General features: G+C 41.2%; 3 long non-coding RNA genes across 3 annotated transcripts; 2 read left to right on the top strand and 1 right to left on the bottom strand.

The window, feature by feature from the left end:
• Positions 1-5,128: 5,128 nt before the first annotated feature.
• LOC116676722 (uncharacterized) lies at positions 5,129-18,748 on the top strand. Its single transcript, XR_004328813.1, has 3 exons — positions 5,129-5,199; positions 7,014-7,015; positions 18,723-18,748. It is a non-coding gene; the product is annotated as an uncharacterized LOC116676722 (long non-coding RNA).
• Positions 18,749-31,672: 12,924 nt separating this feature from the next.
• LOC116676741 (uncharacterized) lies at positions 31,673-51,198 on the top strand. Its single transcript, XR_004328821.1, has 3 exons — positions 31,673-31,686; positions 32,582-32,584; positions 51,024-51,198. It is a non-coding gene; the product is annotated as an uncharacterized LOC116676741 (long non-coding RNA).
• LOC116676760 (uncharacterized) lies at positions 38,153-60,657 on the bottom strand. The gene is made up of 3 exons (XR_004328827.1): positions 60,646-60,657; positions 44,636-44,646; positions 38,153-38,865 (listed from the first exon to the last, which is right to left on the bottom strand). It is a non-coding gene; the product is annotated as an uncharacterized LOC116676760 (long non-coding RNA).
• Between the last annotated feature and the right edge of the window lie 11,432 nt (positions 60,658-72,089).

Here is a 72,089-nt window from a genome sequence, read left to right as displayed (position 1 = left end):
AAATAAAGCTGCCTTGCCTTATTTTTGAACTAAAATAGGACTATTTTGATATGAATACATAAGGAGCATCAGTGGGGGGCAACAGAATGATAATAAACTAAAAACCATAACAAGATGGATTTAAAGATTCACACTTTAAATTTATTTAATTTTTTGGGGGGGTTGATTACAATTTGGACTAAATAATACAAGCCAAATCTATAGCAACGTTGAGGATGTATTAATCTTGATGTCTGTATGCCCCAGGTCACTGCTTTTCTCCTCCTCTCTGTGGTGCTCTATATGTTCATTTCAGTGTGCAATATGCACTCTGCTGTCAGCCGGAGTGCATCGGAGCACAGCTCGCAGATGTGTACAGACCGCAAGGCGGCCATGAATGAGAGCTCATCCGCCGGAGCCGGGGAAAGCACATGGTCAAGTGGTCAACAAATGAAAACGGAAAATTGCTGCCACTTGTTGGGCCTGTTCAAGTACATGCAGGGCGGGAGAGGTGGGCAGGTCATGATGGATTCCCCGTGTCTCCGTTGTTGTTGATATGATCAAAAAAATATATATATATACCAGCTCTGCACCGCCCCCCCGCCCTTCCAACCCACCACCATAATAGACAAACATGTGTGCAGGTCGCCTGCAAGCACATGAAATTGCTTCCGTGCAAAATTGCCTTTGGGATGAGAAATTTTGTTTATTCTGTTGTACGAGTCCAATCATGTTTTTGAGTCCAAGTAGATTGTTAGGTTGTTTTTTTTATCAAAATAACAGGAATTTTAACTTGTTTTTCAGAAAAGCAACTAAATATGGACATGAATGGTGCTTTAGAATGTGCTCACTGCTACCCAACAGGGCCAGCTGGGAACTAAATACACGAGACAGAGTAGAACACAATGCTAATACGTCAGCTTCCATTTAAGAGATCATATTAACATATGCTGTAGCCATAAAAAGTGGTTAAAGAAAAAGAATAAAGTTATCCAGAAAAGGTTGATTGTTAAAGAAAAAATTGGATTATTCATCCTTGGAATCCGGATCTGGAAGCGAATGTGATCATATGTTAAACGCCTGTGGGAGTAATAAGTAGATAACATGCTGCATAAGTTAAGTCTAGTAAAATGTGTGTGCATCATTTAACACCTAATTTAATGCAAATACTGTGAAATGTAGGAATGGCAAAGCAAATACGCCGGAATGGCAATTTAATGAAAATAAATGTTGGATATGGGAATGCAGATGTCATCGTGTGTTTAGAATGTGTTTGTCCCTATCTCTCTATCTGCTTCTCGCAAACACACACGCACGCACGCACGCACGCACGCACATACACACACACACACACACACACTAAGTTTCTAAGGAGATTGTATTTTCCTAATCATATGAATTTTACACTTCATTTCCATGCTTTTTTTCAGGTAGAGGCACTCTGCAGCCATCAGAAACACAACACAGTACACAACCACATTGTGTATTATCTGCTACATAAACCACATCATTAAAACAATGGTCCAGACAGGCATGTGGTGCTCTTAGTAGTAAATGGTAAAGCTGGTGATCCTAAACCTTCAGTCACTGATCATCATGAAGCAAAACACAATATATATGTATACAACAATATATATGCTACAATATATATATATATATATATATATATATATATATATATATATATATATATATATATACACAATGTAACATGCAGAATATACACAATCAGAAGAAAGTCACTTGCAAGATTTGAAGAAATATGGTTAAAAGACATTCTGCTGTAACCAAAACTACAAACTTATATTCAAATCAAACATTATTATGGTCCTGAAGTATATGCTACAGCAAATTTACTCCGACCTGCAGCCCTTTGCAGCATGTCTCTCTCCCCTTTCATGTCTTCTGCTGTCCTATCAAAATAAAGGCTGAAAATGCCAAAAAAATAAGCTTAAAAAAAAAATTGTTGTTTGGTGGGGGGACAACTTAGACCTGGTGGGCCTAAGTTATGTTCTAGAATTCATGCAAGCATTCAGCCTCTATTGATAAAAAACGTATTTTTAAAAAACGTTTTCACCGCCTACATCATCAAGGACAGCAACCTAGATTTTGCAACAGGTTTGAATAACTGAGAGAAGAAGTCTGTATCCAGGGCAGGCATGGTGAAGCGTGACTCACAGCAGGTTAAGGCCGCCTGGTCCTTCCCCACTCATAGGCCTCTTTAAGAGAGATATTGATGATGGTCTGGAGGAGGCTTTTCTAAATGAGCCTCAGCAATGAGCTGGAAAATGACTAATGTTCCCTGGGTGAGCCCAGAGTGGCTGGGCCTGCCCCAGTCCTGGCTGGCCTGCCCGCTTTGTCATGACTAAGAGGGAGAGAAAGCATATACAAGGTAGGTCCACTGTGTGACACAGTGTTTTGGGCATACACTGATTAAGCACCGGTTACATTACTTTCCCACCCAGCACATACCGTTGTTTTGCTTCTTTTATTTTTCAAGAAATAAAATGTTTTGAGTAAATTTTTCCATATGATCGCCCAAGTTCATCAAATTACAAAAAACTGAAAATGTGTGGTTGGGGAAAAACATTTGCAAGCACATAAATTCTGTAAGCGCAGAACAGTATTTGTAGCATAATGTGGCCCCAGGAGAAAAAAGAAACGCTTGTCCTGTGCAATCGGTATCACCGGTGTCACAACTTTATTAACCAGTGGGAAAATGTCATCACTGTGGCATCCCTAGTACAAAGCAGTGTGTGTGCAAATGTGCACTTTTCACTACCCAAAACCTCCTTAATGTAATGCACACCAAAGATGTCATGTGTTTGACATACAGTAGGCTGACGCGTAATATATGCAACCTGAATCAAGGGAAATTCCTTTGGAGCAGACATTGTGTCAACATTTTTTGGATTATTTTCTTACTCATATAATGAAGGGATCAATCAGAAGCAAATTCATCAGGCAGAATAATAATTGATCAAATCTAAAGACTGTCCAAACCTTAATTATCAAAGGTCAGATACCCTTAATGTGTTAACACGTTTGTCAGCGCATCAACCCTTTCACCCCACAGAAAGGTCAATATTGGAGGATTCCTCGCTTACTTTCAGTGATTGCAGTCAATGTTAGGCAAAGTTCATTTTTATGACAAATAAACAATGGCTAAGATTTAGCTAGGGCTACCCAACAAAAACACTTGATTGAGTGGGGAAGATTGGCTAATAAAAGGCAAACAGTAAAGGAAAAAGTGTGATGGGACATGAACTACAGTACAGTGGGGTTTGAATGTTTGGGCACCCCACGTACAAATTTGTATTAATGTGCAAAAAGAATCCAAGAAAAGATGGAAAAAGACATTTGTGTAATATGTCACAAACAGTTAGATTTCATTTCCATCATTTTCACTTTCAAAATAACAAAGAAAACAAAAATGGTGTCTGCAAAAGTTTGGGCACCCTGCAGAGTTAATACCTTGTACTGCCCTCTTTGGCAAGTATCACAGCTTGGAAACGCTTCTTGTAGCCAACCAAGAGTCTTTAATTCTTATTTGAGGTATCTTTGGCCATTTTCCCTCCAAAAGTCTTCCAGTTAAGATTCCTGGGCTGTCTGTCACGCACTGCTCTTTTAAGGTCTATCCATAGATTTTTAATTATTTTGAGGTCAGGAGATTGTGAAGGCCATGGCACAACCTTCAGTTTACGCCTCTTGATGTAATCCACCGTGGATTTTGAAGTGTGTTTAGGATCATTATCCATTTGTAGAAGTCATCCTCTCTTTAACTTTAGCTTTTTCACAGATGGCATCAAGTTAGCATCCAAAATTTGCAGAAATTTTATTGAATCCATTTTTCCTTCTACTCGTGAAATGTTCCCTGTGCCACTGGCTGCAATACAACCCCAAAGCATGATTGATCCACCCCCATGCTTAACAGCTGGACAGAGGTTCTTTTCATTAAAGTCCCTTTCTTCTCCAAACGTACCGTCGCTCATTTTGGCCCAAAAGTTCTATTTTAACCTCATCGGTTCACAGAACTTGTTTCCACAATGCATCAGGCTTGTTTATTATGTTCATTTGCAAACTTCAAACGCTGATTTTTTGCGGTGAGGACGTAGACGAGGTTTTCTTCTGATGACTCTTCCATGAAGACCATATTTGTACGAGTATCTCTTTATAGTACCACAAGTTCAGTATCTCCCAGGTCTTTCTGGATGGATCGTGCAGTCAAACCTGGGTTTGGACTTTTCTCCCAATCCGGCGAGCTGTTCTGTCTGATATTTTTCTTGGTCTTCCAGATCTTTCTTTAACGTCCACGGTTCCTGATGACAACCATTTCTTAATTACATTCCGAACAGAGGATATTGGCATCTGAAAACACTTTGCTATCTTCTCATAGCCTTCTCCTGCTTTGTGAGCGTCAGTTTCAGTTTTCTAGAAAACTGCTTAGAAGAAGCCATGGTGCTGATTGTTGGGGCACGGTCAGATGTGTCTGGGCTTTTTAAACCTTAAGATTGACATCAACAATCCATGAGACTGTCAGGTGTCAGCTTTCCAAAGGGGGCGGTGCATGCTATAAACTCTGCAGGGTGCCCAAGCTTTCGCAGACGCCATTTTTTAGTTTTCTGTTATTTTGAAAGTATAAATGATGGAAATGAAATCTAACTTTTTGTAACATTATATGAATATCTGTCATTTGATGCCTTTTGGAGATTATTCCATTTTTTCTTGGCTTCTTTATGCACATTAATACAAATTTGTATGCTATAAGCTCTTCCTCCATTGGATTTGCTATACAGTACATCCATCCAGCACCACCTCAGCAACGTTACTTTCTGCCTTGCTAAATAAAGGGGACACTACTTCCTGCATTGTCCATTTGGTAAAGCAACAGGTGCTGCACAGCTGATAATTAGTTGCTGCCCATAGGTGACAACAATACCCAGGTAAGATGGCAGGCAGTTGTCACACGCCAGAGAATGAAGATTTTGGTAATAGTTGTAATATCTATGTTTTGGTTTGCTGTTCTTTTTTTTATTCCCTATTTGTTGTGTATTTTGCACATTTATTAATTTGTTTGCTGTGCTTTAATTATTGATTCCATCATAGGAGAGCAGAAGTGAGCCCAAGGAGAAAAATACTTATTTGCTGTGTCTAAGTGACTGATGGGAACAACAATCTTTGACATTGGTCCAGTATTAAGCGAGATTGCTGCAGTCGGCAGTGGCGAAACTAGCTACAATGTGAGACAATAGGGCAGTTGTCCAGCATGTATTTACCTTCACAAAAGTGCGTTTGTTGTCACTGACAGACTCAGATTAAATAAGTATCTGACACAATTATGGAAAGGATTTCTATGGAGGTCAACCTTTCTGTTAAAGAGTAAGATCCTTTTTTTAAACATAAAAACATCCGCAAATTGCTTTTGATAAATCCACATGTACATAAACAGTTATTTTAGCATTGTAAAATACACTTCATTCAAAGTCAACAGAAACAAAATAAAACTATGAAAAGACGTTTTCGGTCGGCTTTCCACATTTCCAACCATCACAACTCTAGTTTTGGTTGAAATAAACTCATAGTTTACTGATTTACATGTTACCTATGTTGGCTCTATGTGTGCTAAAAGTATTATTTTAAATGGAGTCTGGTGGGTTAAGAGATAGCGACTTCAGAGCTGTTTGTAGTTAAACAGAAAGGTCTCAAAGAGGTTTTAAATGTCCATCTCTGAAGGGATCCTTTCTGTAATGTTGTCAGACACTTTGAATATTAATCTGAGCCTGTTAGTGCCAAAATCAGCACTTCTGTGAAGGTAAATACACGCTGGACTATTACCAATCAGCTTACATTGTAGCTTGTTTTACCGTTGCCAACTGCAGTGATCTTGCTTAATACTGGACCAATGTGAAAGATTATTACACATTAACAACACAGTTTTATGGGAATTTTATCTTGTTGAACAGTTTTAGTTTGTATAAAGAGGTAAACTTTTCCTGGATCAAATAAATTATTTTTTAATTTTTTCTTATTTGATTAGGACAATGCACATTAATGAACATTTCTGTAAATGCGCCAGTTGGCTATTTTTTAACTGTAGTCCTACCTAGCATGCATGTATTTTATGGTGGGAAGAAACCAGAGCACCCGGAGGAAACCCACGCAAACACGGGGAGAACATACAAACTCCACACAGAAAGGCCCCAAACGACCTGGATTCGAACCAAGAACCTAACCTTGCTGTGAGGCAGAAGTGCTAACCACCTAGCCACCGTGCCGCCTTTGATCATAGGTGAGTTGATCATACTCTGTTCTCCTCTAATTCCGTTAGGTTGCAAATGCATTGCTCTCCCTTGTTAAAGAGAACCTTTACCAAGTAAAGTGTTTTTATTGTTTTTAAGAGTTACTAGTCTCTAAAAAAAGTAGTTTGCGTTGTCGGACAACATTTTAAATAAAGTGAATACACCCTACCCACACAGTTATCCCATTAGTTATGACGTCATGTCGCTTCTTTTGTTTTACATCTATGGCCGAAACAACCAATGTGAAATGAATTCCAGATGGATGGATGGATACCAGACGGTAGATTTTGGACGATACCGTACGATCGTCAGATGACAGAACATGCGTTCCTTGCTACTGTGTGGACGAGGGCTGTCTAATTTGTGCTTTAGCCTTCTTCCAGACTACAAAACAAATGATGCCTTGCAAACGTAAAGCTATGCTTTACTGATTCCCAACAAGAACAGAATCCACATCATAACTGCTGCCTCTGAGGTTTAGTCAGTCACAACCTCCTTCCCAACACCCTTGCATAAAGCTTTCTTGAAGAGGCTCAGCAGTATATTATCCTGATAATTGTAATACACAATGTTAACACCTTTGTAAATTATTATCTACAACACATTTCATTTTGTTTCAACTGTTGAAAATTAATAATTTTAATTGCACTTCCTGTTTAATGTAACCCGCTTATTGTACTGAACTAAACTATGTTTGAATTGTTTAATGCAGGGTGTGCAGTTGCAACTGGCAAGTGGTATTTCCTTTGTTGAGTCAATTCCGGGACCTAAATACTAAAATTTTTGCATGAGTTAGTTGTCTATTTCAAATATTGAAAACATGTTGTAATGCTCCAAGTTGGCATAGAACTTGTCCATTTCATGCACATCACCATCCATCTACTGCTTGCGAGTTGCTGCTGAATTGAAAACACTCAGGAGTAGTCATCCACATCAACAGCATGGTATCCTTTTGACTTTATTTGTTGAAATCATATCGGGCTCGGCGGTGAGAGAGGAAACGCTGCGCTTAAGTGTCGCCCTCCTCCTGCTTCCGTCCTCTCTCCATCTTCCTCTCTCTCGCACCCTCGCTTCCAATCCGCCATTATTAGTGTCTCCAATACTCCAGAGGGCAAACAAACTTTCAAAAAATTCCCCATAACCCGCCAAGCGTAGCCCATTTTCCTCTCCATGCAATTAACTGCGCCAACATTTACAATGATATGATTACAGACACTTACAGGCAAAGTCATGGGGGGAACGTGGGGCATATTAGGTATCAGCAAGGGGTTGATCGTAATGGTCGCGTTTCCCGGAGACTCACATTTTCTTTTGCACGCAATAGTGAGAGCTACTAAATTCTCCTCAGGCAGTAAAAACCAATGCACCGGAACCACGATAACAAACACAGGCAAACACTTTCTTTCTCATCACTCTCTTATTTTCTTTCTCTTACTTTGGGGCCTAGTTTTTTTTATTTACTCTCCTCTGCACTCTCCCTCTTAACCCCCCCCCCCCCCCCCCCCCCCCCGTATCCCATGCAACCCTCAATTAATTAAGTCTTTCACGGCCATGTAATTAGGAACATTAGCAAGTCATAAACTTGCCACGAGTCTTGGAGTTATGTGCTGGCCCTCAGCAATTTGTTTGTAATTCGTTTTTCGCTAGACAACAACACCGTAGGGTCCCATAGATCTTCCAAGGGCCCCCACTGTGCCCACCCTCCTGCAGCCGCGACAGCCAGGATAAGAGAGGTCCTCGATGGGCTGAGAGGGGGGACAACATAATGCCCAGGCTGGCTGGCACCCATCCCGCTGCTCTTCAAAGACTACTTAGAACAGCCTGTCTGTTCACTGCCTCTCAGCTTTTACATCCGTCTTGGAGAAACAGACATGCTACTGACACACATGTTATAAGCTAAATATATTATAAACTATATTCCCAAAAAATATAAATCATTCAATGTTGGTAATTGTTGTAATGTACCCCAGTTTAGAGATGGTTTGATACAATTTTTTGCTTTGTGATAAAAATTCTGATACCTGAACTTTTGTATCGACCGTCACTAAGTACCTATCTGATAATAGTGTGTAATATATTTTATTATGTTCTAATAGCTGTATACTACTAACCCTGTGTGGATGTGATATGATTTCTATCTTTGTTGTTGGCCTGGCTCAGGTTAAACTCTTTGTGAAACATGAACAATCACAAACAATGAATGCCACAGAACTTTCTTTTATTATCCAGTTTGATAGTGAGTCATAACGGAAAAAGAACAAAAACTACTCTACGTGAAGTAGATTTTTTTCTGGGCTGAATTACACTTTATCATATCGGTACATAAACTCCAGTAATCACCGATACAGATACCATCATTTTAGGCATCTGAGACTTTTCAGAAACTGGTATCACTATTGAAACATCTCTACTCCAGTTACAGCCAAACTTTAACTGTAAGCTGTCCCACTGGGCAGGTCAGCTGGGTCGACACCCCCCTGCTGTGATGCTACCAAAGGGTCAGTACTCCCCTGGTTAATTGCCCTCCAGTGCTCCCAATCTGATCTTGTATTGTCCTGATCTTTATCAGTCATGCAAGCAAAAAGATTTTTTTTAGTCTTGCAGTGTGATCGGTGAAACAACAAACGGTGTCACCCTGGTAAGACAGAGAACGTAGTCTACAATGGTTTGATGCTAATGGTTCCAATTACAATTCTTCCATCGATTCCGGTTCTATTCTCGATTCAAATTCTTTAAAGCTTTATTTAGTATGTAACTTTTTGATATTTATGAACATCCATTATATTCAAGTCATTGCCAAATGAGTTGTTACAAAGTTAAGTTACAGTTTGACAGTGAAAAGGAAAGGGTTTTATATGCAATGAAGGTCCCCAGCTGGACTCAAACCGGGGGATGCTGCAGTTGTGTGGCACATGATGGAACAACCCAGCTACCAGGGCTGATCCTGTTGGCTGTTGGGCTGAACCATGGTCCGTATGCAGACGGGGGAGGCTCCAATATAGGTTTTCAAAAAGTCAAAAGCTAGTCAAAGTGTTTATTCATCAACTGATGAAAAGGCACCAATAAAGTCAACGATGTCAACAAATGTGAATGTAGATAAAGTTCCTGGAAAAAAAGTCTCTTTTTTATTGTCTTTTTATAAGGGTCCTGGCAGACAATACACACATTTCAGTTCCAGATATGTGCAGAACCGTTTTATTTCCAATGAACATGTTTAACAAAAGCAAAAACACAGGGCAGACAGTGCTCTCAAACATCATACTAAAGACAGAGCAAGACAGAGACATCAAATAATACTGGACACAATACTGGGACACTCTAAGAAAATATCAAATAAATTAACATATTTAGTTTTTAAGCATCCTCAAAAACAGGGTGTATTAAAGAGACCATGGTGCTTTGCCCATATACAAAGTTGACCTGGGCAGCTTTGTAGTAAAAAGAAGAAGCTGGTGGCATTTTGGTTCCAAATAGCAGCCGTGAGCGTCTTATGTTGCAATAACAACAGCTACAGTATCCTAGAGTGCTATGTGGAGCGCTGCTAGTTACAACAAAGTGGTGGAGTGAGCTAGAGAATGATCAGGGAGAGGGAGCGGTGCTACTACTAATGCTAAATTGGTCCGTTTTTTATTTTTTATTCTCAGGAAAAAGTTGAACTTTTGTCAACTTCAAAAAGATGTTCTGAGCTGCAGAAAACAACGTTGGCGTTGGCGTTTAAAAAGCGTTTGGGATTTTTTCCAAAACAAGGCTTACTCTTTAGGAATATAATGTAAAACAGAAGCTGGTGTGAAGATTACCTTTTAGCTTCTGTTCTCACCATCAGATACACAATATTAAATTATCTTATTTTTGCATTATTTTACCTGTAGTTTGTCCATAAAAACAAGACTACATTTTTCCATTGTAGACACTTTTTCCAGCATTTTTTCATTGTACTGGCTGATTTTCTGTCTCCCATCGGTGGCAGACGTTCTCTAGTCCCAACATTTAAATTAAGTGATGAAACATGTGATTACATGTGACTTTCTCTCCCATGCAGGGGCAGTGCATGTGTGTGTGTGTGTGTGTGTGTGTGTGTCTGTGTGTGCATTTTTGTGTCTGTGTGCAATGCGTGTGTATGTGTGCATGTTTGTGTGTTTGCTTGCATTGGTCTGTGTGTGTGCTTGTGTGTGTGTGTGTGTGTGTGTGTGTATGTGTGTGTGTGTGTGTGAGAGTCCTTCCAGCTCTTTTGTCCCTGCCGCTCCATCGAGAGGTTAACGGCATCACTGCTGTGTGATTCCAGCTCAAGCACTTTCATCAGCAGCGTTATTCTCTCCTCCGGCTGCACCCTGACCTCCCAATAACCATAGACCATTGTTTCTATTTACCATTTGCCAGAGATGGAGATAAAACTGGAGAAAGAGCGTGACAGAGAAAAAGAGAGCTGGGGCTGCTATTGATTGGCTTCCACATGTATTGAAACCAGATATTGATTTTCTTTCCTTTTTTTCAAATGGAAAAAAGTGCATTGTCCGAGCGAAGGAGATTTCTATGGGGATTTGGGGAAAGAGGAGTTGAAATGAGCATCCGGTGCACCGTTGTCTCCTGTGGATTGTGTATAGGGCTGTGGTAATTGAATTGAGCGAACAGGGCCATTCTCCGATATCTGCTCTCTTAAGAGTTTTTGGCCCCTTCGATGGATCTCTGTAATATTTCGGTCTGAGATCTCAAGAAGCCGGGAAAGTTTTGTTACGGACATTTCAAAAGAGTTCAGCTCATGATGAGGCTAATAACCGTCATTGTGAAGAGAAATGAGTAATTCTTTGAGATGGTAGGGCTTAACCGCTGCTGTAAATAAGTTAAATACTGATGATATTTGCCTTATGTTATCAACACATCTAAACATGTAATTTTAACTCTCTTGTGTACGCATCTGCATTTTATTTACTATAGGGACCTGTTGGGTTGTGGAGTGTATGGAAACGTGTGTGTTCATGTGTGAGCTGCTGGATTTCCCATCCATACATCCATCATCTAACTGTCTGTCCATTCATTCCTTCAGCATCAGGGGATGGTAGAAAAACGTGCTCTGGATTATTACCGTTTCTACAAACCAATCACAATCATCTTGAAAGACGGAGCCACGGTGCCGCTTCATAATAGTCTCAGGCAGGAACTTGTTATGGTGGAACATGTGGAGGTCCAAAAGTTGTTTTGGTCCTGTGCAACAGAAAACTCAGATTGGACAGATAGTCTAGCTAGCTGTCTGGATTTACCCTGGAGCAGGTAACCATAGTCCAACTCCAACACAGAGAAAGGGGGAGGTGATGGACATCTGGCTGAAAATGAGGGTCATATTGGGGAACTTGTGGCGGCAATGGAGCAATCCTGGAAGTGGAACGTCGTGGATATAGACTACACATTGACCAATATTTCTCACCTTTCACAGAAATAAATACAAATGAAATGGCATGTTTGTCGAAAAGAAGTAGTGCAAATGTTAATTTCAAAATTGTCAGCTGAAATGTCAAGATCCTATGTTAGACCTTTTTACAGGGCGTACAAATCTGGTGATTATCTCGCCGACTCTTCTGCTCTCAGAAACAACAGCGCAACACCACATTTAACGTCTTGGGTTTTCTCGTTCTGCTATAGTGTTTCTAATATTTTAGAAGAAGGCAAACAATGTGAGCAGGTGACAGACAGCAAGTGAAAGAGAGAGTGAGATGATGATGACCAGCAATGTGTGCTCACAACAGCTTGTGGATCTTAAAGTTATCATCCTTTAAATCATATATATCTGTAAATTGTGTGCAAGGTTGAAGCTGCCGTCTTGTAAATGCTCTGTTTCGGGTTCACTTTCTGTATTTGGATCGGATCGCGTTCTCACTTGAAGTGAAGTGAACTCTAGTTGACTTGGAACTGTGAACGGTGACCCCCGTTTTTAAGCTGACCAGAGTTCATTTGTCTGATCCACACCAGAGTTCAGATGAGCTTTTGCACCGCCCCAAATGAAACGGGCTATCAGACCAAACGCTCCAGGGTTTTGCTTTGAATGGACCAAACAAGGCAGGTATGAAAGAAACCTGAACTAACATATTTAACAGATATTCTATTATTAGAAACTAAATGGCAGGACTTGGTTCTGTGGAGGCTCCACACAGAGCTTTCTCCGTAGCCTACGTAAGTGGCCTGAAGAGTATACTTGGTGTGTGCTTCGATTTCTTAAAAGGTCCCATGGCATGAAAAGGTCTCTTTTTTGTTTTTTTTAACATCAACATGCATTCCCCCATTCTGCCTATGGCCCCCCAGTGGCTAGAAATGGCGATAGGTGTGAACCAAGCCCTGGGTATCCTGCTCTACCTTTGAGGAAATGAAAACTCAGATGGCCGATGTGGAATCTAGCCCCTTGTGAGGTCATAAGGAGCAATGTTACTTCTCCTTTCTCTGCTTTTGGCGTCATGCGTTGCTGCGAAGTGTAGTGTAGTATTCAGGCTACGGTGTAGGGTCCCTGTCTCTGCGTACCTACCATGCGATGATTTTACACAGAAGCATAAATCAGCCGAAATGGGAGGATTTCTGTTTTAATTTGGGTTCATTTCTCTCGTCACCATGTGTAAGCATGTGTGAGTGTGATCTGCAGATCATATTTGCTTATTATTTCACATGTATGTCATGCATATGTATCCAATAGGAACACCTGGGAAAGACAGACTTGGTGCAGACACAGCGTGGCATCGTCTTTAAAAAAAGACATATGAACCAACTGTAGCAGCCCAAACATTTTTAAGGGATCCGTCTATCCACAGTTTGTGGCTGCAATTGTCTCTGTCAGGTGAAGTCCAATCTCAGCTCCTGTTTTTTAAGTCCAACTTTCACAATTCTGATTTAATTCCATCCGTATTCCCTAAATGAACAGATGGATTATCAGTGTGTGAGGATAAAATGAGGCAGATTTCCTAAACTCAATTGAACTGATATTTAAAATGTGCTAGGATTATTTTCACCTCCTGCAGCAATATGATACTGACTTCTCTTGTTACATTTTCTCTTCCTGACCCGAACTTTGACTTGTGTTTTTGCATTTCCATCCGAGCCTCAGCTTGCATGTCCGCCTCTGTGCACATCTGAAGCCTGCTGTGCCTCCCTGACGGTCTGTGTGACTTCATGGCGGCCGAGCCTCGGCTGCCTGCTTCTCATTCAGCCGGCGTCGGCCTGTTCTCCCACTCAATTTGCAATTAAGACCAAATTTAGAGCGCTGAAGCCTGAAGGCAGGTGGGTGTCCACACAAGGAACATGTTGCCTAGCAACTGGGGGGGACAGAGTCAGAAGGGTGTACCTGAGGGGTAGGGGGTGGTGTGGGGAAGGGGTGTGTGTGTGTTTGTTTGTGTGTGTGTGTGTTTGTTTGTGTGTGTGTGTGCAATGCGTGTGTGCTTGTGTTCTGATACTGTCTATTTATTAATGATTGGCCATCAGACAGAGTTAATTCTACTGTCATGGATATTTTCTTCAACACAGATTGTCAATATGTTTTCATTGTCACTATTTTGTCACAGATGTCTCCTCAGACAAAGCAGTGCAGTTATGGTTTTGTAATTTCTTATCCACAAAACATGTAATGAAAGATTTCATACTGTATAGTCCAGTGTTTGTTTTTTAATTGTTAATTTTGTTTACAAAGTGAAGAGATTTTACCCTTCGGTTTATCTGAAACATTCTAGCAGTGACTTTGGAACCTGCTAGAAATGTATAAAGAAGTCAAATAGTGTCTTCTTTTCCTAGTTACCTAACTTAAGACAGCAGTGAAATGTAACTAAGTACATTTACTCAAGTGCTATACTGAAGTACATGTACTTTATACTTTTCTTGCCACTTTCTGCTACTACATTTCAGAGAGAAATATTGAACTTTTTTGTCCTCTAAATTCATCTGACAGCTTTAGTTACTGGTTACTTTACACATTAGGATTTTCACACAAAACACACGTGGTTTATAAAATCTGATGTTTTTATATGAATGAAAGTAGCCAACAATATAAGTATACAACATTATAACAATACAACATACACTTTCTAAAATGGGAGGATGTATCTTTACTTTTACTACTTTACCTACATTTTCCTGATAATATTTACATACTTTTACTAAGTAACATTTTCTACAACATTTTCCCTTTTAAATTTTAAAAGAGATTTTTTTTACACTGTTGTATTTTACTCAAATGAAGGATCTGCTAGTATAAAACATCACAGGACTTTTTTGTCCTTTTCTCGACCCGCGTGTCACTGAAATGGAAATTTTTTGACCCCACCCACCATTTTTTCTGTCCCGTTCTTGTGCCGCATGTCAGTTAAACGTACTGTACGTCCTGATTCAGAGCGTCAAAAACTGACACCAAAGGGCTAGACACTAAAAGAGACTTTTTGCGTCAATAAAAAACACCAAAGGCACCTGACCAAGCGCTGGGAGTAGGATTCACACCCCTTTTTTAAAAAAGCTGAAGACTTTAATTTGCTTCAATTAGAATTTCTTGTGTGTTAACACTCCTCCACTTCCACATCCATCTGTATGTACTGCACATGGTTCTAATTTGAAAATGAACATCATTTGACCAGAGCAGATATTTTTCCTGAGACTGAATCTGAACTGAAAATAACTCATAATTTAGATTTTAATTTTCTTTTCTGCTGTTGTTTCTCCTTGCTTTCTCCTTCTTGTTCAACAACTGTTACAACTTAATGACAAACATTAGTGTGTGGGGGTGAGGGGGGTGGGGGCATTCTGTCAGGATAGAGTACAGAAAATCTGCTCAGAAACATATTACAACATAATGTAATTTTGCTAAATAGAATATTACATTCATTATTAGTTTTCATTTTAATCAGAATACAACACATTCTATAGGCTCAGTCTGCCACTTTTTTAAGAAACGTTTCTGGTCCTGGTTCCATGGTATCAGTATTTGGGATAGTCGTCATGGAAACATTGGTCATGTGAATAGGGCTGGAAGATTGTCAGAACAGACAGCTGTGTGACAGTACTCTGATCGAATGGGAATCACAGTTGGGGGGTGGGGGTGCCACCAATTCTATCCCTGCCCCTTTTAAAAATGTCATATCAGCTGTCAGTAATTAAGGTTAATTGAGTAACATGATGAGAAGATAATGTGCATTTTGCAGTCTCCGTGTCTTCTCTCTAGTGGATCACATCACGGTAACGTTTCATTCATAGCCAATCAATGATGCTGATCAACTCAATAAGATTGGATCAGGATCTGGATGCAGAAGCTATACCACATGTTGCAGGCTTTAGCAGTTATTTCAGTCTCTCAGATACATATTATATCAATATTTAGATCAATATAAATACCACATTGGCAGTTCCTCGAAAGTTAAAGGACTCAAATCGGGACATCCCGTTGTGTCCTTATTGCTGGTGGGTAAAAAGGAGCATCGAGTGACACAATATGTCACATAGATATGATGTTTAAAACCTTAATCCTACATCCTGTCCTCTGCACATTCTACATTACCTTTTTGAGCTTTTAGCCTTTTGAAATTTTTGCACATCCGTCTATATTTTTGTACATCCTGCACTAACCATACAGCCTCTTCTTTTTCCTTCTGAATGTTAAATAGTTGTATGAAATAATTCATTACATTTATATAGCGCTTTATCATAGACACTCAAAGCGCTTAGGGGGGATGCCAGAGAGGGAGGGGAACACATTATGAAAACCTATGCACACACAGATACATGCAAACTCCACACAGAACGGCATAGGACGACCAGGATTCAAACCTGGTATCTTTGTACTGTGAGGCCACAGTGCTAACCATTGGGCCACCATGTTGCATGAATGTTTGTCTGTACTATAGGTTCTCATTCTGCCATCACGTAAATACGGATGCTTGGTCATGTGCCTTTGGCATTTGTTATTCATGCTAAAAGTCTCCTTTAGCGCTGGGACTCTTGATATTACTTTTGACCCGGGACGTACTGACTGACATGTGGCACAAGAACAGGACCGAATGGGTAAAGATGGTGGGTGGGGTTATAAAAAGTATGTTTCAGTTAAATGCGGGTCACAAACCCTGGTCTCCTGGGTGAAAAAGCCAAACCTGGCACTGCCTCCGTGTTGGTGTCTGCTGTGGTGCCCAGCGCTGCTCGGACCGTTTTTTCCTCTATAAACTCCTCTCTCAGCTCCTCTGGCAGTTGCTGCATGAACTTCCTCCAGACAATTTCACTGCTGGTGCACTCCTTGGAGAGGATGTGTCCAATGATTCCAGCCATTTCAAGGATTTATAAAGTTATATGAACACGTAGGCAGCCGCCAGCCATCTAGCTCCGTGTACCGCGCCTTCCACAGAGCGAGCACCCGGCGCGGCCTTCTGATTCAGAACAGAGTCCATTCACGCTGTAGTCATAGTGGTAGCCTACGTTACTGACTCTGGCTTTGCCTTCTGACCATCAGTGATGCCCACACTTGTTGCTCTACCGATCGATCATGACGTTTCTCTGACAGAAACGCTGATAGTTACTAAGCAACCAATGTGCCACTTTATCCGCATGAAAGACTAAAAATAATACCGCGAAAACACCCAAGCGGTCAATATGAGCGTGGCTGGCTGAAATAGGTAAAACTGATTTTATTTTACTTGCCTTGTGTGTAATGTACATAAAAACTATTTTTATTGAAAATATAGACTCTTTTAGGAAAAGTCAGGTACCAGCAGGATTGTATTTATTTTATCCAGCAAAGTTAATAAACATACACATTTTAAAACGGTCAAAATGACCGTCATGGCTGTTCTGGTGTTGAGGGATGTTACGCTCTGTGCTGAGGCTTTGAAGCGTGTGTCGAGAAATTCCAGAAGTTTTCTGTGAAACGCGTATCGAGACTTTATGTTTTGGTGACCATTTTTTAAGGGTCCTATAACTCTTTGCCTTACTTGCTTGTGAGTCTTTGTTTTGGGGGAAATAAACCCAACCTTTTGAACTTTAATCCTGCGTTCCTTGACTGCTTGGTCCAAGGCAAGATTGTTAACATGAATAAGGCTGTCACTATATAATAATATAACTCCACTGTGTCAGTCAACAGAAGGTCTTTGAGTTTGCGTTATTTATCACCATAGTTTCTCCCAAATGTTGAAAAGGAGAAAATCAAATGATAAAAAATTCAAACAATCATCTTGATACTTTGTTCTTCGTAGGCACAGTTTCATGTAAAAAATCCAACAATAACCAGGACTCTAAACAGTTGGTACACATTTTACAGCCGAGCACTATTCCCCAATCGGTATCATCTTCCATATTTGCATGTGCTTGGATGCTGAGAGTGGCAAATTGACTGAGAAAATAGCCATATTACCACACAGTGGGAGAGGGAGTGTGTCATTTCTAGCAAACAAAGGAATACGACAGCGATGGCCCTCACACGGAGCAAATGTCTGCTCTCAACTCGGGCGAAACACATGCACAGTGTGTGTGTGCATGCGTGTGATAGAAGACAATAGCAGAGATAATGTCAAAGACTTCTGATGATTTGTTGACTCTGAAAGATGTCATGGCTGAGGAGAGAATGGGGCTCTTTAATTCCTGATACTTGACTATTGTAGCCAGACTCAGTTGGGCTGTTAGACAGGCTTATTCAGCTGCTTTTTCTCCGGTCACACTGCGTTGAACAAAGGTTTATTAAAGTCTCTATGAAATAACAAACTACATTTACAGGGTTAGATGTTTTTTGCCATATCCTACATAATCTCTGGAAACCTGATTTTCTAAATCATACCCTTAAGTAGCTTTTAAAGGTTTTTTTTCTAACCTGGACCCTATTTTCCTAGTTTTTTTTGTTTGTAATGGTTTTTCCATTACATGGTACCTGCTTGACTAGCCTCGACTCTACACCTTTTTTCACCTTTTTTTGTTTTTCCATTATGAAAAAAAGTCCCTGGTACTTTCCAGCAGGTCCTTTTTTTAGTACCACCTCAGTTGAGGTTCCCAGCGAGCTGAGGCGACACCAAAAGGTGACGTTAAAACCTGCAGACTGCCGACTGGTCGGAGAGAAACGTCACTAAGCACTGCATCAATATTGCTAGCGACAGATGGGGGTGTCCTGAACAAACATTTTTAAATAGTAATTTTTTTTTACAGTTTTTTACTTCTTTTACAGTAGACAATGTGTCTGCTGGCAAACAGCCACAGGCCAAGAATGAAAAACAACACACCTTTGACGATCTGTTTGTGTGTCGCGGGAGGTCACAGCAGTTTCCTGCGCCGTGGCTTTGATGACCAGCCACACGCATGAGGTGGTTCTAAATCTGCAATGTAAAATAGAAGACAGTACATCGTGGTCAAACCGAGACGATTAGAGCTGGTACCAGCAAGGGGTAAGGGCAATGAGGGACTCAAAAGAACAACGTTCTTTGACATTGTTCCAGTTTTAAACAAGATCGCTGCATTCAGCAGCGGTGAAACAAGTTACAATGTAACTTAACCTTCTGAGACCTAAGGCCATTTTTACAGTTCATTGTCCGTCTGGACTCATTTTCTAAAAAAGCTTGTAAAACATCAACCCTGTTGTCTACAGTCAAGATATGAACTTCATTTTTTTTAGGAGAAACTGGATTATTAGAATATTTGGGTTGCAGTGAGGTCACTTGCATGTTAAAAGTGGTTGTAGGGCCTTAAAGATAAATAAATAAGTAAAACGGAACATGAATCTTCCAGATATGTATTGATATCACAGACAGATAAGTAATACATAAGCCATTTTCCTTGCTAAAATACTTCTCATATGTCTTGGGAGTCACACTGTGAAGAAATAATCATTAAAACTTATACAGTTGACAAAATACATAAATCTTTTCAAAGAAAGTCAAGATGCTTTTGCTCTTATGACATTTACTTATGCCAAAAACAACATAATAATGTCCTATTTATTGATATTACACCCACAGCAATGCTACACAAGCAAATGCATGTCTAAATAGTGCGCCTCTTGGCCTTCCATACAGCCTATTGGCCTTTTTGTCCCCACTGGCCTTCCATACAAGATGGTGACGTTGTCTCCCATATATGGGCATACTGGGGCCTTTTTTTTCCGTAAACAGACACAGAGGAGAGACTGAGCCGCGAGCTAGCGGCAGAAATGAGCCAAAATGCGATGAATTATGGACATAAAGTGGATCAATCTTGGATATAACAGTGTGGATTTAAAACTCAACGACCCCGAAAGAGGCTGGAAGTTCCAGGCTCAATAGAAAATCACCTGTAGAGGCTAGAAAGACCCAGAAGAGACCTCCGTAACCGCTAACCCGTTACCTTTCAGACGCAACCATTGATAAGTCACTAGCTTGTATGGTTGATAAATTATTAAACTATGAATCAGAGGTGCTGTTTTTATGCATGGGCGAGTGTCTCGGTCTAGAGCAAATGTCCAGCTTGTATTTACCATGCTCAGATTAATATTCTGAGTGTCTGAGGAGGTTGATCTTTCTGTTGAGTCTGGTGGGTTTAGCGCTAGCTGTTTCTGGTCAAACAGAAAAGTCTTAAAGAAGTTTTAAAGGTCTATCTCTGAAAGGACCTTTCAATAATGTTGTCAGACACTTAGAATATTAATCTGAGCCTGTCAGTGGCAAAACGAGCCCTTTAAGTGAAACAAATGGATGTTGCACATTTACATCGCAGCCCCTGATTTTATTGGAAAGGTGCATGTGCTTTTGAAAGACAGCAAAGAAGGAAGTGGAACTGGTGATCAATCCTTCTCCTAAATGAAAAGGCAAGCCAACAAGCCCGATCTCCAACCCAATGACCACAGGGCTCCAATCAAGGTGGGGAAGTTCAGATCCTGTGACCCATGGCCACACATTCAAACTGACCACGAAGTGTTCATTACAATTCCTTATTTGCGGACAAACCCCACTTCCTGCTTACTCATTCACTACTACGCTCCTGTTTTTATTCCTGGGAAGGACTGCTGGAGTGTGTGTGTATGTGTGTGTGTTTGTGGTGAGCAGAATAAGGCATGTGTATTAGAAAGTCCTCAATTTCACACATGCTTAGTCTTGAGTGAGTTCAGCGTAAAGGGATTTGTGGAGGAGTGTGTATGGTAGGAAAGTAGGAAATACGGATGGGGGGGGGGGGGGATCCAGGACGCTCCTGTTTAATGAAGTGACAGGAGGAACTTTGGTCTGCTGTCCGCTGTTTCCTCTGTTTCTGCTTTAGTTCCCTCGCTGCCTCTCTTAGTTTTCATTGGGACCCTTTACCTTTAGAGTAGTGGTTGTTAACCTATTGGCTTAATATATTACGAAATGACATTCAACAGGGGGTCCGTGATCCTCAGAGTTCGTGCAGGGGCCACCAAATTATGTTTACAAAATTCCAATTTTTTTTTCAAATCAAGTATATACATCTGAAAATATACATTACCATGACATAACATTTCAAAAACAAATACATTTACACATTCAAAATAAGCTTATAATTCCGACCATGGTTGCCATACAGTTATGCACTGCCATTCATTTTCATCCATGCAGTTCGGGCTCGGAGTATGAGAAAATTTAATTTTGAGAAAACGTCCGTTGACAAATATTCAAATTCCACTCTTTTGCAAGACATTACAGATGAATGGGGTAAACCATTTTTTACCAACACACATCAACATATTTTCCCAGTTGATAACTCACATGAAGATATGGATTTTTGTTTTACAGGTTTACTGAAATGTTTAAGGTTAAATAAGCAGAAGAGGTATAATCTAATGCTAACATTTAGGCTAAAATAAACTCCTAAATGTGTGTTTTGGATGTTTTTTTTCCACAAAAGTGATGATAATGATGAATAATTTTATTTCGGTTAACATACGTGAATGAAACCATTTGCCACCATAGCTAACCAAAAAAGTAATAGGCTGAAGCCCGGGCTTATTGCTGCCTATCCCATAATTCTCATAGAATCTCCCAGAAATCCAATGCAGCTAAATGAACCTAAATACCTGAATACAATCCTAGTAGATTTACATTTTAATCAAAACTGAAACACATCTCTATTGTACATTAGTCCTTACTTTACCAGTTTTAAAGATGGATAACCATCTCAAATGATATTAGCTTCTCTAAATTATATTTAAAAAACGAATTCAGACAGGAAGGCAATTGTTCACAACTTGAAAAAGTATTTCCGAAGTTTTTAAATGTACAGAAATCTTAAGATAATGGAACCTATAAACAATTGTTGTTTAAATAGTCTGCGAGAAGACATGGTATGAGAGCAAAATGGCCCCAAAACAAGCTTTACAGCATGCAAGCTATAAAGCTTACATGCTGTAAAGCTTTGAGCAACACTGTTTTTATTGTTAATGAGGGGTGTTTAGTTCACATGGCCCTCTGTGTGCTCAAGTGACTGATAGAGAAATGTGGGAGCAAAGCAAAGGTTAGGTGGGGGTGTGAGAGAGGAAGTGTTTAGGTAGATCGGTGAGCAGGCTGATGGGTAGGGCTGTGAAGCGTACAGTGTGGGAATGTTCTTACCCCCCCCCCCAAACACACACACACACACACACACACACACACACACACACACACACACACACACACACACACACACACACACACACACACACACAGCATGTTGAGTGTTGGGAACTGTTTCAAACAAGGAGATATTATTTTACTCTCCTGAGCAGTGACGGAAGAAGTATTCAGTAAGAGTACTACCACACTGTAAAAATACTCTCTTGCAAATAAAAGTCTTGCATTGGAAATGTTACTTAAGTGAAAGTATGTCAGTACCATCAGGAAAATGAACTTAAAGTATTAAAAGTGAAATTACTTGATGCAGATGAATCTAAACCATTTTAGAAACAAGTCAGCTGGACTTGTAGGCCTTTACATTGTTTGGTACTTTAATTTAAAATAAAACATCATATGTTGTAAACTACATGTGTTTTGTGAGCAGACATCTTAATGTGTAAAGTAACTAAAGATGTCGGAAATCTTTCTCAATTTTGCAATATTTCTCTTTAAAATCTAGTGGAGTAGAAGTAGAAAGTGGCATGAAATGAAAAGACTATAAGTAAATTACAAGTACCTCAACATTTGGACTGAATTACAGTAGTGAAGTATATGTACTTAGGTAGATTCTACTTTCCATTATTCAATCATTTTTTTTGGCTTAACCATTGACACTAACTAGCTCATTTTAATCACAAACCTGTGTACAAGTAATCAGAGTACAACAGTTAACATCAGCATCCTAACCATAACCCAATCTTACGTTACTTGTACTACACTTCTATTTCTTGCACTGTGTAGCTACGTTACTGTACTGAATGCTAATTTATGCACTTATTGACAAGCTATTTTCTTACTCTTATGTACCTTGAATCTGACTGTGGGATAAGTGAACTCTTCTAATTCTGATCGTCATTCTGCATTCCGATAGTCCAAGTCCAAGGCTGCATTTACATATCTACGTTTAGTTTTTTTAAGAAGAGTCTTGAGCCAGAAACCATGTCAGTACAAAAAAGTACTTTTTAGCTCCAGTAGAAGATCTTATCTCTGTGTAAAATAACACACCATAAGGGCAGAAGCAGGAGGCAGCGTGTACCCGCTGCTGGTAGTTAAATCCAATTGTTGTATTTATTTGATCAAATCATAACAGCTATTTTGAGACACTTTACAGATAGAGTAGGTCTAGACCAAACTCAATAATTAAGTCTGAGACCCGAAAATTCCAGTAATTCCACCAAGAGCAACAATTTAGTGCAACAGTAATCCTTGCCACGGTTACGTTGGCAGCTTCGTCTCAGAGACAGAGACGTCATAACCCAATTAGGCGGCGAAACGTTGGCGTCAGTGTCGGTGTTGCCAAAGGTCTTCGTTTGTGGCCGTTGGGGCTGCAACACAACGCCACAGATTCCAAACCAAAAACGGGTCAGAAGTGTCTCCAAATGTCTCCGGCTCAGGGGCTTGGAAACGCCAGAGCGGGGGGAATGAGAGGTATGACTGTTGCAAAAGATATTTGTTTTTAAACCAACATGTAGTGATGGAACTGGAGCCTAAACAGGACCTCAGTCCCATAGATCTCAGATCAGCAGAAGCCCCCCATCACTGTTGATTTAGAAGTGATCCAGGACCACACTTTGCCTGCCAATTCAATTCAATTAACAACATTGGTTGTTCTTATTTAATTAAGGTTTTCATTTTGTCAGAGTGCACTTGTTAACTTTTATTAAGCACTATCCACAGTGAGATCATTTACTCTTAAATCACTTTCTTTTCTTTCCAGATCCAGTCACTTTCAAGCAATTTGTCCAATATATTCACAAAGTTTATCCGGCCATAATTAAAAGCCCTCTATAATCTGATAATTGCCCTTAATTAAAAAAATATGTCACCTTCATAAATGTCAATTAACACTCTTTTAAGAGTTACGGTGGTTTGGGTGGATCTGGCAAAAAAAACACACGTTGTGTGAGAAGACCAATGAGAAGACAGCGAGACAACCCTGAGCAGAGCCGTGCTCACTCTGACGCCTCTGCATGGTTAGAAAGCCAGATGCCCAGGATAAGATAGGGCTTGGCGATAAGATAAGGAAAGTCTTTTGAAAGTGATTTCCCGCACAAGCTACGTGCTGTATTCAATTTAGATGGTAAGATATGCATGAAATAAATTGGATTTGGAGGGTGAAGATAATACATTTCCACATTCACAGTTGTTATTTTGAGAGCGATTTCCACGCTTGAGATTGGTTTGATTTGTTTATCCTGGCTCTGTGGCTTGTGAAATGATGAGGTGAGAATCTGGATGATGCACGGTGGTTGGTTGGTTGGTTGGTTGAGTCTGGACTGATGGTGAATGTGACTACGGGGCAGTAGGGTGTGATGAGTCTGCAGCTGACAAACACACTGTGCATTGTAGACTCACACTACCTATGCACCGGTGTTGTAGTACTCGAGATCGGTCTCAGGACCGCTTTAAGACGGTCTCGGTCTCGTCTCTGTCTCAGATAAAGAGGACTCCGCATTCTATTTCATAACCTCTGCATTGTCTGATTTTATGTGTTAACCTCATACAACGAAAACTTGACTCATTTCTAATTTGGAATGTGTTACAGTCAAACCCCTCTCCCATCCCCCCTTAACACTTTCACCAAGAAAGTGAATGCTGGAGACTGGGCCTGGTCTTCACTCGGTTTGGATACACTGGTCTTGGTGATGACTTAGTCTCGGTTTAGGTGGTCTTGACTACAACACTCACATGCACACCCTGGGGCGAGAGCTGTTAATAGTTGATTCTTCTTGTTGTACCCCCTAGTACCCAAATATCCCCCAGCGCATCGACGACTAGAATACTATGGGTAGCATTTTCATGTGGTTACATCACCTGGTTAAATGATTGACAATAAGAAAAATGAGGCTGTCTACAGTCTATTTGAAGCATTTTGCTTATTTATTCTCAGAGTCTCAGTGCCAAAGAAATATATATTTAATTCATAGACCTCCCTGTGAACTGCTTTCATAAGAACTATTTCTTCTGTATTTCAGATGAAAATGACATACCATATAAACGTCATAAAAATGTATGCCATCTACCTTTTTCCAATTTGTTCCTAAACATATTTGTCATAATACATAACATGTGTGCAACAAACTTTGCCAACAAAAACCGTAAAGATGAGGGAAGTTTGCCACAGACCAACATTTCATGGCATATTGTTGCAAGCCCAAATACTGTATGTGGTTTACATTTTCCACAACACACTGTACATCGTTTTTCTTTTCATGTATCGGTTCAAAGATGATACACACAGTCTCTCACAGCCTCTCTTCCTTTGCCAGACCTAATGAAGAATTCCAGTTGCCAGGCTGGGCGGGCGATGCTCGGACAGTGGGGATTTTTCATCCTGTAATGTTGGCACGGGTCATTAATTGTGCCTTGCCATGAGACCAGTGGGCTTGTCATTTGGGTATAGCACCTCTATACATCTCCTAAACCCCACCCCAGACACACACACACCACACACACACACACACACACACACACAACAGACACTTCTCCCTGCTCATCCTCTGGGTGTGTCAGGGCCTGGGTGGTCTGCACGCCCACCCATGCGCCCTGCAGAATGGACTGACCCACTTACTGTCACTAACTGATGACCCCTCCTCCAGGGTTTAGACATTCACGCTAGCTGACATGTTCATGGAGAAGACAAGAAAATATGTCATCTTTATCCAACCTGGCTACTCCTTCCTATCTGAATGCAAGCACTGAATCTTTGTCATTTCCTCGTGTGGTGGGTTTGTATGTAAATACATATGGCTTTTCATTCATCAGTAAGTTTTAAGGCATAAAAGTCATAGATCAAGTCCACCAATTGTTACTTTTTTTGTTGACTTTTTATAACAAATAATGATAGGAAAGATTGCAAAAAAGGTCCTAATCCAACATTTACAGTTGACGTTTTCATAGACACAGCCATTGCATTTCTTTCTTTCTTTCTTTATTCAGATCTGTTTTGACAGACCCACTTATATATTAAACAGCAATTTGACTCATGACTGTATCTCTATCAGATAACAGTAACCTGTCTTGGACAATTTTCCACAAAATTAGCATGTATATGCAGGGTTTTTCACAAAAATCTTTCTAAAAGAGTCAATAGACTTATTTCCCATTGCCAGTGAAAAAAGTAAGCCTGTCTTTTCTTTCCTCTGGTGTGTTTGTTGTTATGAACAATCCAGATGTTAGGAGTTCACTTGTCCTGCTGCAGCTTTCCATACAGCGTGGAAACCGGAAACTCTCTTGCTAATAAACCTAAACTCTCCTCCTCAGCTCAGACCATCGCTCAGCATTCACCGTCTCACACACACACACACACACACCCACACTCACACACACACACACACACACACACACTGGCTCTGCTATTCTCCGAAAGAGATACTCTACTCCTACAACCTAGGGTTAAAAAAGTGGTTTAAGCAGTAACTGTGAGATTTGTGTCAGAGATGACAGTAGAGACATTACTACAATATTGTTATATAAATAACTACTATAACTAAATAAAGCAGTGTTTTTCTGCATACCCTGGTCCCAATCACTATATACTTGATCCTAACATTTCATCAGTGGATTGGATAGAGCTCAGTGTTTTGATAAAAACAATTCAAAATTCAAAATTCAATCTAATTTTTAACAAAAAAAAACTCCCACTTCACTGTTCTCGTGGGATATACTTTCCAAAAATGTGGCATTTTGCTGTTATAGTTGGTTGCTTTTTTAGGACTTTTGTTGTCATTTTGTCTTACAAAACCATACTCTCTTTTGTCCTCTTCTGACAAATATGAGATACTGTATTTGGGTATACATTGAAACAAGTCCTTTTCAACATGCTAATTCCAATGTGCCATCCCAGTAGGTATGTGTGTAGGACAGCACTAAGACTGCTTTTGACACACTCAGTGGCATCCATGCTGACAGCTTATCGCTACCTCACAGCGCGACCTAAACAAAGCCTTTATTTGTCTCTTTTTTTGACGGCAGAAAGAATTCCCAAATAAAGGAAATGGGCTCTTAGTTTCTTCAGCATTAGAGATGAGGACAAAGAAAGTGAGCGAGACAATCAGCAGAGACCCCGATGAACAATTTCAGCCCTTATTTATTGGTTTTTGGGATTTCCACGGATAATTTGCTGTGAAATGCAGCAATGGACATGGAGATAATTTCCTGAACAAAACCGCCAGTAATTACTGTGTGGCCAGATTCTGGAGAGCATCCCCTGGTACAACTCCACTGGCTTTGGCTCAGGGCTGGCACAGGAACAGGAGCCAGAGCACCAGTTACTTTTATCCAATCCTTCTCGCCTTAAAAGCCCGCTTCACCCTCACCCCTCCTACTCTTTGTCATTTCCTTTTGTCCCAGCTCTTCCCAGCCAAAGTGAGTGATGTCTGACAACAATATTTAATTTGCAAATACTATGCTCCATGCCTGCAGGGTGACAGCACTGTTCCTCTACGATGAGATCATTACGTAGTTAAGATGGGCCTGGACATACTATTTTGACAGTGGATGCAGAAAGACGGTGCAATCATAATCAAGCTCTTCAACCTGCCCTTGAAGAGTTTTATTTTTTATTTTTAACCTGCATTAGGCAAGATTGCTGCTGTCGGCAGTTAATAGAAGTCAGAAGTTAATAGGGCAATTGTCTTGCTTGGATTTACGTTCACTAAAGTTCTTTTGTTCCCAATGACAGGCTCAGACTAATATTCTAAGTGTTTGACAACATTATGGAAAGGATTTCTAAGGAGGTCGACCATTCTGTTAAAGAGTAAGATCCTTTTTTTAACCATAAAAACATAAGCGAAATTGTGTTCACTTACAGCCACCAAACTCCATGTAAATAAACAGTTGTTTTAGCATCGTAAAATACACTTCATCAAAGTCAGTAAAAACAAAATAAAACTATAAGAAGTCGTTTTGTGTTGTCTTTTCACTTTTCCAACCATAACAACTCTAGCTTTGGTTGAATTAAACACATGGTTTACTGATTTACATGTGTAAATATGTTGGCTCTATGCATACGAGTCTGCTGGGTTTAGCACAAGCGACCTCAGAGCTGTTTCGGGTTAAACAGAAAGGTCTTAAATAGGTTTTAAAAAGGTATGTCTCTGAAGGGATCCTTTCTATAATGTTGTCGGACACTTTGAATATTAATCTGAGCCTGTCAGTGGTAAAATAAAGCACTTTGAGTGGACCAAATTGACGATGCACCTTTTCCCGATTGGATTACATTGCAGCCTGGTCTGGGGCTGCCAATTACAGCGTTCACGCTTAATACTAGACCAATTTCAAAGATTGTTGTTCCCATCAGTCACTTAGACACCAAAACAGGAAAATAGGGTCAAGGTTAACAAAAAACGTAATTACCCTTTAAGGGGTTGCTTCGCCCAAAACCTAAAAATAAAACATATTTTACCTCTTTAACCATGCAGTTGGTTTTAGTTCCATTTGTTCCAACATACAGTATTTGTCTCTGGGGTTTCTGTCTCTGCCTGAAGCAATGGAGATGACTGGACCTTTGTTCACAGCATTGACAAATTACATTTTAAAAATTAATCAGAAGCAGTGTCCCTTTTACTGTGGGTAGTCCACCGAATCCAATCCATTGGAATCTGGTCATCTGTAAACTGAGTTTTAAAGTATTTTTTAAAGCTGCACTAGCATAATGTATATCTCTTTAACAGTCCCTCCAGGATTCCGCAGACTTTTTTCGAGATTGTTGGAGCCCAAAATGACAGATGTTGGGGAGCTTTTCTAAAAAATTGCAAAAAAGTTGCAATTTGTTTGTATAGTTCTTTAAAAATAAAAAGGAAACTTGTTTTGGGGAGAATAAAACTACTTTAGGCTGAACTTTCCTAGTAACCCTACCAAAAACGCTCAGGCTGCTGCAAATGTTGGTATAATATGATAATGGCTGGTGAATTTAAGACAAAAAATCATAATTTATTGAATGAATCAAATTTGAACATGTCTGTCAGTGTCTTGAAGATCTACACGTCGTGGACACAAATTCAAACGGTTTGATAAAGGACTTTAACTTATCATTGCTTTCACAATAACGAGCATAGCTGTCCTCAATTTAGGCCATCCTGTGCGTCTCATTTTTTCCGGCATCCACCGTGTGTGTTTGTGTGCGTGTGTTAGTCGTGGGGGGAACTGAACAGCCCCGCCCACTGCAGAGAGACAACAGGATTGAAACAGTGGCCGATTTAGCGAAATCAGATTAAAAAATCCATGGGACGCGATCCCAGGGCTGTGGGGTGAAAGTCCTGTGTTGTTTGACCCATCCAACACCCCAACCAACCTCCCCACACGGCTTTTCAATACTACTCGCTGCCGTAATCGTTCTATGATCACGAAATAGGCTACCTGTTGAAACATATTACTTCAAAATTTGTAATCAACACAAGAAAACAACGGCATTAACGTGACCTGTACACTAATCAATAGATTAAATAACGTGACTATTTCACGAACTGCCATGAGACTGGGCTGTATATCTCCTAGAGGTTTACAGCAGTGTGTTTTAGTCCGTTTACAGATGTATGACATTCTAGCCTCTGTAGCTCTAAGGCATAGAGTCACCCTGACACAAAAACTTGAGAGTGTTACCTTTTCAATGATATCAAGCACACCCCAGAGTGTCAAAGTATATGGGTGCTGTACCACTTTTAATTTGGGTATCCTGTTTAAAACATGGAATTTCATCCGTTTTAGAAGAAGTTTAATGGGGTACCTGCTGGTGGATCAGGTGAAGTTAGATGATGGGAATGTGTATACTGTAAAGTTGTTGTTATTGTTATTTTTTTTGGGGGGGGGCAGTACATGACAGGGCGGGGGGGGGGATTTTGGATCATCTGCAAACAGTGCCTCGGCAGGGGCCAACTCTCCTCAAGCTCTCCGTCCCTACTGTGGCCAATTAAGTGAAATTCAGCAAAAGAGCATTTTATTAGCATTTGCCCAGAGCCGCAGAACATGGCGATAAATTCTTCCTTTGAGCACTCTGGAAAACAAATTGGCACATTAACCGGTGAATTGCTGGAAGAGGCTCTCATGCCCATACCCCTAGGGCTGGCCGGGGGGCTTTGCAAGTGTGCCGATTCCGAGGCAATCTCTCTGCTTTATCATTCAGCATGACAGTATGGGGCTGGAGCACAGGACTCAGATGGGTGCGACCGATGCCAGATGTCAGCCATTAGCTCTTTCTCTCCGTCTCTCCTCTCTCTCTACATGCACAAACACATACGCACGCCCTCCAACATTGACTCCCTCTGTTCTCTTTGGCAAGCTCAAGCTGTTTGCTTTTGTGGCCTGACGAGCCCTCTCTATTTATCTGTTATTACATTGGAGTTGTCAGATCCAAAAGCCAAGAGGGAGCCTGCGCTGTGTGCCAGCACGGTTGGCTGAAGGTCCGTGTCCACTGCTGCTTTTCTCCTCTCCGACCCCTCCTTTCATTCACACTCACTCCCTCTATCGATCAACTTCTATCTGACGTGAAGAAACCACACAACCTGTCTGTGTTTGTGTGTGTGTGTGTGTGTGTGTGTGTGTGTGTGATTCCAGCTCCATTTGCATTAGCAGCTAACTGACTTTTTGCCTTCCACCATCCTGCCTTACTACATGCACCCCCTCTCCACCACCGCATCACAGGGGCTTTCAGCAGTGCTAATGAGGATTAGCATGTTTGTGTTGTTTATATGTGTGTCACCCTAATCCTTTTAGCAGTAAGCTGTTTTGCAGGGGGTAGAAGTAATGTATGCATGGCACATGATTTGATTGGATTGTACATTTGCAGGATGGACATTCCACACAAGCTGACAAAGATCCCTTCAGTTAATAACCCACAGCATACAACTAAATAGCCAATATCTGGCACTAACTAGTCTCGCGTTGGCAGACTTTACTCTATAGCGCTGTGGAAGAACATGCTCTGGTTAGTTGGCATTTCTTTAAACCAATCAATGTTTTTGCTCAGGGAGCAGCAACGGCGGCTCTGCAAAGGAAGGAACTTTTTTTGGTGGAACATTTGCCCCCCACAAAAGAAAATGCCACATACAATATTAAACTCCCTATGTTATGCTCATTTTCAGGTTTATAATTGTATTCTGAGGTTGTACCAGAAAGGGGTGAACTAGTGTGTGTTATAGCAGTGTTTTTCCATTGTAAATGAGCTAGCATCGCTAGCATGCTACAATGATTGAAGCTGTGCAGATTTTGAAACCTGTATCACACTTAAAACAGCATGGATAGTTTTTTTTCCAAGTTTGTCTGCATGTGGAAGCAACAGAGACACAAAATAAAGCCCCAAATCTCCAAGTGAGTTTTTCATAATATGGGCACTTTAAAAGAAGTTAGCTGTTGATACAATAAAATAACCTGAGCTATTTTAAGTAGCTGGAGATATGCTTAAACCTAATTTGCACTCACCAGTGTATCTCCGTGTGTACTTCGTCCACAGCAATCCCACCAATCAGTCCCAAAATGTCCCAGTTAGAGAGGAAACGTCCTGAACATATTCTTTTAAAAGCTGTAAAACATTCCCTTGAAGAACCAAGCAGACCTGCCTTGTTCCATTATTTACATTTAGCATTTAGCTTGCTAGCTCGAAGTTTGTTGTTTCCAATTGTGAAGGGATTTTTGAGAAGGGAGACACAGAGAGCGGAAGGTGAGGGACATCCGGTTTATGGGCAATTACCCTGGCTATGTACTTCTGTTTATCTAGACTAGGCACTTACTGATACTGTAGTGTTCTCTGAAGGTAATTCCAGCCACAGAGGTGAAGGCTTGGGACAAAACAAAAAAAGTAGTTTAGCCATGGGTCTGCTGCTCTCTAGGGCTGGACAGAGAGTGGAGAGGGAGAGCTGCAGGTGGAGGTCTCACTCTACTTCCAATTCTGTGGTGTTTTTTTTTTCTATTCTGCCTCCTGCAGCTTTCATGTAAATGTGTTAAAAGTAAAAAAAAAATAAGCTGTGGGCTAAAAACACAGAGGCATTCTTGGGTTTTACTTAAAACTTAAAAGATATTCAACAACACTCATCATCAATCCCTTTTGTGGAAATGGTTTCCAGATTAGCCGTCATGTTGTTTAAGTTTGAAAATCAGCAAATACCAGAGCCAACTACGTGATACATTTGTTCAATCCACTGTAGGAAGGAATCATGTTGATGACTAAAGAAAAAGTACCAATTGTCCATTGTGTAACCTAAAACAATTGATGTCACTTGAAAATTAAATGTCTGTTGCCAAGTTACAATGCAAGAAGCACAAATCATGAGCCGATGAGGGTTTTCAGGTTGCAGCCTCAGTTTGTTACTTTGGTAGATAAGAAGACCGCATCGCTGTATATATTATATAATAAGTACAGCTTACTCTGGATTGGGACATTGCTTCTGAAAGAGGGCTCCTCACATGGAGGCCTGGAAGACACTGGACTAGGGCTGGGCAATATATAAATGTTGTATTGACATCAATACTGTGGCTAGATATCGTCTCAAATTTTGAAAAGTGTTGTCTTTTCCTGGTTTTAAAGGCTGCATCACAGTAAAGAGATGTGATTTTCTGAACTTGCCAGACTGTTTGTCGCAATATCGACACCAATGTATTTGATCAAAAATATATTGTGATATTTGATTTTTATCATCCAGCTCCACTTTGGGATATAGGACCACCGGCTCTGCAGGCCAGTCAATGGGGCCTGGTGGTTTCTGGAGTAAAAGTTGCCAGGCCTGGGCTGCGGGCCCTTTGAGTGTCAAGCCCTGTCAGTCAGTGCATGCTGCTCCTCCTGGGGCTTTCATCCTCTCCACAACCCCGGCCATCCCCTCCTCCAGTCCCCACAGGGCCATCAAAGGCTGTTTTTCCACGCCGGCAGGCCAGCCGAGGAGGCTCGCAGCCAGGGACAGGTGGGAGGCAGGGGCAGGCTGAGGAGACTGGTGAGCCAGCATCTGAGCCTGGGAAGCGTGCTGGGCTCCAGCCAGTAACTGAACTGAAAATAGTCCTGCCCTGACATACAGGCCTGAAGGTGCATGTGGCTCCAACCACACTCACACACACAGTTGGAGAATTTACCTTGCACCAACAAACACATGCACCACAAGGCCATTAGATTTTAATGGGATCTATTCATTGACGTTATGGCACTCCTGCATCAATACAACATTAAAAAATGTTGAGGCGACACACTTCATAAATCAGTTTAATAACATACTATTTCGGCATCTGCAGTGGACATAACTCCGTATGGATTTTATAGACATATACTGTACACGGTATAGTGCAATAAAGTGCAAGCAACATCTGAACAGACAATGGCGCATCATATGAACTCCGAACATTGTAAATTTGAATATGTCCTAGATTTGCTTTTGTTTCAGTCCATCTAGATAAAAATCTGTGTCCATCCTCCACAAAGGGTTAAACTGCTATCACACCGGGGAGGCCACTCAAGCCATCAAACCTATTTTCCTTGTGGTCTCCCAGTCCCCCATCCTTTTTAGATTTTAAACTTCCCCTGCCACCTTCTATTTTATGCCGGTGTAAATGAGTTCCCTCACAAAATCTATAGTGCGTCTTTAAAAAAGGGGAAATCTTGGTGGAGCCGTACTTTGCCCCCCCTAGGGCATTCCGGTTCGGGCCCCGGGCCCTCTTTTCCCAAAACAACACAAAACATAACACTCCCATATTCCCACAACACACAGGGCCAGACCCCAGGTGCACCAAGAGGAGCAGTTAAATTTCATCATTACCCTTTCTTCGCCTTTTGGGGGCTTTTTGGCCTTTTTAGGCCCGTCTAAAGGGTGCCACCAGGCCCAAAGGGACGGAAGAGATAGAGATGGAGGGGAGGGGAGAGGGGAAGACAAAAGGGGGGGGGGCGGGAGAGGGAAGAGGGGAGGTGGAGGAAGGGATTGTCGGTGGGGGAAAAAGGGAGTGGGGAGGGGAAAAGCGTGCATGAAGGCCAAACATCCCCGTAGCTACAAGCAAAGCAGTAGGGACCAGGGAGCGAGAAAAAAGAGGAAAGGGGACGAGAAAAATTTTGGGGAGGGGAAGAAAAGGGGGGGTAGAGGGGGGGCCATCAGTTTTTTCAGGGTTACTGTGGCTGATTAAAAAACATGGGAGGGTGGAGGGTAAACGGGTGATGAATGGGTGGAACAACATCCACCCCCTGAAGGTTTGCGGCCGGGGTCGTGTACAGACACTCTAAAGGAAAAAAAGGAACCCCCCACCCTTTGGGGGGTGGGGGGTGGGTGTGTGTTGTGTGGGTGTTTGTGTTTTGAAAGGGGTGCGGACCAAGGTTGGAAGGGGGGGGAAAACCGCAGGAATAGGGGTTTCACTAAAACCCCCGGGAGGGGTGGGGTTCTGAGTGTGTGTAGTGTTAGGTGGTCGCTGCCAAAGTCCGTAACATGCATGGATGCTGGACATGCTTCTATGACAAGCCCCTCTGTGGCAATGTGACGCTGACAGGCCTCTGGTCTGGAAGATGTATGGCGATGCTGCTGTCTAACTCTGCACAGGCCCATCTATATCCCTCACTGCTATCAGCAGCGTCCAACTCTGTTTTATAGCACCAAACAGTGGCCATAATGACACTAGGACTTGGAACATGTCAGGGTGGAGTAGATCGATTGGTAAACATACACACTTGCCCGGGATACACTTGTACATCATTGTACTGATTTTCAGGGAGGAGCTGTAATGGAGGTTAAATTATTGTTGAAGCTTGAACAAAAGAGGGGTTTTGACAGTGTTTCTGTTGCAAAGCGGCCATGTTGTGGAAATGTACATGGCTGTAAAATGAAAATGTTTACTACATAAAGGCAGGTATTCAAAAAAGTACCAAGTCTCTAATAATAGCCCAAGGAACATGAAGACTGTTAAAAGCATAATAATGGCTTACATGGTTAATTCTGGATAATGAGCAATTCCACAGTATTAATTCATTAGTAAAATTACATAATCTGCAACTTGGCCACAGATAAGCGGAGTAAAATGGATGGATGGATGGATGGATGGATGGATCCACTCATTATTTTGTGTTCAGAAAGAGGGGATGATTACTCCCCTTTAACTTTTTGGATGCTTTTATTGTGAATGCAGGTAATTGTTATGGACAGTTACTGGAAATAAATCACAAATTAGACGAATGATTTCAGTGAATAAAATTGTTGAAACTCTGAGCATGATAGGACTCATATTGGCTTACATAATGCAGAATTTATCAAGATCAAGATGTAGGCTGTAACGATACACCAAACCCAGGATTTTGTTATTTATTTTATTTGTTTATTGTAACAAAAAGGAAGTTTTTCCTCGCCACTGTCGCACTGTTGCTTGCTCTGGAGGAAACTACTAGAACTGTTGGGTCCTTGTAAATTCTGGAGTATGGTCTAGACCTGCTCTTTCTGTAAAGTGTCTCGAGATAACTCTTGTTATGAATTGATACTATAAATAAAATTGAATTGTATTGAATTGAACACAATTTTTGACCCACAATTTGATACAAACATTGATTCTTCTTAAACGTTTTTCTGCCACATGCCATAGTTTTGTCATTGATTACATCCCACTTTGCAACACAGTAATACAGAGACCTTATTTATTGATATATAAATGCAATTATAAATGTAAATATATTATATAAATTATTAATATGTTTCCAAAATTGTTTCAATGGTTTCATTAACTCGTTGGAATGAGACATAAGAATAATGGTAATGGTAACCGTAATGGACAATTCTGCTTCCAACCTGTAGGCGAACTGAAGAGGAAAAGTGCTTTGGTGCCTACTGTAAAGGTGCTGGTTGACAAGCAAGTAGCTAATGCTAATGTCCTTGGTCTATAACGTTAGCTAATTCTTGGGGGACAACATAAGATTACAACCTCGTTCAACACACTCAGTTGTTTGTAGTATGATTGTTTTGACCACGATTAACAACTCTGGGCTAATCCATCAGTAACGTTAACTGTATAGATAGACAACTAATCTAATGGTAATTTAGCTAGCTTGCACACCCGTCTTCTGCCTCACTCTCCCGGCGCTTAAAGGCTTCAGTTGAGATCTGATAACAATCCGGGGACACATCCACAGTCAGCCCCCAGCCAGCTAGCAGCCAGCCCGGTCAGCACTTAACTCTGGTTCTAAGGACGCTAACGGCAGCTTACTGAACCGTCGGGAAACAGACCCAGGCACCCGAGTCTGAACAGCGGCCATTCGTAACGTTACACCTCTGTTAGCGTTACCGGTGTCTCCTCTTTCGCTTTTAGTTGTCTTTACAGTAAGCTAAATTTATCAGCCGAAACAGGGATAAGGCACCAAAAGGACTAATACTAATAGTAATTTAAAGATGTGGTAGCATTGGATCTGGAAGGGAAGGGAGTTGGAAGGGGTGTGTCACGACTCTGCCTTCTCACTTAGGTTTGTGGATCTGAGTGTCAATTTCGGTTTCATATTGCATATCGTTACAGCCCCATCAAGATGACATGTAAACATTGAGTGTGAAAATTGCATTAACAGCAAACAGCATCAACAGCAAATTCAAATGGAAGTGGATGAGGAAACATGGAGGCTTCAGTATAATATACTGGATGTATAGGCCTGTCGCTGCGTGTTCTACAGGCCTTATACTCTGTAGTTAAGGTAAATAAAGGACAAGACGTGTATTTTTCGTAGCCACAATTTCTCTCTCACTTTTCTAGAAAAAAAAACATATGACATTGCAAAAACTTGAAATATGCTATAAATGCTACCTTGAATGCTAGTAAGTCATTCATTTTTGGGATTCACAATTCTGCAACTGTTCCCTTAAACAAGCATCCAACAGGTTTTCTTTAATGTTTACATTGTAGAGTAGGTCAGCCCAGTGTAGAGTCTACTTTGCCTTTTCAATGGACAAATTATGAAAGCATTGTTTACAACATCCAGTTATAGTGTAAACTTTATTGCTCCGTCCGGCACTTAGCAACACCCAGGACAATTGTTATTGGTTTAAAGAAATGGCAATAAACCAGAGCATGTTTTTCTCTTCTCCCGGAATGCTGTGTGGACTAGCCAGACCCTCCTCTGCAGCGCTGTGAAGGAAGGTCTGGCAATGCGAGACTATCATGGTTTTCTGATTGCATGCAAGTCCTTCTAAGTGCATCTACTTAATGTTTAAAATTAACTAAGCGTTGCACCCTGACCTATTTGTTGTAAGTTATCAGTAAATGAAATGTCTTGTAAGGCTACATCTGCTACATTTTAATTTTTATGCAGCGTTTTGGGACAAAAATGAACTCCGTCCAGCCAAGAGTTTTAGCTTCAATAGCTGAACTAATCTCCGTCCATATTAACACGTCTAACACAACCATTCACACACACTGGGCATGTGCAGGAAGCAGATTGACGTTACTGTGCAGTTGAAAATAAAGAAAATACTGGTAACACACAGAATTAAAGGAGTGGGTGGGCAAAATGTTACTGAGATCAGTACATTGACAAAATACTGATTGTATTCTGTATTATGTTACTGTACAACAACAGTAATGCCTGAGAACAATGCTCACCCTGGTAGAATATTTATTTATGAATGTTTCTTTTTTCTAACTTCTAAGTGTCTGAATGCCAGAAATGTCCTGACAATTTTTTTTTAAGAGATGGGTCGCAAAGATGATTGCTGCATATGCCACCATTAAATACATGTCATCTATCAATGTTGAAGATTGACCAGGTCAGCACTTTATTTAAAGGGCCACACACATTATGAAGTAATGTAGAAGTCATGTTTAGTTCATCATGATTACAACACTACAATTTAGTTTCTTTAGCCTGTCTTTTTAACTACAGATTTACCTATAAAGAAGACATGGACATCATTAATAAATCAGAAATCATAATGATTGAAACATTCATGCATTAATTAATGCATTGTTCTTGCATTACTGTAAGCCGTGAATGAGATATTAGTTCATGAAGTACTACATGAATGAATTCATGCTTTTTCATGAAAGAAGTCGTGCATGAATTCATGATAATTCATGTACCATTGTTATAAAGTTTTACCAAAATACTTTGGAGAAAGAAAAACAATGGCTAAAGTAAGACCAGGGATTTATTAGCTTACATCAACAACGAGGTGGAACTGTTACTTAAGGTCTGCAAGGTACCTAACCGATAAGACTGACTGACATGCGCCTGTGCTTTCCTTCAGTGCCACCATCAAGCCAAAATTACCACTTGTATTCAAAAAAACATCAAAATACGCAGATTTCAATAACATTTATTCAACTGCCTAAATTGATGGACCATTTTGAAATTTCTTGCAGCCGCACCTTCAGGACAAACTTTACATTCTACGCCCTATGTTCTGTTCAACACATATATTTTTGATAATAAGATAATTCATTTTTAATGATCCCTCATTGGGTAAATTACAGTTCACACTCTTTGTTAGAACCCACCACACACTTGAAATACACACACACACTTGGAGGTCAACTGTCAGCTGGATCCAAAGTCTTTATATTGCTTCTGGTGATGAGAAGAATAGTAAAACAAGGGACACACTTTAGGGCATTTGTGGTGTTGCACTTCGTGGTACACACACCAACTGTCACACCTCCACACACCTGCCCAATTACAGTGCGTTCCATTTGTTCTCGGAGGTCGGCTTTCCGAGGTTAAAGTTGGAAACGCGTCCCTGACCTCGGATTTCCGAGCTCAGAACTCAGACAACCTTGCAGTACCACAAGCTAAAAATCCAACATGGCTGCCCTGTGCATCAACAGTAGTGAATGCTGTGGTAACAGTAACAGTTTATTAGCACTTCTGTCTGATTTGTGTCTCACTGAATCATTCATACTCACAGACCTGTCTATATTCTATCTGTCAACCTGTTGCTACACTGTTTGTGAAACAGCGTAATGCGTCTTCAGATCAACTGGTATAGCTAACAATGGCTAACCTGGCTAGAGCTAATGAAAACAATTAAAATCCAAATTCAAACGCATTCAACTCGGGTGTGACATCATTCCCAGCTCTGACTTTCGAGTTCCGAGGTAAATGGAACACAGTATTACTAAATAAAGTGAGAGGGTTGGTCTTGTTCCCAAAGTTTCAAAAATTGTTAGAGACCACCATCACAGAGGAGTTTCAGGCAATCATTCGTTTGAAGTGTCCAGGAAGCCCAAAAAGGCCGTGATTTCTCTCTGTTGCAGGCCACATGTGTTATTTAGCATAAAAAACGAAGTGGACTTTTACATAAATGTATTTGTCTGCTGTCTGTTACCCTCCGGGAGGCGCTATAGAGCACTAAAAAGCTTGTATCTCCAGATTGAAGGAGCCATCACTGAGCTGAAATTAAACATTTCATTGATTTCATTAACTAGATGTCCAACAATACAACACTTGCAATACTGTTTCCACATTTTTAAAATGCTTATTCATATGCTTATTGACTGGGATGAATGTGAACAAGTGCATCTTGGAGAATTTCTTTTTGTATTTGTTACGTTTAGTACTTTTCAATGACAATAAAGTATATTCTATTGTAGATATAAGACAGGACTTTGTTGTCTGGTTAGAAAGTCGAGCTCTCTGGTTCTGGGGCCTTCCAAGAGAAGTTCAAGCGCACTGTTACCCCTCACCGGTGCCAATGTCAGTGCCTTGTGTCTTGTGCCAGCCTCAGCAGGCGCCGGTCCGCGGCTCGCACCCCATGCCCCGGGTCTTTGCAAACTCCCCCATGTGCATATGCTCCGTATGGTTCAAGCGCCGACGCCAATTTTCCACCATCTGCCTGTGCCCTGTACTTACACACAGAGGCAAGGTCTCCGCTGGATAGCGACCGCCACCCTTCACCTTGTCGGAGCAGAGACATTTCAAATGTTAACCTGCCGCCCGCAGGAATAGAGAGTGATCCGCAACCGCCACGCAGAGGCAAACAGCCCAATGTTCTCGTGTTGGAGGGCGGGAGCATGAATTCACCTCTACCATTTCATTTTTTTTTTTTCCTTTTCCATCTCAGTTTCCTCTCTTCCATGCTTCCCTGCTTCTCTCGACTCCTCCTTTTCTTCCTCTGCCTTCCCCCGTCTCCCTCTCTTCATCCAGCCTTCTCTCTAGCTCCGCGCTTCCCTGTCTTGCTCGGTCTTGCAAATGGCTGCCCGCCAACGGTTTGTCTGAGGAGAAAACTGATTTGAATGAAGAATGGAGACAAAAGAGGGAACAAAGAGGCAGTAAAAGGCGCTGAACACAAAGAGACGTATGCCTGTTATAGACGCACGGTTTGTACGCGAGTGTGTTTTTGTTGTGTGTGTGCGTGTGGTTGTGTGTGTGTGTGTGTGGGTGTGTGTGTGTGGATGTTCAAGGCTCTTACTGTACAGTGGGCAGCAGTCCAAGACCAGAGAGTAATCCTTTACCCAGGCTTTACCACTGGGAATGTCAGGAATAAGTCAATCATGATGATGCATGCACTCTGCTGACGACACGTACGCCTGTTCAAAGAATATCTAGGGCTTGCAGATGTGCCAGAACCCTGCTTCGGCAACATCAGGATGCAGTTTATGATGATAGGCAGATACACACACACACACTCACACACACACACACACACACACATCTACAGACATGCATACGCACACTTAAAGCCATGGAGGCAAGGCCAGATAAGCAGATTATTTGAAGGAGGCATTATTCGCTGTGTGAATGCAATAATTGGTTTCATTATTGGGTGGGAATTTTAGCATCACTAAATGAAGCATTAGATAGTGTTTGGTCCCCCAAAGCAGGCTGGAGTGTTGCACTTAGCTTGCCCACCGTGAGCCTGTGTTTACATGCTGTGTTTTCCGGCTCTTATCTGAAAACACAGCGAACACGGCTCCTTCTTCTTCTTCTTCTTCTGCTGCTGCTGCTGCTGCTGCTGCTCCTGCTGCTTGTGGTTGTTTTAAGGTAGTGTTTAAGGAAAATAATTCAATATATTTTAAAATATGTGTTCCCTTTCTTTAGCTTATGTGTGTGCGTGTGTGAGTACATGTCCTTCTTAATGTGTGTGTAAATCCTCTCTGTCAGGGAAACAGTTGTGGGCGGGCCGACGGGTGAAGAGGCCTACTTTAACGGTCTTTTGAAGGAGATAAATGGCTTACAGATGGCCCAATCAATATATTCAAATGAGCCAGAGTCTAGCAATGAGCACTGAGCAGAGAGACCTGGGGGTGGAGGTGGGGGTGGGGGTGGTGGCTGCAACACCTTAGGTCATGGCTAGCCCACACAGCAAAGATGCAACCTCAGACCTGAGCGCAATTACACGTCAGTGTTGTTTACAGTGTGAGATTTCAGATAGTGAATAATCTGATCTCAGTAAAATCAAAAGTCAAACCATGAAGCATTGTGTATGTGCATATAAAGCAATATACTCCTAAAAATGAATCAGCAATAATAAAACTTCAGCATAATACAAAATAAAGAGCTGGAGCTGCTCCTCCTGTGACCCGACACCGGACAAGGGGACGAAGATGGATGGAAGATGAATGAATCATACAATGTGTCTCAATGTTGAAGAAACTTTTACCCAGAATGTTTTCTTTTTATAAACATCTGTGGAATTGTAAAAATGAGAGTGCACGCGTTATATTATGTTTGCACACTCACGTTATATTGGTCCAAACTGAACAAGGAATGAGTTTTATGAAAATCTTATCTTTGCATTTAATAGAAAAATTTAAAATTTGCAGTTAATATTCATTCAACAATTTCTAACAAATCTCAGAAACTATGCTAGAGTTTAAATTGCCATCATAACCAGTAGAAATGTTGATAAAAAAATATAGGCTGTAAATAACAAATTATATTGTTTGTTATTTCAACAGATAACCAGAAGTAATTCATAATAGAATATTTGTAAGTAATATCAATAAAAACAAATGTTCTCTGTAGTTAAAAAGGCTAGAAAGGCACCTGGAGAGGTCCAACCTCCACCAGGGGATGTCCTATCTCACAATGTTAATGATTATTATAACTGATGGATTATCATAACTGATAGATGATAGAACATGATAGAATTATAACTTTTTTAAAATTAAAATAAAGTTAGACTTTAAAAAAAAAGTTAGAGTTTTGAAAAAGAATTTTGACTTGAACTCAGAGCTCAATTAAATTTTTACTTGTGGCGCTAATACTCTTCCATACAGAAAACCATCGTTCATTAAGAAATTTGATGTACTATGGAGCAATAAAAGACTTCAAGTGTCTAAAGGATAACACATTATGACGTCACACAGACGTTAACGTATGCTACATTCCCGTGTGTTGCCTTTAACAGTTACATACAACCTTTGCCCTTTTTAATTATTTGTCAAAAACTACAACTTCTGGTAAGCAAAGCATGTATGGCAATACTTGGACTACCGAAGAGCAAATTATAAGTATAGAATTGTTGATGTTAAATGAATGAATCTACTGCAGTTTTTCTCCCACTCCTCTGATTTCTTTACTATTTTGCAAGAAATAAGAGAATAACTCCTCCTTAGATCCAGATCGTGTCCAAGACAGGGAATTCTGGTCTCAGATCCTTGCACAGGACCCACTATCATGTGCCATATGGTTTTGAGCCAAAAGATAATGAAAGGCGATAATATAATATAGATAATGGTAGAGAGAATAACCCATATCCCATGAGATAAAGTTGTTTACTGACAAAAGCAGCTGGTTGAAAAATGGTTGGAAGTGATTCGGCCAATACAGAGAGAGAAAAAAAAAGATAGTATAAATGAGAAGGGGGTGTTTGGGGGGGGAGGAGGGGGAGGAGGGGGCTGGCCATACACCCAGTATATCCAGCGCTTGAGGGTGGTGGTATTGGTGGGGGGTATTCCCTGGAGGGGGAAACATGGCTTCCCAGTCTGGAGATAACATTCTCACAGATGCTCCTGGGGAGAAACGTAAAAATGCAGCTAGACATTACCCAGGTATTTTATCACGGCCTATCAGATCCCTCTCTCCCTTATCACGCCATACACACGCTTAAACACGGATACCCATTTCTGGACACATTGCTCACATTCAAATATAAGCGGAGGGAACGAGGGGACACATTTTCTTCCAGATGGAAGAGCTCTGTTAGATTTTGTGTTTATTTTTTAACGGCGCAGCAGAGAGCTTCATCATTCCACAGGAGCAAATAAGCAACTCCTGGAATTATGGGTAACGTGGTTTTTGTTTATAAAAAACACTGGGACTAATATTTGTTTCTTTCTCCTTCTATATCCAGTCCACTCAGTCCCTCTGTCCCACTATAAACAGTCCACTCGGCTGGTCTGTCCTACTATAACCAGTCCACTCAGCCTCTCTGTCAGATAACCAGTCCACTCGGCTGGTCTGCCTACTAGAACCAGCCCACTCAGCCTCTATCCAGTATAACCAGTCCACTCAGGGTCTCTGTCCACTTATAACCAGTCCACTCGCCTCTCTGACCCACTATAACCATCCACTCGGTGGTCTGTCCCACTATAACCAGTCCACTCAGCCCCTCTGTCGCACTGTAACAGTCCACTCAGCCCCTCTGTCCCACTATAACCAGTCCACTCCGCCCTCGTCCACTATACCAGACCACTCGGCTGGTCTGTCCACTATACCAGTCCACTCAGCCTCTATGTCCTAGTATAACCAGTCCACTAGGGTCTCTGTCCCACTATAACCAGTCCACTCAGCCCCTCTGTCCCACTATAACCAGTCCACTCGGCTGGTCTGTCCTACTATAACCAGTCCACTCAGCCTCTATGTCCCAGTATAACCAGTCCACTCAGGGTCTCTGTCCCACTATAACCAGTCCACTCCGCCTCTCTGACCCACTATAACCAGTCCACTCGGCTGGTCTGTCCCACTATAACCAGTCCACTCAGCCCTCTGTCGCACTGTAACCAGTCCACTCAGCCCTCTGTCCCACTATAACCAGTCCACTCCGCCTCTCTGTCCCACTATAACCAGACCACTCGGCTGGTCTGTCCCACTATAACCAGTCCACTCAGCCTCTATGTCCTAGTATAACCAGTCCACTTAGGGTCTCTGTCCCACTATAACCAGTCCACTCAGTCCCTCTGTCCCACTATAACCAGTCCACTCGGCTGGTCTGTCCTACTATAACCAGTCCACTCAGCCTCTATGTCCCAGTATAACCAGTCCACTCAGGGTCTCTGTCCCACTATAACCAGTCCACTCCGCCTCTCTGACCCACTATAACCAGTCCACTCGGCTGGTCTGTCCCACTATAACCAGTCCACTCAGCCCCTCTGTCGCACTGTAACCAGTCCACTCAGCCCCTCTGTCCCACTATAACCAGTCCACTCCGCCTCTCTGTCCCACTATAACCAGACCACTCGGCTGGTCTGTCCCACTATAACCAGTCCACTCAGCCTCTATGTCCTAGTATAACCAGTCCACTTAGGGTCTCTGTCCCACTATAACCAGTCCACTCAGTCCCTCTGTCCCACTATAACCAGTCCACTCGGCTGGTCTGTCCTACTATAACCAGTCCACTCAGCCTCTATGTCCCAGTATAACCAGTCCACTCAGGGTCTCTGTCCCACTATAACCAGTCCACTCCGCCTCTCTGACCCACTATAACCAGTCCACTCGGCTGGTCTGTCCCACTATAACCAGTCCACTCAGCCCCTCTGTCGCACTGTAACCAGTCCACTCAGCCCCTCTGTCCCACTATAACCAGTCCACTCCGCCTCTCTGTCCCACTATAACCAGACCACTCGGCTGGTCTGTCCCACTATAACCAGTCCACTCAGCCTCTCTGTCCCACTATAACCAGTCCATTCGGCTAGTCTGTCCCACTATAACCAGTCCACTCAGACCCTCTGTCCTACTATAACCAGTCCACTCAGTCCCTCTGTCCCACTATAACCAGTCCACTTGGCTGGTCTGTCCCACTACAACCAGTCCACTCAGCCCCTCTGTCCCACTATAACCAGTCCACTCCGCCTCTCTGCCCCACTTTAACCAGTCCACTCGGCTGGTCTGTCCCACTATAACCAGTCAACTCAGCTTCTCTGTCCCACTATAACCAGTCCACTCAGCTGGTCTGTCCCACTATAACCAGTCCACTCAGCCTCTCTGTCCCACTATAACCAGTCCACTCAGTATCTCTGTCCCACTAAAACCAGTCCACTAAGCCTCCCTGTCCCACTGTAACCAGTCCACTCAGCTGGTCTGTCCCACTAAAATCAATCCACTCAGTCTCTCTGCCCTACCACAACCAGTCCACTCAACCTCTCTGTTCCACTATAACCAGTCCATTCAGCTGGTCTGTCCCACTAAAATCAGTCCACTCAGTCTCTCTGTCCCACTATAACCAGTCCGCTCAGCTGGTCTGTCCCACTATAACCAGTCCACTCAGTCTCTCTGCCCTACTATAACCAGTCCACTCAGTCTCTCTGTCCCACTATAACCATTCTGCTCAGCCTCTCTACCCATCATGTACCTGTAGGTCACACAACATTTTGGGTGTGTTTGATTTGGTCAATCTGCAAGCTCACTGAGTGAGGCATTAAATCACAGATTAAAGAAGTGGGATGTTTTTAACTATGCCGAGGTACGACCATGCCAAGAAGAATTATTCAACATTATGAAGGGATTCTTTCTTCTGCCGAACCCCTTCTTGAGATGCACTTGGCTCACAGAACAAGCTACCAAACATCCAGCGAGGAAAACTGCTGCCACCGTCAGTTTGCAGGATACATTGCTAATAAGCTAGTTAGCTTTAGCACACTGAACAACTTAGAAATGTCAACATCATTTAGCTTGGATGTTAAATTGTCCTTAAAAACCACTGCTAACCAACACTGTGTATTCTTAACTTGTAAGCTACAGTTTTGTAAGGCTGAATTCTGTCTCTCAGTACCCCCGTGGTCAGCTGTCAATCAAAACATACTGGGACACCCCCCCCCCCCACACACACACACACACACACACACACACACACAAACACACTTAGAGGCTTAGAACATAAAGGAGCAATTCTTATACTTTTTTGTCTCCAAAGCCTTTTTTGCTTTTCTTCTTTTTTTTATTAAATCAATTGATAAAATACAATTGATTTAAAAAAATCACGTTTTTTTTTTAATTTTAATAACTCTTTAGGATTTCAGTTGGACATAAAATTAAATTAATTTTGCTGCATGTAAAACCTGATGAATGTGGCAGAATGGCAGAATTTGAAAGCAGAGGCCTTTTTGCAATATCTATGTCTGTGTGTGTGTGTGTGTGTGTGTGTGTGTGTGTGTGTGTGTGTGTGTGTGTGTGTGGTGGTGCCATTAGGTCAGCATTAACAATAGCCCTTTTTGGAAGAGAATAGAGGCTGTGTCCCCTGTCAAACTGTTCCACGCCTCCCCACTCATAACCTGGCAGTCTGCTGCAGGCTGCAGTCTCTCCTTGACCTTTGACCTCAGGTACAGCCTCGCCCCCACACACACCCACACACACACACACACACACACACACACTCGCTCGAGCATGCACAACATGTTTACGTAAGAAGCTCAGAAAAAAACCAATTGGCATATGCACACAGAAGCACACATACATCAACACACAAATACATAAACATCACATAATGTGCATATGCAAACAGACACACAAACATGCACACACCACACACACACACACACACACACACACACACAACACACACAAACACACATACAGTCCCTGACAAAAGTCTTGTCGCTTATCTATTTTGTAGAAACACTGCTATTAACCTGACTTTTAATTAATCAGTTGGTGTAAGAAATAGCTCATATGAAAGCTAAAACCCTCCCAAATGATGTCCAATGTACTGAAATAAATTAGTTTCACTAAAAAAAGATTTTATTTAAACAAGACAGAAAGGTCAAATTTTGGCAGGACAAAAGTTTTGTCGCCTTATACATAAATGAACAAATTATCACAAATACTAAAATATATCAGCAATTAAATAGTGGTGCTGTGAGATTTCAAATTCTAATGTTGTATGACTTCAATGAGCTTGAAGGACGCATCCATGCGGTTTGGCAAGCTTCTACAATAATTGATGATGTCATCAGGAATAGCTATGGAAAGCTCGCTTGATGCACCACTTTGAAGTGGAGATGGAAGTATGCGATGGAGCACCATGCTGGAGAATTGGCCTCTTTTATGGTTGGGAATATAAGAGGTAGCTAAGATGTTTGGTATTTGAGACTTTTGATGTTGCCTTCCACCCTGTAGATCTCTCGCATACCCCCATACTGGATGTAACCCCAGACCATGATTTCTCCGCCACCAAACTTCACTGTTTTCTGGGTGAATCTTGGATCCATGCGGGCTCCAGTAGGTCTCCTGCAATATTTGGGGCAACTGTGGTGTAATTCAACAGAAGATTCATCTGAAAAATCCACTTTCTTCCACTTCTCCAGCATCCATCCTTTTAGCAGGCTGTGGGCCTTGGCAAATGCCACACGGTTTTTCAATTGTCTTTTGTTTAGTGCTGGCTTCTGGGCACTGATTCGAGCATGGAGGCCATTTCGAGACAGAATCCGATAAACTGTTCAGGTTGACACAGGGACTTCAGGGGACCAGGTCTGGTGGAGCTCTGCTGCAGTGGAAAATGGGCTGGCCTTGGATTTTCGAGCCAAGAAACGGTCCTCTCGAGCAGTTGTCTTGCGGGGTCTGCCTGACCTGGGCTTGTCAAAAACATCTCCAGTGTCTTCAAATGTTTTTTTATCCTCTGTACTTGACGCTGAGACACATTGAAGGTGTCTGCCACATCAGCAGTGGATCTGGTCTTCAGCCTCTTGATAATCAAAACTTTAGTCTCAGGGTGAATCTTAGGCATGTTTGCCGATGTCTAGTTGCAGTTGATGTGAAGGTCTAGTGTACTGGGGTTGTTTTTATACACACCTGAGACCTAATTGATCCATTATTAGTCACAGGTGAAGCTCATATGACAAGGCGACAACACTTATGTCTTTGCAAAAACTGACTCATATGACAAGGCGACAACACTTATGTCTTTGCCAAAACTGACTCAATGGGCTTTACCAAGCTGTGAATATTAGAATACTTTTTGATAGTTTCTTTTTGCACTGAAACATTATTACAAAAGCTGTTGGGATTAAAATGAGCCATTTCTTGTAAATAAATCTTGATCAGAAATATATTTCAGCAGCACTTCAGGTCAATTTGTACACAAGCGACAAGACTTTTGTCAGGGACTGTACACACACACATATGTACTGTACATATACAAACACCTCAGTGCTGACACCGTAAGTCTAATCCTGCCAATAACAGTTTGATTCACAGATGTTTTGATGATATATTTTTAAGATAACCCCTCAATAACACATAAAAACATAAACATATATACACACTGTCCACACACACCCTCAAAGGGCTTAAAAAAATAGTGCAAGTGGGAAAACGCTGTCCATTTGTCTTTGTGCTAATATGAGAGTGGCTGCATTAGAGACAAATAGCATCCACTTCCATTTCCTTTATCATTGTCAGGCCAATTAATAGGCCAAGGATCCTGTTACTGAGTCACTAGAAGAGCCAATGAATACACACACACACACACACACACACACACACCATACACACAGAGCTCTGACCTTGGCTGCTCCTCCCTACACAAAAGAGCCCAGAGATGGTTGCTCTTTTAGTGCACTGCCTCTCTGGAAGGGTACCATGGCAGTCATCCCCAAGACCCACACACACACACACACACACACACACACACACAAAAACACACACACAAACAGACAGACACACGCACACACACACACACATTCACACAAGTATACGTGTATGCTAGCACATATCCATCTGATCATGGATTGACAAACATATGTATGTACATTTTAATTTTTGAAGCTAAGGAACCAAAGATATATTGAAAAAAAGGCACTATGAGAGACAAAAAAGCTCCAGGGCAGATATACTGGTGTCAGTCTTTAAAACCCCAGTTGTGGCATCACCTACCGAGGTACAATGCACGCTGATGTACAGCTTCACTGAGAGCGATGGAGAGCCTTTCCTAGCTCTAATGACACGGAGCATTTATCAGTCATGTAGATTACAATGTCACTCGCGTGTCATCTGGAGGACACAGCCAGGCTGGGAGAACCATGCACACACACAATAGACACAAGCACACGTTATTATTATTATTAAACAACAGTGGTCTCAACTGAAGCCACATGTGCACAACTCTAACTACAGTCTGCACTACCTATATCAGCTACAGAACTCATTCAGAGCAACAAAACTCTTGACACACATCTCAGAACGGGCTCAGTGCAGCCACACACTATGAACAATCCTCAGTGAGATAACACACACTGTCAGTCAAAACACACTGAGAGTAAAAACACTGGCATCAAAATCCAAGAGAGAAAATACTAACATTTCATCTTTACACTTTGAACAATTTGAGTGACTTCACACTATTCAATAGTTTCTTTAATGAAAATATAATATACCAATTTGTAAGTAAGGTAAACAAGAAGGAACGAAATTCAGCAGTTTGCTTCAATATAGTATTTTGTCTCAAATAATTTATGGAATTACTGGGAAAAAAAAGTACATAAGAGTAAGAAAGACTAGTTTGACTAATCCTGCCTCTCTCCAGCATCATGGATGTCTTCATCATCTGACATACTATTGAATGTGTGGTTTCAATGGCTTTCACCTCCATTACTTTCTGAAAAACAGTAAGACCGCAGTTTTTCTATAGTAAAGGTAGTGTTTTTCACATTTTTTAAAGCTGTGTATGTAACCTCAGACATCTGACCTGGACATGTTGGTATCTTTGCTCTTTTACTTGTGTCTCTCAAACGGTAGAGTGTATGATTGTTTCATTCTTATTTGGTGTTTGTATACAAAAAAGGCTTTCTGAGCTTTCTCTGTGTAAATACTGTATATCTTCACTAACTAGTCAAGAACAAGACACCTGCTTAGGCTTTCAGCTAACATTATGATCAGCAGTGTTTGATAGGCCCCATACTGAGATCTAGTCTGTCTGAATGTGAGGTTAACAGTTGTGACAGCAGTGTGTAGCATCTGAACACAGTGCTGTAGATCCACAGTTCTGTGCTGGTCGGGGTTAAAGTCATGAGATAAGTTTGTGGAGTTTGAAAACTGTGTTCCAGCATTGAAAAACGAGCTAGAGTTTGATCCACATGAACTGTTGCTGTCCAGTCTGCAGTTAGAGTTTAGCACGTGTTTTTGTGAACTCTAATGGATTGATTTAGAAACATTGAGTTCTACAGTAAGTAGTAATTAATCTCTCTTACTCCTAAATTCCACCGGTTGCTGAACGGCTGCAGATCGGCTCCGCTGCGTGTGGGCTCCGTGCTCCGCCGTCCATCAACACCCACCAGGTACGGGTTTGTTGCTGAACGGCTGCAGCCATGACTGACAGTGGAAGTCTCGAAGATCGACAAGATCTCGCAGATTTATGTAAAAGAGAAACAGAAAACCAACAACAGTTTGTTTCCATCCAGAGGACTAGAGGGGAAACAACTCTGCGCTGTGTTTTTAAGGTGTAGTGCAAGGAAATATAAGGTTGCTCTCCGGCGTCCGGCAAAAATAGAAGCTCTGCGCATCTGCTCCGGAGGGCTGCGGATCGCCGGAGCTAGGACGGAGTTGGAACGCAGACGTTCTGCATTCAGTGAAAATATACACGTTGACTTTAATGTAAACCTAATGACTCCTCCGCCGTTCTGGAGCGGATCCACAGACGTTACGCAACCAGTGTAAATTTGGAGTTAGGGGGCTTTCAAACCTACCTTGTTTAATCCAGATTTTCTGAATTTCCAGTTTGATCTGAACCTAAATTACAGGTGTGAAACCTCCCCCCCCCACTTCTTTTGACCAAAAGAGATGGTCTCAGTCCGGCTCAAACTAAACCATGGTTTGGTCAATTTTTTGTGCGTTTCTTGGATGGTTCTGACTTTTGGACCAAATACAGGAAGTTCTGGCAGGCTATCTTTGTGTTATAAGAGAAGCGTAGGTCCTTAAAAGAACAGCTAGGTGCTTAGTGTGTACATAGTGAGAGAGAGAGTGATAGTGTCAGTGCTCAGAGCAGCGGTCTCAATCACAGCAGAGAATACATTACTAACGTTACGGCATATTAAACAGAACAGCGTACTCCCATCAAGTTCCTGTGTCTTCCTTCTACAACGCAACAAAACAAAAAGAGCTGTGGCTGGACGGGGAGGGCAGGTTGGGAAAACCCGGACACAGAGAGAGGATACGAGAGGACGGGGAAGCCCGTCTACAAACCAATCAATCACAACTGTCAGGAGACGCAGATCACATAGTGATGACGACAGGATGTAGTGTATAGGTCTTTTGCAGTGCACTTGCATAACTGCAGTGGGAAACCAAAACGGATCAAATGTATACAACATAACCAAAACATGATCCTTGGTCTGGACCGTGGTTCAGTCATTCAGGTGTGAAAACGCCCTCACTATTCATCTCATAAACACCCAAACGATGCTAGTCATAACTGGTCCTTATTGTTCTGAAGTTTTTCTGGGATGCCTCAATAACCTGTTAAATTCCCCAATTGTCACCTGAAGGAACCACATATTGTATACATAGAACACATACAACATATTTTACATTATACAGAGTTCATTCTCTTATTAATAACCAGTGCCCAGTTTTTCATCAACATGCATGACTTTTCTTCCTCACACACGCCTGATATTCAATCAATGAAGATTAACTTGCCTAAGGTAAGTCCCTTCAGTCCGCTGCTATTTCCGAAGGAAGGAGCCCAAATACGATTACGCGGGAGGGGAAAAATATGCCAAGATGAGTAGAGCTTAATATATGGTAATTATTTGACAGGATATACTTACACAGCGATTAGCATATCTCGAAGACGAGACAGAGATAGAGAGCGGAAGGAGAGGACAGGGAGGGAGAAGGAGAATGGAGGGGAAGACGAGGGCTACCTGATAAGGATTTCTTTCTCTCTCTTTGACAGGGGGTGGTAGGAGACTCTGCGTAGGCAAACTGTTCTTCCATATGTACCTTCACTGATAAGTCATCTCTATAGGGGCCGGGCCAATGCTAAGCAGGCCAGACGTGCCTGGCACACCAGCACATATCACACATATCATTCATCACAAACAGTCCAACATGTGCATGCATGCTGCTACCCCACCCACCCACACCCCACCACACACACACACACACACACACACACACACACCACACACACACACACACACACAGACACTGCAGCAGTTGTGGTGCACAAAAAAAGCACACGCACAAAGCTATGGTGTGTGACAAAGTTCACGGATGGCTTTTAGCTGACATGCAAAAAAAAAAACTCAAACACACACACACACACACACAGTCAGCTAATATCCCTCTTCACAATACATGACTGAACATTTGCTGAAACACCCGATACAGACACAGTGCATTCCATCACAGTGTGTTTGTGTGGCAGTGTAGTACATACATCTTACTGTCGGCCTCCGTGTCCTATCGGCTCGGGCCTGCCAATAGTCTCACTGTGGAGAGTGGATTTGACTAATGCATGCCGGCCCATAGATCCGTCACTCACACACACACACGCTCCATCCTCCTATGTGTATGCTTCTTCTGCATCAGTTGCCTTATTGATTGCGGGACAGAGAATCATGTATGATGTAGTTACATGCTGTAATATAGGAGCTTGTGTATGCCTTCCATTAACGCCACACATACATGCAACTTTAGATGCTCTGGCAAGAAGAAAATGAATTTGACTTGAACCCCTGAGTAAGCGTTCCTTTTCAGATTTCACTGTCTTTTTTTTTTTTCAGTGGATTTTCTCATGGAATTTATCCAAGACAACACTGTTCATTACAATTTGAAACCATTTGGGCATGAATGACTCAGAACTTTGTCCCTCGAACTGGATTTGGAGTTTGTTCAATATGAATACTTCACAATGCAATACGGCTTTACAGCATGTAAATAAAAGCAACAGCCAGATGCAGAGACCACCATCTGGTCTCTCCCTTATTAATTTAACTGTCCGTTTTTTGAACAGGGCCAGCAAGTTGTTCAGGGTGACAGCGATGTTCACGTATTACAGTAGAAAAGCCAAGTTAGCCCTCCGAGCTAATGCATGCTAGCTATGCTAACAACGGATCAGAAAAGTGCAAAAAGACTAGTTACCAAACAAAAGCCAGACACTATATTATATTAAGCTGCTGTTTGCTGTAAATCCGGCAAATCTAAGCAGAAAGTGAAGATAACGTCATCTTGGACCTTGGCCCGGCAAAACCTCACTTCCTCTGTGCAGCTTTCTCCGTCTCAGTCAGACCCGTCCTGGGTGCGGTTCCCCAGCTACCTGTACTGTGAAAAAAGCAGAGCAGCGTAAAAGCGAGGAGAGCTCAGTCTACAGTAACTTCTGGGTACTTTCCTCAGAAGTAGCTGCACACCCTGACACAGTGGAGGTTGCTCCAACAATGCCAAACAAGTCACACACTGACTGTTTCTGTCATATGTTGCACTGCAAATTAACCCAATTTAACAATTGTGGTAACGTAGTAACGTCTCTCACGAATCGATGTCTGATCATTTTAATGAGTGAGCTGGTTTGACCACTGCACCAGAACCTTCCTGTATTTACTTTCGTGCTCCCACCCTCAGAAACATCCAACCAAAAAGAGGAGTGGACGTTCTTGTGTGTTTTGTAATGGTAAACGTATGTGTTTTTAACTTTTTAGTAAGTATCATGCACCATTTTAATCACCGGTATTCGAAAACATCCAGACAACACCCATCTCACTGATGACTACACAACATATATTTTTTAATTTCAGGAAATAAGACATTTCCAAGTTGGTGAATGGGAGTAGAGCACTTTAAAAGACATGTTTTAATGACCAAGGCAGGTAAGTGACTGTGTTGTACTGCATCTTTGTGCGTGAGCCTGTGTACAACGCTGCATGCGGGTTCATTTGTTAAACGTAATACTATTTCCATTTGTTCTAAAAAGGCTTTGAAAATAATCAAATCTTTGATTCATTAAAGCCTTTTAATGGAGCAATGTTTGCCTGTCATTCTTACATCAATATGTTGTGTATTATTATCAAAAAAGGATATGAAAAAAGGATTGCTTGAGTGGTTTCTGTTTTCCACACGCTTCCTAACCCTGGCCGAGGCTAAGATGGTCTCATCTCACCATCACAGCCTCCCAGTCCTTTTAATCAGGCCTCTTTTTGTCCTGATTGAATATTTATTGGCTTATTTATTCTCAATCACAGACAGACACTTGTCTGTCCCAGACACACACACACACACACATTAACTATTGAATGCACAGCTGAACCCCGATTCCTGGTTGCCCTTGGCAATCTCTCATTGGGCCAGTCAGTAAGTTTGGAAGTGCCAGTCATTACTATTGGTCTGTCAGCCAGTCATTCTCAAATCCATCTGGCAGTCTGTCATTGATTTCATCTGTCAGTCAATATTCATACATTGATACGAAAATGGTGTCAAAAAAGATGAATCAGTATTTCTGAGCATGCAAATACCCATTCACTTGTTTAACAGTGTACAGTAAATTATTGATACAATGTGTTCTTGATATTATTGTACATAAAAATGAGACTGTCCTCCATACAAGCACTTTACATATGTTCATACTGGTCTGTAAGGAGCAAGCTGGAACTCGTGTGATATTGATATAAAGCCAGCAAACTTGTTAGGTTGGAGAATGTGTTAGATAGATGGGTCATTCAAGCTTGGGACTCTAACATGCTTAGTCCTGCATTGCCAGACCTTCTTACTCAGCCCTGCGGAGGAGGGTCTGACTAGTCCACATAACATTCCGGGATGGGAGAAAAACGTGCTCTGGTTTATTGGCATTTCTTTATACCAATCACAGTCGTCACGGGTGGCACTATACTGCATAGAACTTGTTTTGGTGGAACATGTGTACGATCAAAGGTTGTTTCAGTAATGCAACAGTAAACTCAGATTGGACAGATACTCTAGCCAGCTGTCTGGATTTACCCTGCAGAGATCTGAGGAGCAGTAAACCATAGTCCTCCGCATTTTAGAGGAAGGTGACATCCAAAAAAGAATGACATACGGCAAATTTTTCGGTGCCAATGGAGCAATCCCGGAAGGCTAAGGTCATCTATATAGACTATAACATGGTAACTGCTGTTTGTTTTCTTTTACAGTTTTTTTACAATCACTTTGTTACTAATTTCAGAACCGTGATTTCATTTTTCAAAACTCTAGACACAAAACTCAAAACAGTCATCACCTGTAACACAGGCTGTCCAATGTTCAAAACATTGCATTGTGCATTCACATCTTTAAAAAAATCTTGTCCTTGCACAATCATTGGTTCAAAAAACTAATTTATTGTGAAATACCATTGAGACGTTACTTTAGATCACCCACACAGAAGCTACCCAGTTTCACTATGTCATTGTTCGTACAATATTTAACTATACTAAATATTGTAGTACAAAATAAGTGATACAAGTTTTCTTATGGTACTAGATGAAAATACATCCCTGTAAAAGCACTGCGGTAGTCCAGAGAATACTACAGACACAGTGGAGTCATTGAACAAAATCTAAAATGTCTGTCAGTGTTTGATGAACAGTAGTACATTACAGTAAAGAATGATGAAATATTACATCCATAGATAATGTAGTCTAATTGGTTCATGCTCCACGCTAATTGGCGACAATGAATCTCCGAATATGGAAACTGTCATGATCTACACATGGAATATTGTTTCTGTCTCCATACAACTATGCATTAAGAGTAAAGCAACAGTTACTTATCATTTTGAGCAGTTCAATTCATAGTTAGATCACTGCAATGGAATGAATAGACAATCATATGAAATTTAATGTGTGAATTGCTTTTTGAAGTAGTAGTACTTTAATGCTAAGTTGTGTCATATATCATAACAGGTGATTTTTGTTAAATGAACAAATGATCTTAGGTGTATGTGTATTGGATCCAAGCAATTGAAACAAGTGTTTTTCAACAAGAGTTTTGAAAAAAATGTGCATTTCAATCATAGGTTGTGAGTTTTCACAAAAAGTTTTGAAAAATTACGTTGAGGTTCTGAAATGTGTGCCAAAGTGATTGTAAACAGCTGTAATCATTAACATAGACCGATGTAAAATACCAAACCAGCATACCGTTTTTAAGTTGCTTACTTCTTTGTAGTGACATATTGCAATAAAACTCCATTGCATCAAATTATGTTCTCACAAAGAAAGTTATACCATTCTATATGTGTGTGTCTGTGTGTGTGTGTGCGTGTGTGTTGTGACAGCAGAAGCCTAGACAGACATCCAAGAAGTGAGGGGTGGGAGGTTTTGGGGTTGCATTGAGGGGAAACGGTCCATCCTGCCATCCTGTCATCCCTCCCACACCCCCGCTCTGTTTCTGGGCCTGGCCCGATCTGGGGCCCTTGTGTTACCAACAGATGGGCCTCTCACAAAAGGACCCCACGGCCCGCCAAGCCGGTCTCCTGCACACCCGATTAAATCTCAATAGCAAAGTTAGAATTGATGCACTGAGTCTATGGTGATTCAATTAGAGCAGGACGGCATGAGGAAAAGACAGGGGCGACTTGAGAGGGGAACAATGAGAGGGTAGTTAGAAAGTCATTTACATTTACCTGGTGTTATTCTGGTTGGGGGAACAGGGGCCAGACACACGCTCATGTTTGGTGGGATAATGTGCTCTGGGCTTGTGGCAGAACTATACATCAAAGGAGTCGGATCTGAAGACGCACCGAGACCCTCACACTGACTAACTAATGGCTGCTTCATGCGCACGCACACACATCCTCCATAAGGCTTTTGCATGTGTAGTTTTATGTATGATATGTTAAGCTCTGGTTAGACAATGTATGGGTGACATTATCATGTTGTGACTGCTGTAATATGATTTATTTAGTCTTTATTTTGTGCAAAGCAGAATATGTTGTGTGTGGACATTGAACCAGAAGCTGTTGTTTTCATTTGAATCAGTTTCATGTAATTCCACGTGAAATGGGCCACTTAGCGCCATGACACGTAAGTAAAATATATAATATCATTCCATATGCATCATATCCATGTGCAGCTGTTTTTTGCCCTGCTTCTACCACGGGTCTCCTAAAGTATCAAAATGTGACCTAACGTAGACTCACTGTCTTCCTGAAACTTTCGAAGCAGTAAGCACAGTAAAAGTCCCATGAAATATGAATGTGTGGAAAGATTAGCCTGATTGGGTAACCTTTCTCTGGAGGCTGGTCTTACACACATACTATATTTTGATCGGAAGAAATCTTTAAAAACGGTCCGTAGACACAGTGTCCGGATTGAGGGCTTGAGGGCTAGCTGTATTCCGGACGGCTGGGATTTTTAAGTCAGACAAAATGCCTCTGTAAATGTGTATATCTCTTCACTGCCTGGGGTGGGGGGCAGTAGCTCACTCCGTAGGGCGTTGGGTCGGGAACCGGAGGGTCACTGGTTCAAGCACAGAGTCTATGGACCTAGTACTAGGGACCAAAGTATGGAGTGTGAGCCTCTTGCGCAAGGCAATGTACCCCTCCTCCCAAGGGCACTGGCAGCTCACTCACTCTGACATCTCACCATTTGAATGTGAATAGGTCCTATGTGTGTGTGTGTGTGTGTGTGTGTTTATTTCAGGCCAGTGTGTAGGGGTTTCTAACAGAGTGTACATTTTAATTTCTTCACTTTTTTATGTTAATTAAAAAAATCTAAATATTTTCAGAAATAATCTATGAGGCCTTAAGAACGTTTCTGTCACTTTTAAAGGTGGGTTAACATACTTTGGGCTTTCCCTTCTGTCTGTCTTCCTGGCTGAAGACCGTCCCCGACCTCTTCTGAGTGCTCATAGGCGCACTTTGGAATTTACACAGATTTCTCCTAAACGATTGTCTCTGAAAACTGGTGGTGAGACAAGAGAAGACAAGGATGACATGTAGCCTATATATTGCACAATAAATTAAAGCTTTGTTGCGTAGCCTTTTTATATAAATAACCGTTCATAACATCCAAGCCGTTACCAAATGAGTTGAGACAAAGCTAATCAAGACTATCAGCTCCACTGTAATCTCTCTGTAGTTCTCAGTACGGCTATGTTTTAATCCTCCGTGTCCTTCTTGGCTACTAGCAACTGTGTAAAGGAGGGGTGGGGGTGCAGCGCGATCACAGAAGGCTTGTATTATGTGGTGAATTACAGAATTACTTCTTCATGGGGGAAACATAAACCATGCATTATAACTTTAAGTATTTATTTATAGAATTTACGGGGAAAAAGCAAAGTGGCTGGAATACCGTGAGCTGTTGGAAGTGTCCGAAATACAGTAAGCCTACTTTACCACACTGTACCTACATGTACAATTATTTCAAATACTTCCAATGCATAGCTACAAACGTAAAAGAACAAGTTGACGAAACTAAGGCTACAGCTATAAAATTATAAATATATATAATATATAATGTATAAATATAAAAAAACTGTTGGCTTGTTTACAACTCTGTTAGACTCCATTGTAACATTGTTGCTACTGTGTCCCAGGACTTGTACAATGTTATCAAAACTGATAGAAGTGATGGAGAAGACTACGAAAATAAGACCCAAGTTGTTGAAAAACGAAATTGTGCTTCAATCCCAAACACTAGATTTATTAGAAATTAAATAAAAACAAATCAAGAATGGACATGGCAACGAATGCCTTGGCATTTCTACATTTGCATGCAGACACACACAGATGCAGACACAAAAAGCAGTATCACATGGAAGTGCACATATTGCACTTAATTATTTTGCACAACCGCAGAATGCAACTTAGGCCACACATACACACGCACACAAAAACGCACACACACATACACGCGCACACACACACACTCACACACACACACACACACACGCATGAACACAATACACCATAGGGCGGCACATTAGCTGACTAAGAAAATCAGTTTTTCACCTCTCCAAAAGAAATTGATCGTGACAGCATGAATACAAAGCACACACACACACACACACACTTATTCTCTCTCTCTCTTTGTAACCCCCCACCGTCACTCATATACACATGTATACTGACAAATCTCTTTGAGTGTGTGTGTGTGTGTGTGTGTGTGTGTGTGTAGGATGGGGGTGCTGTTGGTCATATCTGCAGCGTTGATAGGTTTCAGCTCAACATTCTCATCATTCACCAGGGTTATGACCTCTCTGTAAGTGGCCTGACAGCAATAAGGAGAGTATGAAGAGTGTGTTTGTGTGTGTGTGTGTGTGTGTGTGTGGGTGTGTGGTACAACATGGATGACCATAACAGAGAAATAGACGTGGTAATGAGTGCAGGTAGAGGATGATGAATATTCTGATCATGACTGTGATGATGAAGACGACGTCGACTGATATTCAGAGTGAATAGTCATTGTGTTACCACTCCATTATTCAGTCTGACACTGACAGTCACTAGTGACTGAGGTACCAGCTGCTCAGACTTTGTTTTCAGTGAACAGTCAGGGTCACTTTCAACTATTCTACCTAATATCATTAGGCCACTAATGGACATTCTTGTTTAGAAACAAGATTCAATGGTAGGCAGAGATGGGAAAAGTACTCACTTTCCGTACTTAAGTAGAAGTACAGATACTTGTGTTAAAAAATACTCTGGTAAAAGTCAAAGTACTGATTAAACTTCTTTACTCAAGTAAAAGTAACAAAGTACAGGCTTGGAAATTTACTTAAAGTATAAAAGTAAAAGTAGCCTTAGAATGACAACAATATTTTTTGCAAAGCTACCTGGAGCACACAAATGTTACTAGAGAGACGCTGAGGAACTTCAGTGGACATGGAGGGTACGTCTTTATATGGCAATGGCTACATTTTAAATGGATGTCTGCCAATAGGCCTAAAACATAACATATATGATTATTATTATGACAAACACTGGGACTCCAGGTTAATAAGATTCTGACTCATTAGCAAGATATGAATTCAGTTGTTATCTGTAAGAATTCACAGATCCAGTTTCTATTTTTAATCTCCCCCCTAACATGTAAATGAATCTACATGTATGTGCGTGTGCTCAAATATGGCTTCTGGAAAGAAAATAAAGGATTAAATATGAATAAACAAACTGACATTAATGAGGAAGTTCCCCAGCACATTGGCCAGGAGTCTTTCTTGATGCCTACTGTTTACATCTCTTTCAGATAAGGTCGAGGATGATGGGAATGTATTGCTGCTTGTCTGCCCTTTTTTCTTCATTTTCAATCATGTTGCCATCCATACTACTATGTGCTAACGTTAGCGCCATCCATACTACTATGTGCTAACGTTAGCGCCATCCATACTACCATGTGCTAACGTTAGCGCCATCAAGCCTCAATGATTTACTGTGAATGAATGCTGAATCTGTTGAGTTATCTTAGTCGTGCGTCAAATGCAACGTACAGTAGATATATTCCCATCCATTTAGATTGAATATGGTATTGATGACATAAACAATAATAACAAAAACTCCAGTGAAATGATGTGAAAGTTGAGGACTAGATTAGGACTGGAAAGCTGATTCTGGTGTCCAACTTGGCCCCAGGTGTATCTGTTAAAACAGACGGAGACAACTTCTCTCTAGCTAAGGTTCCATCCACTTGTCAATTGAATTACAGAATCTGAAGTTTGGTAAAAAAAAAAAAAAAAAAAAAAAACTCATGCGAATAGAGCTGGTGAAAGTGTTGATGCTTCATGAAGACCAACGTGTAACCCAGCTAACATGTGAAGACCACACCAAAACCACGAGCTAACAGGTGAAGAGCACACCAAACCCACTAGCTAACTTACTTTAAATGCAAGAACAATAGTCCAGTAACAGGCTTAAGTGAACTGACAACATGAGTTATACAACTTACAGTTCTCAAAGACTCACAAACACAATCTCAGCTGGTTATCCTCCGGACAGCTTGTCTCTTTTTCTTTTCTCTCACTTTTTTCTCCGTGTGGCGCGCGCACCCGCTCGCGGTGTGTGGCGCGTGTCCGCGCTATTCTCCGATTAGACGACCACTTGTACAAAACTAAAGTAACGAGCCAATTTTGTAAAATGTAAGGAGTAGAAAGTACCGATATTTGTGTTAAAATGTAAGGAGTAGAAGTAAAAAGTCGCCACAAAAATAAGTAGTAAAGTAAAGTAAAAATATCAGAAAAATCTACTTGAGTACAGTAACGAAGTATTTGTACTCCGTTACTTCCCATCTCTGATGGTAGGCTGTGCAGTAAGCAAGATTGCTCAGTTGCTGACAACTTGGCTAGCATAGCTAGCTAGTCAAAATGGGACAGTTTTGCATAGCCAGGCTGTCATATTTCCTTCATATCATCCCATTCCTTCCTTTATAGACGCTACCTAGCAGAATTTCATGAGTAGGGCCATGTCTCAATCAAGTCACTTCCTGCATTTTCAAAAATACCGGAAAAGTACGCTGAGCTCAAAGTGCAAATCTCAAATATGAATCATCTGTTCTCTTCAATAAATCCTTAAATGTATAATGTTGATAGTGTGGTTTTGGCTGGTGAAATCTTCCAGAATGTGCCTTGGTGAATGGTGCTTACAAACACAAACAAACCCATTAAACCACCCATATTATGCTGATTTTCAGGTTCATAATTGCATTTTGAGGTTGTACCAGAATAGGTTTACATGGTTTCATTTTCTAAAAACACCATATTTTGTTGTACCGCACATTGCTGCAGATCCTGTTTTCACCCTGTGTGTTTAGGTCTCTGTTTTAGAAAGAGAGTGAGACATCTCACTTCTATACTATCTTTGTTGGCAGTAGCACATGTGCAGTAGCTAGGTAAGATTACATCAGCTAGATCATTCTTTCTCCAACTTTGGTCAGTCCAAGGCAGGATTAGCTGGGAGACTTCTTCTAAACAAGGGGCACTTGTGGAATAGCTGCAGAACAGGGACATGGAAGTAGTTCTTTTGTAGATTATGGTGAACTACGTTGTAGCAGTGTTTTGCCATTGAGCTAGCGCTAGCATGCTACGGTTAGCCACCTCGTCTCGTCTAGTGACGTAGAAAGCCATGCAAATTTAAACAGCTCACCCGGAGACTGATGACAGAGGACAATCAGAAACCGTATCTCACTCAAAAGAGTATGAAAGTTTGTATGTGTGTGGAAGCACCAGAGACACAAAATAACACCCCAAATCCCAGAAAAAGTGTTTTCTTTTTCATAAAGTGGGCACATTAACAGTAAAGGTGTAGTAAGTGATTCTGCACAACTGTGGCATAACAACTCCTCAACTTTCTCAAAAAGAAAGCTCATTAATTTGTATTTTGCTGTGGCTAAATGCACTGTCAGGAGAATTGATTTGGAAAGATGATAAAACTATTGACTGCAGCTTTACTCCGGGTGTCCTGATCTGTGTGGCAGCTTGATAACACCACCAACAGCTGTTGGGTCTGCAGAGGTGCTGATTGGCTCAGTTGTTTCTCAGGAAGAAGCCTTGGAAGGCTCATCACCAACCCACCCACAGGAGCTGGAGCTTGCTGATGCTAGTGTTGATGCAAGGGACAAAAAGGATGGTGGTGGGAACAGTAACAATGGTGATTAAGGCCACGCTGCTGTTCATGGTGAAGATAGTGACGGCAGTAAAGATTATAGAAGGAAATATCATGAAAATAATTATTATTATGCACATTTGAATGGTCTTAGTGAACTGCTATTCACGCTATTATCATGAACCATTCGTACATAAAGTTACAAAAAGTAACCTGCTGTTCAAGAAGAAGAGCGGCGACCTTTTTCGGAGTTCCCTGAAAAGTCCCGGGACAACACAAGACTTTCATACAGGAACCGCGTGTTCTTGTCCTGGAAGCACAATGTGTTTTAACCCAAACCACAATATTTTTCTGTATCTTCATCATCATGGATAATGTGAAAATTAGATTATTTTTTATGTATGACTCATGCACGTTGGTGATTCATCACTAGTTGCCTTTAACTAAGATAGCTACATGTGTGCCATTCCTGTCACCACCAGCACTATCAAACCTTAACTCACTTTAACTCAAAGCGATCAGAAATGGAAGAAAGTTCTTAGGCTGTGTGGAGGTTTGATGTGATCTGCAACTGATCATCACATGTGCTGGCAAAAAGCGAGTTGGCCTCCATGCTGCCAGACAGGAATTTCTTTTCAACAAGAATCTTGTGCCAGTGAGTCCCCCAAAAGCCATGATATAGTTTGCACATTGCTTATGTGCAACACGGTTATAGAACGCGGTAACAGACAACGTGTGTGTGGGTGTGCGTGTATGTGTGCATGTGTGTTTGTGTGTGTGTGTGTGTCCGGCTGGTTGGCCGTACTTAGGGTGGGCTGTCACTCCACTCACCTCTTGCTGCCAACAACAGAAGAGGGGGGGTGGGGGGCATGTCTGGCATTGTTTGAAGGCAGTGAGGGAGGGCGGTTGGAGGGGCATGTGTGTGTGCGTGTGTGTGTGTGTGTGTCTGTGTGTGCGTGTGTGTGTGTGCGCGTGTGTGTCCTCGCCTCCTGTAGTCGTCTGGTCAATTAAATTCACATTGGGGATAAATGATTTGCAAATGATATACAAACAAGTGAGTGCCCCGTCCTTGAGTGGCTGTCAAAGTTCAGGATTGAACCAATTGACCAATTGATATATGGTTATTCAAATATTTATACAAATATTTGGTATTTCCAGATTTGATCAGTATTCTTTCTAATGGGGAATCTAAAGAGCTGCTGCTAATTTTAGTTAACGTTAGCTAGCATATTCAGTTTTTCAACGGCTCTGGGGCTAGTTACTCAGCACATAGGACAATGTAAAGGCACACGTCAACAAAGCAGGTTAGCTTCCTGATACAACTATAAGATAGCAAGGTGACCATAAAACTACAGCAGACTACACTTATTACACACTAATACACTAATAAAAAAAAAAAAAACTTACTTTAGATGCTTCAGGTTGGAGGTGGAGTAATTTGTACACTGAAAGGAGGTTGGTTACTGGTAAGCAGAGGTTGCACTGCACAGGTAGATTTAGTTTTCCCTTTTCTTTCTTTAATGTGAAATGCTGTTGGAATTTCAGAGATAGAAACGTATTAAAGTATTTCTGATTCTGATTCTGTATTCGTTTCCTGGCTCTGTTGTGCCGGTTCCAGCTCCATCTCTCCCTCAATGAGTGATCACAAAAGCTCATTTTTTTGTTTTCATATTGGGGCTTCTGGGAAATGCATGGAGTTGCCTTAATTTATTTAGAGAGTAAATAAAGTATCATCATGTAATCCATTGATTTCAGAAGTGCAACTGTATTCTAAAAACTAACTATTTAAATTGTAACTGACAGAATACAGTTACTTATAATTTGTATTCTGAATACGCAATGCCAGTACATGTATTCTGTTACTCCCCAAACTGGGTATAAAATCTATTTTTAGTACTGACCAAAATGTATCAAAAAGTATGCCAAAGTTGTTATAACACTGATGCATTAAGCATATGCATATTTTCTTAAATGAAAAAAAAGCTTAAAGCATGTTTACAAGACCCCAAAAAAGTAATCATTTTTGAGTGTATTATTACAAAAACTATGGTAGTGTTTACGTGTCTATCTAAAAATGTTCCGATGTCACAGTACTTTCCCCAATACTAGCAATCCAACTTGTTACTTCTTTCTAATATACAATATACATTTCCTCATCATTTCATGGTAATGTGGTTGAAAACATGGATTGGTGTTTTGTGTTTTTTGCTTGGGGTGGAGGTAGATAGAAGGCCTTGGTCAAACAGTTTTCCAGTGAATGGACTCACATTAAAAGTCTGCCATCAGATAATTTAGCATTTTGTGCTGGTACTGTAGCAGGATTTGGAATATGACATAGCAAACCATGCTGCACTGTCAGAAAAATCAGAAAGCTAAAACTAAGCACAAAGGGTTGTGGTGAAAAGGAGACAGCTGTTATACTGTCAGTGCACCTATTGTTTTAATTATATGACAAAACTGCATCACTGCATCTTAGCTTCTAAAGGAAGGATCACAGATGACAAAAGAAAATACATTTTATCCAGAGATCATCCGTTTTATCTCTTGATAGTGTTATCAAATGTATAATTAATACATGACAGAATTATAGTGGTGTCTTTTGACAAACTGCATATTGCAGTTTTGATAGTATGGCAGTAAAAATAAGTTTAATTAGACTAAATCTTGACTTTACGTTAATTTACAAAAAGACTTTCACACTGTGGTACATTTGGTGTGTGTGTGTGTGTGTGTGTGTGTGTGTGTGTGTGTGTGTGTGTGCGTGCGTGTGAATGAGAGAACGAGAAAGAGAAAGAGCATCAGGCATGGAGGAGACCCCCTTCTGGCTATCCTCTGAGGGGTTGATGATACTAAAGACATTGGAGAGCGCCCCGGCTGTGACCCACCCACCCTCACACACACACACACACACACACACACACACACACACACACACACACACACACACACACAGCAACCCTCCAACCATTCTGTTCTCTTTACAACTTTACAAAATAGGCTTTTAATTTAGCTGGGCGGCCGGGGCGTGTGGGGCCCGCCAGCATCAATCATCATGAGGAGGCTGAGGAGGCCGGGCCGTCCCCTGGGCCCTCTCACTGACGAGGATGTCCCTGTGCATGATCTCACACACACACACACACACATACACACGCACATGCACACACACACACACACACTCACACACACACACTTCTTTCCTTCTGCTCTTTTATACAGACACTCGTTGGTAAGATCATTGTCTCAAACACACACAAAAGCATGTGTGTACGTACACACACACACACACACACACACACACACACACACACACACAAACACACACACACACACCATCCGCTCCAGGCTGTATATGATGAGACCAGACTGAACACAGATGGGAAATGGAGGGAAAGTGTGAAAATGAAGCATCTTTCCAGCTCTGTATTTATTTATGTATTTATATTTAATCATGAACAAAACCAAACCACATGACAGTTTTATCATGTCCAAGCCTGTTCATTTTGTATGCGACCTAACCTAAGTCTACTTTCAACATTATTTTTCCTTTCTCTTTTCGTCCTCTTTTTGGAATCCTTTGTACAATCATGTTCTCCTCTAAGCCAATTTGTATTTGCATTGCAAACATTCATTTCCATTTTGGGTTCATGTGCTTACCTTCTTTATTAATTGGATTTGGATCATTTCCAAATGTTCAGAGTGTACCCAGCAATAATTATATTCCCGAAGAGATTTGAATGAATTTTGTGACAGACTTTGAAGGCTTGTCGCCACCGTGACTCTGATATTTTATTGCATGTGAAAGATGCCTCACACGGTGAAATGTCAGCAGGACATCCCGTCTGAAAGAGAGACAGACAGAGCACATTATTACTTTAAGACATACATGTATGCACACAGCACAACGTAGTGAGAATCAGACTACAAATTTAATCCTCAAGATTTTATATCATCTAATTGTAAATTAGTAATGCAACATATTCACCCCAGATCAAGACTTTCAGCACCAAAAAAACCCAAACCCAAAACCTCATACAAAGCCCAGTGTTACAGCTCTGCGTCCTTAGGAGCAAAGACAATGAAAAAGAAAATCTTCTCACTAGTTCTCACGTCCCTCTACTGCCTTCATGTATGTCTTACCATTGACTTTAAAATACTAAAATCGTTTTATAAATTGCTTAGTTGTGATCCGCCGCTACTTTATGACCCATCCAGACTTCTGGGACATTCCTCGTACTGTCTTGAGGGCCAAAACTAAAAATTGAAAACCAGCCTTTGGAACAAATTTGCTCGATGATTTGCTCTAACTCTCACAACCAGGGATGTACCGATGTTCACTCTATTAGCCAATCTATTTTTTGGAGTAAGTCAAACTAAATGTTGGCGGTGTGGTAGTATTTCACTGATTTTTGAGAAAAATCAGCGATCTGCAGTTCCTGTCACATTTCAAGAGAAGGTGAGGCAGTCAAGAGATTTAATACATTGAATCTCATCGGCCCTTTTAAAAGCAGACACAGCAAAGAGTATGATTACCTGAGATTCAATTAAAAATGGAGAGAGGACTTGGAGACCAAGATAGCAAAGACCGACAGAACAACTCAGCCCATGATAACCACAACATTCGAGAAGGTGAAATCATTCCCGTGGACACTGGACAATGTAGCTTACCTGCTGGTAGCATGCAGCTAAGGACACAGGGTAACATTAGGATACCGGCTGGTAGCATGCAACTAAGGACACAGGGTAACGTTAGCTTACTGACTGGTAGCATGCAGCTAAGGACACAGAGTAACGTTAGCTTACCTGCTGGTAGCATGCAGCAAAGGACACAGTGTAATATTAGCTTACTGGCTGGTAGCATGCAGCCAGAGACACAGGGTAACGCTGGCTTACCGACTGGTAGCATGCAGCTAACGACACAGGGTAACATTAGCTTACCTGCTAGCAGCATGCCACTAAGGACACAGGGTAACGTTATCTTACTGGCTGGTAGCTGGTAGCAAGGACACAGGATAATCTAAGACTCTTTGTTAATGGACAGCGCATGTGTGACATCACCCATTGGTTTGTGGAGATCTGCCATGAGTCGTCTAGTTTGCCGTTAAGAGCGCAGCCATCCTGGTTGTAGATGTGAGGATTTTAGACGAGAGGGAGGAGCTGCTTACACTTTCACTGGCAATCACATTATAGACACTCCCCTAAAACACCCTCTGCTTCACTGCCGATTTTAAAATCAACAAGAACATAATTCAAAAAATGATCATTCTGTGTTCCAAAAAACTTGAATCTGGCGAATGAGACCATAAACTCATTATGAAAATGTTTACTGAGGTAATAAATCAAGTAAGAAGTGGGTCACTTTCTCACAGACTTCTATAGAAACCGACCTCCTTTTGCAACCCATGTGCTGCCCTCTGCTGGAATTCAGATAGAATGCAGGTTTAAGGCACTTCCACTTTTGCAGCACTTCGCCAAACTGGATGCTTTGTCCACTAATATTAACAGTCTATGAGGGTAACGTTAGCTTACCGGCTGGTAGCATGCTGCTAAGGACACAGGGTAACCGTAGCTTCCTGGCTAATAGCATTAAGCTAAGGACACAGGGTAAAGTTAGCTTACCGGCAGGTAGCATGCAGCTAAGGACACAGGGTAACATTAGCTTAGTGGTAGCCTGCAGCCTGACGACTACAGACACCAAAGCCACTGCCACAGTCGAAGATGACGGAGAAACAACAGAACTGGAAAATCCTCCTGCTTCTCTCCAGTCACTGTGTGGCATAGCCTACTTTGGTCTTCTCAAAAGTAAAGCATGGGCGAGTGTCATAAGAAGAACAGAAGAACTCAAAACACACGGCTCCCCAAAAATTAAAGGATTTATTTTTAAAGAGGGAGAAGGGAAGTGGGAAGGCAGATGCCGGGGAAGTCTCGTGGAGTGAGGATACTCGGGGAAGCGTGGAGCCGAGGAGGAGACAGGTGGAAGCGGGGAGCCGTGGGAGGAGGACCAAGAAGAGAAGCCAGCTGACCGGAGGCAGAAACAGGAGTGGAGGTGACACTGGGGGGGAAGAAGACAAAATGAGGTAAATACATAAAAACACAGAGACACAGAATGCTTGCACTAGCTTGTAGCGAGTTTTACCAGCGTGACTGGAGCTACGATCAAGCAACGATGGTTTGAAGAGCCGGGATAGAAATATTGTTGATTATTGGCTGGAACAGGTGAATGTGGATGAGACTCAGGTGTGTGTGGTCAGCTGGCTTCAGCAGGAAGGAGAGTGAGGAAAAAAGAAAAAAGCAGGGACAAACAGGGCAGGCCAACAGAAAACTCAGATAGAAAAAAATAGTAAACAAAACAAATACTCATGGCCAGCCGGACCCGAACCAAAACAGGCAAGTGCTCTGACAGGACACCATGGTGCAGTCAGGTACACTCTTTTTCGTGCTTTCAATTGTACCACTAAAAAAACATCCCTGATTAACAGTTAGTGTGATGAAGATGGTTTAATATTTTTATAATGACTTTTATTTGTTTACCTGGTTCAAAAGAAAACAACAAACATTGGTATCGACACCGGCCAAATGAAAACTATACACATCGTTACTGGCTGAGAAATTTGCAATTGGTGCGTCAGTACTCACCTCTTTATGGGGCGCCGTTTGTAAAGCGGCTCGTGCTGAAAATAACAGCAACATTTTGTCACATTTAGCTTTAATAATGTTTAAATAACTGATATGAAATTTTGAGGGTCACTTTCTTGCACTTTTACAACAATATTTGTCAACTTGGAAATATTTAAATAGTTAAATCCAAATATTAAATGTTACACCTAAATGTTAAATGTTAAATCTATATGCTAAATCTAAATCTAAATGTTAAATCTAAATCTAAATGTTAAATCTAAATCTAAATGTTAAATCTAAATCTAAATCTAAATGTTAAATCTAAATATTAAATCTAAATCTAAATGTTAAATCTAATCTAAATCTAAATGTTAAATCTAAATATTAAACTAAATCTAAATGTTAAATCTAAATCTAAATCTAAATTTTAAAATCTAAATATTAAATCTAAATCTAAATGTTAAATCTAATCTAAATGTTAAATCTAAATCTAAATCTAAATGTTAAATCTAAATATTAAATCTAATCTAAAAGTTAATCTAAATCTAAATGTTAAATCTAAATCTAAATCTAAATGTTAAATCTAAATGTTTCGGGTGAAACTAAATATTAGCTAATATGCAAATTAATGTCGGTAACCGGAAGTACCAAATAAAGCTCGAGGAGGTCAGTGTATGTTTATAGTGTCAAATAACGAATAAAATCCACTCATCGGGAGATATGGACTCTTGAACTTGGATAACCGTGAAAATAACTACCTAAATAATAAACACAGTTGGGGAAAACTGTATTTGAAGAGTACTTTGAGTTTTTAGTGTCACTTTTATGAATGGTGTGGGAATTAAAGCCACTATAGCCAGCCACGGGGGGGGGGGGCTCACTTTGACTGGTCTGTCACGTTCGCTTGCATTAACGTCAGCAAGAGCCTATCCCCGCCCGCCCCGACAAGGCACTGACAAGACACTGCGAAATGTCCAACGAATCAGCGTTAGCCGAGAACATCGGCAGAGCCGTCCTGGTGGCTGTACAAACTTATTCAACAGCGACAGCAACAGCCTCAGGGCCACCGCAGGCCACCTCGGTAAGCATGTTTTCCAAATCACGGAGCTAGCATTGTCTTGTTGTCAAGGTAGTAGCAATCTCTACTGGCTAGCTACCGTTAGCTAGTTTAGTTAAGTTAGCCTTGACAACAGGGTTGCTAGCTCCGTGATTTGGAAAACATGCTTACCGAGGTGGCCTGCGGTGGCCCTGAGGCTGTTGCTGTCGCTGTTGAATAAGTTTGTTCAGCACACCAGGACGGCTCTGCCGATGTTCTCGGCTAACGCTGATTCGTTAGACATTACGCAGAGTGACCATGGCCAACAGTACCAGTGCCTTGTCGGGGCGGCGGGGATAGGCTCTTGCTGACGTTAATGCAAGCGAACGTGACAGACCAGTCAAAGTGAGCCCCCCCCCCCCGTGGCTGGCTATAGTGGCTATAATTCCCACACCATTCATAAAGTGACACTAAAAACTCAAAGTACTCTTCAAATACAGTTTTCCCCAACTGTGTTTATTATTTTAGGTAGTTATTTTCACGGTTATCCAAGTTCAAGAGTCATATCTCCCGATGAGAGGATTTATATTCGTTACTTGACACTATAAACATACACTGACCTCCTCGAGCTTTTATTTTGGTACTTCCGGTTACCGACATTAATTTGCATATTAGCTAAATATTAGTTTCACCCGAAACATTTAGATTTAACATTTAGATTTAGATTTAGATTTAACATTTAGATTTAGATTTAACTTTTAGATTTAGATTTAATATTTAGATTTAACATTTAGATTTAGATTTAGATTTAACATTTAGATTTAGATTTAACATTTAGATTTAGATTTAATATTTTAGATTAACATTTAGATTTAGATTTAGATTTAACATTTAGATTAGATTTAATATTTAGATTTAACATATAGATTAGATTTAGATTTAACATTTAGATTTAGATTTAATATTTAGATTTAACATTTAGATTTAGATTAGATTTAACATTTAGATTTTGATTTAACATTTAGATTTAGATTTAACATTTAGATTTAGATTTAGCATATAGATTTAACATTTAACATTTAGGTGTAACATTTAATATTTGGATTTAACTATTTAAAATATTTCCAAGTTGACAAATATTGTTGTAAATGTGCAAGAAAGTGACCCTCAAAATTTCATACCAGTTATTTAAACATTATTTAAAGCTAAATGTGACAAAATGTTGCTGTTATTTTCAGCACGAGCCGCTTTACAAACGGCGCCCCATACCTCTTTGCCACTGCAGTTACATCCATTCATATCCCTCGCTGAACAAAGACTGCACTGCAATAGTTTTTAAATCCTCTTTATATCTGTGTTTTTATGTAACCTCGTATTTAGTCTGCATAACTTTGACTGTGGTTGAATCTGACGAAGTTTGACCATCACTGCCAATCCTCAATACTCTACCCCCCCCCCCCTCATCTTTCTTTTCACCTCTCTATCTCTCTCTACCTCTGTCTTTCCGGTCATGTCTAATCAGATAAACTGAGCCAAGAGGTGCGATAAGAAAGGGACTCCCTAGGGTGCTATGTCGCTCCCTCCTTCCCTCTCCTCCCTCTCCTCCCTCTCCTCCATCCCACACCCTCCGCCCCACCACCACCCGGACACCTTCCACCCCCCAGCTCTATCTTTGCTGCCGGTGGCGATGGTGGTTTTAGTATGCATAGAGCTGAGCTATCTGCTCCACTGCACCTTGACTGCCCCCAACACACACACAAAACCACATTCACACAACTCCCCACCATAATATTCACCCATGTAGACTCACCGCTACTTTACCACGGTACTCACAGCACCACCACCTCACATATACAATTACTGATGCTGGGGAAAGTATGTAGCTATAGCAATTCAAAAATACACACACAATGCAGTAGGTGTACCTCAGAAACCTTGTGTATTAAGGAAGAGGCTGTAATCTGTTACTCAAATGAATCTGAAAGGATGTGGCACATGTCACACTTTTAATGTGTGAACCAAATAAAGACATTATCCTTTTAGTTGTCTT

The sequence above is a fragment of the Etheostoma spectabile genome, chromosome 3, assembly GCF_008692095.1.
Source record: "Etheostoma spectabile isolate EspeVRDwgs_2016 chromosome 3, UIUC_Espe_1.0, whole genome shotgun sequence".
Classification (NCBI taxonomy): domain Eukaryota; kingdom Metazoa; phylum Chordata; class Actinopteri; order Perciformes; family Percidae; genus Etheostoma; species Etheostoma spectabile.
The sequence above is the reverse complement of the archived record's forward strand: the minus strand, read 5'-3'. Positions and strand labels throughout refer to the sequence as shown.